Source organism: Ascaphus truei, chromosome 7 (genome assembly GCF_040206685.1).
Source record: "Ascaphus truei isolate aAscTru1 chromosome 7, aAscTru1.hap1, whole genome shotgun sequence".
NCBI classification, from domain to species: domain Eukaryota; kingdom Metazoa; phylum Chordata; class Amphibia; order Anura; family Ascaphidae; genus Ascaphus; species Ascaphus truei.
The window spans coordinates 31,266,067-31,325,490 of NC_134489.1; the positions used below are offsets into that span (position 1 = coordinate 31,266,067).

At 45.2% G+C, this 59,424-nt stretch overlaps 1 protein-coding gene across 1 annotated transcript; it reads left to right on the forward strand.

Annotated features, from left to right (window-relative positions):
- The first annotated feature begins 27,028 nt into the window (after window positions 1-27,028).
- LOC142498504 (extracellular calcium-sensing receptor-like) lies at window positions 27,029-45,975 on the forward strand. The gene is made up of 5 exons (XM_075606738.1): window positions 27,029-27,286; window positions 35,002-35,850; window positions 36,403-36,630; window positions 42,191-42,314; window positions 45,059-45,975. Exons 1-5 carry the CDS (start codon window positions 27,029-27,031, stop codon window positions 45,973-45,975), a joined length of 2,376 nt encoding a protein of 791 aa, XP_075462853.1.
- Window positions 45,976-59,424: the final 13,449 nt, after the last annotated feature.

A 59,424-nucleotide genomic window follows, 5' to 3' on the forward strand; every position in this document is an offset into this window, starting at 1 on the left:
AAATGGCGACAAATGCGCCATCAGTTGCCCAGCAGTTAGCAGCCGATCTAAAATGGTGTTTCCCGCTAATCCTGGAGCGCGCACGTGAATCGTGCAAAAGAACTGTACGAGAAATGTGGCGGGAAATGTGCAGGAGTTTGGAGCCAAACCCAGATTCCCTGCAAGAGGAGCGAAGCGGCGCTAAAGCCGAAAGCCCACCCTTCTGTGCGGTGACTGGTCAGAAAACCAGGCCACGTCACACTGAAGGGAAGAAGGCCCCGCCTCTGGATTCCACCAGAGGGAGGGGGCACAAGGAGAGCAAATCAGGAGAGTCCTCCCCAGCGAAGGGAGGGTCCTGAAGCGAGAGCGAGGAGCTTCACTTTTGTCTGGCATTCGAGGAGCAAGGAGCTGAAACACTGAACTGTTCCACCCCTGAGCTAACAATCGCAGAGATGAGCACGTCGATCTACCAGCTACCAGGAGGCTTACTGGTAGTGGAGGTAGCGGAGCAAGAATACCTTAGGTGCCTGTGCGTCCACTGCGGGGTTGCAGCGCGGTACCCAGCACAAAGGCACGATGCCCTCAATGCGGCACGTACTACCTGTGGCCTAACGAGCCATGGCCACTAAGCGAGCCCCACGGGGTGCCTCTCTGGGAACAATAGCGGAGGTGGTGGAAAGCACTGACAGAATGGCCCTGGTTCCCCATTACAATCAGGTGGGAAGAACCCAGGCCCAACCGTCTTCCAAGCCAAAAGGACCGCCGACGGAGAAGAGCGCGACCGCAGTGGAGGTACCGGAGCACGCCAGCTTCATACCTATACCCACTGGTTGCATCGCAGAAGAACCCGGTGACTCCCTAGCGGAGGATCCGATAGTGATATCCTCGGAGGAAGAGGTTGGTGTACCAGCTGTGGCGATGCGCCTACCGGCGAACCATCCACGCGGCATCAAGGAAAAGCAGACGAGTTCGGACACCGTCCGTCAGCGAGCGCTGGTGCGGCCAGAGGCCCGTAGCAGTTCCACGGCTGTGGTGACTCCCAGTGCGGAGGAGATGGCGATCGAGACGACCCTCGAGGAGCCAGATATCATCAAACAGCAGTGTAGCGGTAAGGAGACTCCACCACCCCCTTACCCCCGCCAGGCGAAGGCAGCCGACACAGAGGACGAGAAGGAGAGGCTTGAGGCCTACTTGTCCGTCCGTGAACCGGATGCTGCGCCAACGCCCATGCCGGTTCTCGACACCCTTCCGGTTGGTGACCACGGAGCGGATGGAGATTCTGAGAGCACCCATGATGACATCAGTTCCGGTTCCACCGGAAAGAGAGGCCCGGGAGCGATGTTCTCCTCACGGAGCATAGACACGGCCCTTACCCTGGCCACCCTAAAGAGCCGAGGTCCCTCCAGAGAAGCGAGAAGTATGGCGGAAAGAGCATCTAAGAAAGCGTCCATCGGTCGCGGGATTGCCCGCTTGCTGGACATTGAGTTGGACATTCCCCTAGCCCCAGCCCATAGCTCCATTGCCCCGGCCACTGCCCCTGCCCCATCACGAGTATTGCCACCGGGATCAAAAAGGGATAAGTTAAGCAAGCACCCCAACTACTCCAAGGACTTACGGGACTGGGAATTGAGCGATGAGGGGTCTGATGGGGAAATACCGTATTCAAGTGTTATACCTGTGCCTAACCCTGTGACTTTTTCTCCTGCAGCTAGAGGGAGGGCCCATGGGGCACACACTTCAGTAGAGGCTGGGCCTACCCGAAAGGTGGGTCACAAGATGAACCCTACCAGATATATCAATGCCAAAGGGAGGAGAGATTGCTCGCGATCTACTAATGCGGGTACGTCCGGTGTATCATCTCAGGTAGAGTCAGAGGTAGAACGCATTAGTCATTCCACAGAGTACGAGCACCGTGACAAGTGGTGGGCACCCCTTTCCACTGGATACCACGAGGGGATGGACCGTACGCAATTCCAGCTCATAAATAATAATATTGTTGACCATTGGTGGACGGCGGGTGTTTTCACTCAGCAAGAGGTGGAGGCAGGGAACAAAGACCCCCTCTCAGACCATCCTGAGGGGAACTACTTGGAGGAAAGGAGAGGAGAGGAGAGAGACTGTACGGCTGGGAAACCCTGTGTGGGTACACGTACGGCCATTGCTGTTGATGTTGCCGTTGCATGCTGCACGTCTGCTGTGTGCCTAGTACTACAATAAAGAGAGAAATTGTCTTTTACCCACGACTATTGTGTGTACCTTCGGAGTATCTACCCTGGGACCAGGGTTCTCTTCTATATGGGTACTTTCCCATATCCCTGGGAGTTATAGAAGATGGAGGCGCTGCACCACCACTAAGACATCATGGAGGCTACCACCCCAGAAGCCTGGTCCTGCCTCCCCAATACCATCGCGGGAAGCTCAGGCCCTCCTGTTCCAAGCAGGTATGCACACCCACACGCATGTAATCTGCCCATTCGCACCCTAGATACAGCAGATGAGGCTAGGAGGGGGGGAATATGGGTTACATTTGGAGGCACTGCTGAGATCATGAAAGGTGGGGCTGACTATTTAGCGGCCAGCCCCGTGAGTGGCGGGAGTTGTTGAGTTCAGTTCGTTGGTGCTGGAGTGTCGGACTGGACAGTCAGACAGAGAAGGTGGCTAGGTTCCTGTGGAGTAGGGCCTAGTGAGCGATAGGTGGGCCCGTGCCCCTCACCCTGCTTAGGGGATGAGGGAAGAGCTAGCCCCACCCTGAGCGCCCTGGGCTGAGGGTGGAGGCAGGGAGCAAAGACCCCCTCTCAGACCATCCTGAGGGGAACTACTTGGAGGAAAGGAGAGGAGAGAGACTGTACGGCTGGGAAACCCTGTGTGGGTACACATACGGCCATTGCTGTGGATGTTGCCGTTGCATGCTGCACGTCTGCTGTGTGCCTAGTACTACAATAAAGAGAGACATTGCCTTTTACCCACGACTATTGTGTGTACCTTCGGAGTATCTACCCTGGGACCAGGGTTCTCTTCTATATGGGTCCTTTCCCATATCCCTGGGAGTTATAGAAGATGGAGGCGCTGCACCACCACTATAACATCATGGAGGCTACCACCCCAGAAGCCTGGTCCTATCTCCCCAATACCATCGTGGGAAGCTCAGGCCCTCCTGTTCCAAGCAGGTATGCACCACCCACACGCATGTAATCTGCCCTCACGCACCCTAGATACAGCAGATGAGTCTATGAGGGGGGGGATATGGGTTACACATACAAACCCTATGTTCTATCATCTATCCACAGTGTTCCTAGCTCTGTACTAGATATATTATTAGCCAGGATCCCATTCATTCAGCCAGTCACACTACCTCATTGTTTTTTGGCAGACCTGGCTAGGGTTCCTTATGTATGCTAGAGTGCTGTATATTGTGCTTATTAGGGATTGTTTATACTGCCACATACTGTTACAACAGACTTTATACCTACCTGATCTGAGTCAGCCCTACCGTTGTTACTATGTATGTGAGCCTAGTATGTTATACCCACATTGTGGTTAGGGACTTATTGTTTTGCTCCCTAGACTCATAATCACTTCTCCTAGGGTTATATTCATAGCCAGTGATATTGAGCTGATTATATACAAACCCTATGTTCTATCATCTATCTACAGTATTCCTAGCTCTGTACTAGCTATATTATTAGCCAGGATCCCATTGACAGTGACTCACCATACTCACTGGTCCAAACTGCAATATACATTAATAGAGGATATTTGCAGTCAGCATTCATTGATCCAGAACACCACATTCAGTGTTCATATGAAGGATCTAAATGTTTAATTCTTATTTTATCCCCCATTATTTTAAATTATTTGAATAAAGTGTATGTTTTAAAGTGTTCACCATACCACCTATGTGTTTAGAGTGTCCTTACTAGGTTCTTTCTCTCCGGTCTGTTGTTACAGTATATGGACTTACCTAGCGAGCACCGACACATTTACATTTAGACAGTTGCGGGGGTTCCCTCTTTTATTATCTAAAGCTGAGAATATCACAGATGTTCCAGTGGATTCAGTGGCACGACTAGAGTACAATGTCACAACAGAGCGCAACCAACGGAACAATGAAGCCAATGTTCTGCACATACGAACAGAATACATCCTCAATAAAGACAGTGCAGATATAAGAAAAAGGCAAACAAGACTTCTTTTAGTATTTGATTTTCCAAATTACAAAAAGTGCAATAAAATCATGAACAAATCAGTTTGGATAGGTGAGACCGTTATTGGAGACTAGGAATTTCACAGCCGTCAGACAGCTCAGTGCCACTGGTAAGTATTCTGGGATATGTTGTGTTATCACATTTGGGGCAATAGCAACAGTTGCATGTTTAAAATGTTATTAATTTCACTGTTTATTAAATGCTATTGTTATCTTAATGCAATGCATGGTTTGGCGGTGTTGCTAGATTACACAAATGCTCAGCACCCGATATGGATGTATTACTAAGCTGCACTTTTCCTAAACACAGCGGTATGGTTAAATACAGGTGATAAATTAACCCTTTCCCTGGGTAATGTTCCACAGTAAAGAAAAGCTTAATCCTTGCAATGTCAATAACAATAAAGAAAACAAGTCACCTATTTATCGACAGAAATTTCTTCCATTCTAACAACATACAGTATAACAATATCTGCTTCTCTCCAAGAAGAATGTGCTTACTCAGCCAGTCAAAATGTTTGCGATTAGCAAAACAATAATTTTAGTCTTGTCCCTAAAAGGATGCTCTTAATCATGGGTTGCTCTTGGAAGGTATTTAATTATAATAATCTCTAGAGCTACCAGTCTACACTATTAATTATATATTAATATATTATATATACACATGCACCCTCAACTTTCTTCTCTGTTCTAGGAAAGCTGGGTTTATATAAAGGCACTGGAAACCATCCCCTTCACTAGTGCTTTGAGTTGTGCAGGTATTGTGTACAGTATGTATTATACTATAGGACAGGTTACAGAAGCTTACTAAGTATATTAACAGTAGGGATGCACATTACTAAGAAGTTAACTAAACTGAGTCTGATTGTTTAGATTAAGGTGTAACCTGTGTATTATTCAAGATTTAGCCAATTTAAGGTATTTATAGTGATAATCCTGTCTAATTATATGGAGTAAGATCGTGAAGGAATCTGCTACTCTTTGCAGGGTAAGTGGATATTTACAGTGTTCATTTGTCCAAGGGATTATTATTTGACAGTATGGAAATGAAAACAAAGTCTGGTGGAGAAATGTGTATATCTGATTACATCATGTTTAAAATAATATGGTACCTGTACAAACAAGATATTTATACACATGATACAATGTTCAAAATGCATTAAGGTAATAGTACATCAAATATTTTCTGTGTTTAATATCCAAATATGTACTTATTTATCACTAACAAGAAAATTAATTGAATGCTGAAAGTACAATTAAAAGTGGATCAACTATGTATTTCAAGGAAGAAGCGTTATTCGTGATTTAAGGTTGGCTGAGGACAAGGACAATTATAAGACCTTATTATATTAATTTCTTTAATTAATAAAATGTTTTCCTTATATGGTATGATCAAAAACATAACATTTTTGATGAATGGGAGGTCTCCAGGAGGTAAGAAGATTGGACCAATGGCTCTTATCTTTCTTGCATTAAACTGGACAGCAGATCAGTGGTAGGGATTCAGAAGGAACAATCTGACTCCAAGATTCAACCTATGAAACATTTGGGTAGTCAGCGTGCTGATAAAAAAACATTGATTGATGATAAACTTCTTATTCCAGAACATGATGCAGCTGCCTGCATGCTACCTCCCATTTTGCCTTCTGCGTGTCTTCTTGCTGCTGCTGCTGCTGCTGCTGCGGTGCTGTGACGGTGTCTGTGGAACATCAGTGAAAGGATGCAAACTTTCTAATGCAGACATTGCTGGCTACTCTGCAGCTGGAGACATCACGCTGGGGGGACTCTTTGCTGTCCATCTGAATGTACAATACCCAGAGATAACATTCAGAGAACAGCCACGGCCTCTTCAATGCAGCAAGTGAGTCGTTCTGATTTGACTCCTTATTTACTGTAGTACTGGGAGACAGTGTGGCTGAGTTTGAATTGGGGGAACCTGGTTCAAATCAAATCCCACTGTCAGCTCCTTGTAACCTTGGTCAGTCCCGTTATCTCTGTGCCTCAATAACTTAGATTGTTAGCTCATCAGCAAAGGAAGAGTGTCTGTAAAATTCCTATCCGCTGCCTAGTGTGCACTATATTGTAATTGTGAAGCGCTTTGAGTCCCATTTGTAGAAAAGCATCATATGAAATAAAGTTATTATTATTACTGTACTTTGTTTATTACCACAAACATATACCTGTATAATGAACTATAATTGCTGAAACTTAGAAGGGTTTGATTTCCGCTGGTGACTTCCTTTCAGGTGATATCACTGCGTGTTCAACATGAGTTTGCACAGGCAAACCCCCTCCCATCCTCTCTTTTATACGTTATATATTCTCTGATAAGCAGAATGTGGGATACGAGTGGAGGAAACAATTCACAGACAAACAAACACTGTCCCTTTAAGAAATTGATTTTAATGCGTAATTTCTAAAGGAACAAATGCAGCTATATCTTAGCATTAATCTAATTAAGAGTTACGTGTGTTTCAGGAAGGCAATTAGATTGTTTAATTTTTTATAAAATGTTGTTTTTTTTGGTCTGCTACCCGGGCTTGAACATTTAAGTTAATAACGATTTTAGGTTCTTAATACAATGGCCTTCCAATTTAGTATTATTCACTCCCCATATTCGTGCCCATTTAAATCGCCCAATTATTCGTGACAGCTTAAAGTACAATAAATGGTGCCAGTGATAAGTATTCCAGGAATGTACCTTATCCAACCTGTAAAATCCATGGTTCTGCTGTGCATAGCTGGAGCTGTGGGATAGATAAGGGATGGATGCAGTGAAAATAAGAACAGATGGAGAGAGATGTACTGTTTTTCTTTAACTTTCCAAAACGTATGTGTTTTGTGAGGTAATATATATATATATATAACAATGAATATATGTTATATATATAACAATGAAAAGAAAAAGTAAAGCGTTCCAACTCAGCACTCAGGTATACTCAGAACAAATATCAAAGAAAATTATGATTTATTTAACAGCACAAATAATCAAACATAAAATACAAAAAATATTAAAACAAACCCTGACATCCTCCTGTGATAGAATATGTATCAGACAGGGGAAATCCCCTATGAAGATACTGATGGACCCCTAATACCCAAGGCAAGGGGAAAAAAGCCTATAAGCACAAAATATATGTAGAACAAGGGGTTAACAATAACCCCTTGGACCTACAATGCCGGCCTTACCCCAAGTAAATATAAAACCACACAGCAAGCATAGATAACACATGCACCAAATTGCCTAATACATGCTGATGTCAAATACATATATTATATACATACACCATAAATGCAGTTGGTATAATCAAGGCAAATCAGGCACAGTACCAAAAAGAGACTGTTAGTATGGGATCAACAATGGTTAACAGTTCACATCAGTTACCATAGTCCATGAGACCATCCATGCCACACTGTGATAGTAAAATGTCCAAAGGGTAAAGATCTTCCAATTGAGGGGTCCATCCGCAGGGAGTCCTGTCTGATACATATTCTATCACAGGAGGATGTCAGGGTTTGTTTTAATATTTTTTGTATTTTATGTTTGATTATTTGTGCTGTTAAATAAATCATAATTTTCTTTGATATTTGTTCTGAGTATACTTGAGTGCTGAGTTGGGTCACTTTTCTTTTTCTTTTCATTGTTGTATTACCTCTAGTCCCTAGCACCGTTAGTGGTTATTATATTACTAATTAAAGTACTCATATTTGCTTAGTCTGTTACAGGCAGTTTGTCTTGTTGTAATATATATATATTCTCGCCGAGGCATATAAAGGGTGAGAAGCTTCAGGTCACATCAGCTCTCAATCAAAGGAATGCTAAAGCTTAGTACCTTTTTGAGCATTTGGACCTCCGTTTCTCTCTGAAACCTCATATTCCAGGCATTGTACTGTATATCTGCTTGTGCACTTATAACATTTTGTATGGTCGGGAACTTGAAAATATAATTAATTAAAAAAAGTAGTATTACAAATAGTGTCCAAATAAAAAAAAGCAGGAAACAGACAGATATAACTACAGTACGGGGCAATATAGAGAGCAGGTGGAATAAATCACACTGACATGTTTAGCAGGTAATATTGCTTTAATCTTTAGGATGGTAAGGAAAGAAATGGGAGGGAGAGAGGGGAAAGAGGGCAAATCAGTTAGAGAAGGAATGATGGAGCGGGAAAACAGGAGGGAGAGAAAATATTCACCCCCTGGAAATTAAACCTGACACTGATTAGCGTATCTTTAATCTGCACACTTTTCAAACCTCCCTAGGAAAGCAGAGAATCACATATTATAGTCTGCGTAACACACTTATTACCGTGCAGGGGAGTAACAGCTTTAGTGTTAGCTTGTTCAGTCCTGAAATGGTACAATGTAAGATGTGACAACAATGGGTGGGATTGAATGTTACAGAAAAAAGTTATACTAATGTGGTCACAGGATCTCTGGCAGTTTTAAGGGTCATAATTGGAGAAACAAGTATGCAATGTAATAATATTAGTAACACTAATGAAATTAAAATGTTGTGACTGGATAGAAGTCGACAGATAAAGCCGTGGTAAATATAAACTACTGTAGTAGGTCTGTCATTTCTCATGTGTTTCGTGTGGCTTCTATGCTCACAATGCTCAATTAAGTAAACACATGTGTGTCTGAAACAAATATACAAAAAAAGTATTCCTTTATTTCCATTTGTGCTTCTTGTGGTCCAAAGGCTTAGAGGGAGAGAGTCAGTGTTTATTGTTAATGGTTGCTTTTCCGTGCCTGATGACCCAACACATCACAAGGACCTCAAGAAGCACAAATGAAATAGAGTTATACATTTTTTCTATTCGCTTGTTTTTGACACACATACTGTACGTTTTTCAAACTGAGCTTTGTGAGAAGAGGACCCAAGCTGAATACATGATAAATCACAGATATACTACAGGTGTGTGTGTGTGTGTGTGTGTGTGTGTCTGTGTGTGTGTGTGTGTGTGTGTGTGTGTGTGTGTCTGTGTGTGTGTGTGTGTGTGTGTGTGTGTGTGTGTGTGTGTGTGTGTGTGTGTATATATATATATATATAATATATATATATATATAATCAAAAAATAAATAGATGATACCGTTCTGTGGCTAACGAAATGCTTTTATTTGTGCGAGCTTTCGAGATACACTGATCTCTTCTTCCGGCGATGTTACAATGAATGAAGCAAGGATTACTTAAAAACAGTGTCTCTTGGAATGTTATCTGTTCTGGTCCTTCCCCCGTGTGGATGAGATTTATGGCTGGAGGTGTCAAAGGGTATCTGAAAGCAAGTGAAGAAAGAGTGTGTATGTGTATCAGTGTGAATAAAAATGAATGGAGAGCCCACAGTATAAACTGTGCTCTACACAAGGTGTGTGTGGAGTGAGAGGGGATATAAATGGTGTGGGTGGGTGTGGAAATGTGAGAGTTTGTAGCACAACTAAAAGTGTGTGTGGATACTATGTGGTCCCTATTGGTGTATAGGGATGGAAAAATAAGGAGTATTAGTATGTGTGAGAGACAGCTGTGTGTGCATACATATAGCACAGTATGTACATACATAGCCTTTAGAGCTCATGGGAAGAGAGTTCGCTAGTGTCAGTAATGACTCATAAAATTTCGATCTCTGTTTAGGCCACTGCTAAGTGTCCCGAACAGTTGCATAAATTTGTATTCATGCAACCGTCTCTCTTTCGGGGTTTTAAGATTACCTTTGAGTATGGCATCCCTCAGATCGTTCATCTTATGGATGTAACATCGCCGGAAGAAGAGATCAGTGTATCTCGAAAGCTCGCACAAATAAAAGCATTTCGTTAGCCACAGAACGGTATCATCTATTTATTTTTTGATTATTGAAGCTCGGCTAACACGGTACTGATACCTCTACATGTATATATATATATATATATATATATATAATATAATATATATATATATATATATAAAAATATATATATATATATATATATATATATATATGTATATATATGTATATATATATATATAGCCAATAAAGAATATCACTTGTGAGCACATTCACATGTGCACAATTAGGAAGATCAACGGTGCACAGAATGTCAAATTTACTGAGGTGGAAACTTTCATGGTTTAATTCAAAATCCAATGTGTTTTTTTACACTAATCAGTTATGTAGCATTAGGGAATATTTTTTGGTTATTTACATTTTATTTATTTATTTATAAAATATTTTACCAGGAAGAATACATTGAGAGTTACCTCTCGTTTTCAAGTACGTCCTGGACATAGAGTTAAGACAAATAATACATAGTTATAAATACAGTTACATAAGTGAACAGGGTATACATTATACTGTATACAAGACATTGCATGCACAGTTAAAGAACATATATATTATAAGCGCATGTAACAGTTACAGACCAGATAAAAATGTGAGACAGCCTTAGATTTGAAAGAATTTAAACTGGTGGTGGATGTGAGAGTCTCCGGTAGGTTGTTCCAGTTTTGGGGTGCACGGTAAGAGGAGGAGCGGCCGGATACTTGGTTTAGCCTTGGGACCATGAACAGTCTTTTGGAGTCTGATCTCAGATGATAAGTGCTGCATGTGGTAGGGGTGAGGAGCTTGTTCATATAGATATGTAGCTTGCCCAGAAAGTATTTGAAAGCAAGACAGGAAAGGTGAACTTTGCGCCTAGACTCAAGTGATGACCAATCTAGTTCTTTGAGCATTTGGCAGAGATGTGTGTTGTAGTTGCATTGGAGAACAAAACGGCATATTGAATTGTAGAGGGTGTCAAGTTTGCTAAGGTGGGTTTGGTGTGCAGAGCCGTATACTATGTCTCCATTGTCGATAATTGGTATTAGCATCTGCTGGGCGATACGCTTTCTGACACGGAGACTTAGGGAGGATTTGTTCCTGTAAAGTATACCTAGTTTAGAATAGGTTTTGGATGTCAGGTTATCAATGTGCATCCCAAATGTTAAGTGGGAGTCAAACCATATGCCCAGGTATTTAAAACTAGTAACAGGAGTTAGGGTGGTGTTAGCATTGGTCCTGATCTGGAGCTCAGTCACTGGAAGCTTTAAAAATGTAGTCTTGTGGGGGGGAGGGGAAGGGAGACACAATAGGAAGGGTGGGGGTTGTTGGGCCTTCAGATGGCCCTAAAAAGTATGCCTCTCCCCTGTGGGCGAGAGAGGTACGGGGGTTTATTACCCCTAGAGATCCTTCCAGAACTCAGAAAACGGTCGGAGACCGGAAAGAGGGTCCCACACCCTCTGTGTGAAAACTTACTTAAAACCACTTCTATGGAGACCACTTAGTGTGGTGTCCTATAAACATTTCTAAACATCATCACATAAACCTTTGGAAGAAACAAAACCCCCCTTTTTTTTTAAGACCTCTATTTTGTCGGTCAACATTTATATAGTCTATTTTGTTATGTTGTGGGCGTTCAATATTTATCAACCCGCTTTTTGGATACTCTGGGCCCGGAGTTAGCCCCGTCTCCTCTAGATGCTATTTTCCACTTCTCCGCTATAGAGGTGCGTCGTTCCTCTTTAAGACGGAGGGATAGGACGGGGGGGATAGGGGGGAAGAAGGGGGGGATGGGAGGGGATGGGGGGGCTGGGAGGGGATGGGTGGGGCTGGGAGGGGATGGGGGGAGGGGGGAGGGGAGATGGGGAAGGGGATAGGTGGGGGAAGGGGGAAGGGGGAGGGGAGAGGTTGGGGGAGGGGGGGATGGGGAGGAGGGAGAGGTGGGCAAAGAAAAAAAGGGGGGTGGAGGGGAGGTGGGAGAGTCTCTGGACAGGATAAGGATGTCTGTCTGGTTTGCCTTTGCTTGGGATCGTGTTGTTCCCTTTCTTTTTTTGCATGAATCTTGTCATTTGGGAGGGGAGGGAGAGCGGGGGTGTGAGGAGGGGGTGGCTGGGGGGGTGGAGGGGAGGGGAGGGGGGGAGAGGGGTTGGACAGGGGGGAGGGGAGGGTGAAGGAACCATTTATCAAAGAGTGGATGCCTATCTGGCTTGTCTTATTTAGGAGCCCATGTGGGCTGGGTAGACACATTTTTTTTTTGGATTAACCCTTTGTCTCTTCTCTTTTTGACAACTTTTTCGGAAAAACCCAACATTTGGCATTTATCATATGACATTTGCATTTTCTTATCAACCGATACATATATCCTATTGCTAGGGGGTACATTTGCTTTTATCTGCTTATCAACTCTATTTCTTACATGAACAATTGGCATCTTACATATATCATTTGCATTTACTAATTGTCTTCTGCTTATATCTTATTTCTGCATAGTCCATTTGCTAGTATTTGCATTACCACATTGTTCTTTGTTATGATCATTCGGTTTCTACCTTACCACATTTGCATTTTGCTTTTGATTGTTGCTTAAAGCTAGACAATAAAAAACGGGGGGATCGGGAGTGAGGATGGGCAGGTAGCGGGGGGGTTGGGAGAGTGGGGAGCGGGGGAAGGGGAGCGGGGGAGGGGAAGCGGGGGAGGGGGAGTGGGGGTGGGGGAAGGGAACGGGGGGGAAGGGGAGCGCGGGGGGCAGGGGAGCGCGGGGGGAAGGGGAGCGGGGGGAGTATGTAAGGGAGTGGTATAGGGGTTGCAGGTACATCCTGGATAAACAGTATATTCATTGCTCTATCTAAATTGGCTAACTTTCCCCTGCTAGGCTGCTTTAAAGAGCATATTGACAAAAGTCCGGGGGGGACTGGGAAAAGAAGGATTCATACGACCTGGGCTCCTCGGGCCATGAAGTGGCAGGCCTGTCACTGCGTCCCATCGTCCTGTGAGAGGGGGGGTATAAATGGGGATAGGGGGTCTACCCCTTCTGTTCATACAGGGGACTGCGTCCTCTGTTCGTGCAGGCATGTTGCAGGTGCGTCGGTTGGCTTCGCATACTGCGCCCGTGGAGGGTGTCAACAGGACCTCCGTTCACTCCGCAGGTCAAGGTGGTGCTTGTCCTCCTCGGGTGGGCTTGCCGGGTCAATCAGCTCGCTACCTCGGGCAGGACTTCGATCGAAAGCTGACCGGCCTGGACGCGGTCGACCAGGATACCTTCTGGCGTTCCGATGAGATGAGTAGTGAGAGCTTTTCCTCCTTGATGGGGTGGGGGGGATATTAGTTCGCTGGTGGGGTTTGTTGCAGGATCACGGGGCAGGATGTGTGGGTGGGGGGGAAGCGAGTGGGTCATGAGGATAGAGGGGGGAGGGGGGTATCAAGGGGAGGGATTAGGGGGGTGGGGAAAAAAAAAGAGGGGGGTGAGTCAGGGGGTGAAGGGGGGTGAGGTGTCTGACCTGCGTTGGTTAATTGCTAGGTGGTGGTATTGGAGGTGCGGGCAAAGCTTCAGGGAGGAGGGGGGGGCAAGTTTGTAGAATAGGTTCCATAGGCGGATCGGTGGTTGATGGGGTTTACTTGCTTCGGGGCTGCTTTCATAGTTCGTTGTTCCCTTTGGGGGGACCGCCATCGTGCTTCAGGTGGTATGTCCGTTACTTAGGGGCCTCTGTGTTCTTCTGATTGGCCAGCCTTTCAGAGGCCCGGGGAACCTCCATCTCATCATTGTTTGTGGGGGACTTGGCTGGTGGTCTGTTGTCCTGTTGCTGACTCAGCCCCAACGCTTTTAGGAATGCCGGTGAATCCTTTGGTCTGGAAATTGTGTGGTGACGTCCATTCTTCAGGACGATCAGCTTAAAGGGGAAACCCCAATGGTAGGAGATTCCCCTTTCTTGTAGTATGTTCCTGAGGGGCTTCATTTCTTTCCTTTTTTCTCCCCCCCACGCCTACACAAAAACACCTAAGGCTCGCAGGACTAGTAGCCCTTACTGTGGGAATACAGAGGGGCTCAGAGCTCCGAAAAACAAGCACGACACAAAATGACAGACATAAAATTAATCACGCTTAACGTATAGGGACTAAACTCAACTAAAAAAAGAAAACTAGCGCTCCAGGAACTCAAAAAAACAAAAGGGGACATCGTTTTCCTTCAAGAAACACACTTTAACTCACCAGTTCCCCAAAATACATTCAAGAGCCTGTTCCCACAGGCTTTCTACGCATCCTGACCGAGTAAAAAGAAAGGAATTAGCTATCCTAATCAGGAACAATGTCCCATTCGCCCTAACTCACACTCAATCAGACCCAGGGGGAAGATTCCTGGTGCTCCGGGGTACTCTATCAGGTTCTCCCATAACATTGGTGAACATATACGCCCCAATGAAAATCAAACCCAGTTCCTCAAAAAAGTACTGGACTCCCTGGAACAGCAGGCACTTTCTTCTTTAATTATAGGCGGAGACTTTAACATGGTCGCCTCACACACACAAGATAGAACAAAAACTCCAAAAGACCTACCCAATGCAACTCAAGGCACATCTTACATGATCCAATCACAAAAAAAAGCAAACAAATTCAGGGAAATAATAGAAGAATTCTCCCTGGTCGATGTGTGGAGAGCTCAGCACCAGGGTCAAAGGGATTACACCTTCTTCTCCACCCCTCATCAGTCCTACTGAGGTTAGACTATTTTCTGGGTACCAACAACATACTCCAGGCTTCCTCCCACTCCAATATCGGCCCAATTACCTGGTCTGACCACGCACCAGTGGAACTCACCCTCACCCTACCCTTTGTCAAAAACAATCCCTACAAATGGAAGTTGAATGATTCCCTACTCAACTGCCCAGAGACAGAGACAATTATAAGACGCAAACTCTCCTCCTTTTTCCAGTAAATGCAGGTACGGTCTCGGCCCCAGCTATGCTTTGGGAGGCACACAAGGCATCAATTAGAGGAGAATTAATCTCGATATCAGCCTATAAGAAAAAACAAAAAGCTAAACTCCAAACTGAACTAAGAGATAAAATCAAACACCTAGAGCAGCAACACAAAACAACAGCATCCAAAAAAATACTAAAGCAATTAAACCAAACGCGAGCAGCTCTTAAACAAACACAATTAGAGGAAGTAGAAAGGGCCCTAAGATGGACAAAACAAAAATTCTTTGATAATGGAAACAAAGCCGATAAGCTTTTAGCCTCGAAACTTAGAGGCATACGGGTAAAGTCACAAATATCCAAAATCCGCACAAAATCAGGGAAAATCACATATGATGAAAAATAAATAGCACAAGAATTTGCTGACTACTACTCTCAACTGTATAACCTACATCCTCTGGGCCCTAAAATCCGACCCCCTTAGACACAATATCGAAATACCTGGAGGAGTGCTCCCTCCCCTCCCTTTCACAGGCCGAACTAGATAAACTAAATAAAGACATTACCCTAGAAGAACTAACCGAAGCCATTAGCTCCCTCAAACCGGCAAAAACTCCAGGCCCGGACGGATTTTCTAGCACTTACTATAAGACATTCATGCTGACCCTGTCCCCTTACTTGCTTGACATGTTCAACTCTTTCTTACAAGGAAAGCCAATCCCCGCTACCATCACTGCAGAAAATTTAGCCATTATCCACAAGGAGGGTTGAGACCCGCTCCTGTGTGGCAACTACAGGCCAATATCCCTACTTAACTCAGATCTCAAAATTTACAGCAAGATACTAGCAAACAGGCTCAACCCAATTATCCCCAGACTCATTAATACAGATCAAGTAGGTTTTGTAGGGAAAAGGGAGACCAAAAAGCGCACCAGCACAAACGGAGCAGGAAGAAACCAGAACAAAAAAATGATTAAAAGGGCACTTTAATGTGGCAAAAGACCCATCCAATGCATTTCGAACGTCGCAGCGTTCTTTTTCAAGGATAAAACACAATGTGATAACATCCATTATATACCCTCTTACCTGTGGGCCATTTCGCGCCAAAAATCAGAACCTGATGACGTCATAACAGAGCGACTCAGTGCCGATCTAAGGGCAAAAGGAAGTACCAAAGGCAGTGTGGCCATTTTGGATGTGGGCAAACATAGGAACACAATAACAAAGCTTTATTGACCATTCCAGCAGAACAAAATACATTGCTGCTAACTGGACAAGCATATTTAAACGAAATAAAGCTATATTAAACTAAACTAATGCTTAATAAAGGGTACTATTATATCAAGGAAAAACATGAACAAGGTGGATTAAAAAACTAGCTGTGTTACAACTAAGTTATATACAAAAAAAAAAAAAAAAAAGTTAAAAATAAAAACCTCTAGACATGATTAAAAAAATGTGCAAGAAAAGTAAATTTAAAGACATATTACACATACATACTGCATAACACAGATTGTGTACCTAAATCATAGGAACCAGGGAAATACAACCATTATAAAATATGAAGTATTATCCACAAGATACATCAAAGAACAATTTAAGCTTACATATTAGCATAATATTTGCATGATAAGGCATAGGTTCAAAGGTTATAATGACAAGAATATAATGTCCAATATAATGACAATTGTCTTATTTAATCTGTATTACCAACTAATTACACCATAATACGTCTATCACAAAAATGTTTACAAAAAATGTGTTAGTTGCCAGTCAATGTTCAAGCCCATAGGGAAGCGCGTTTGGAGAGTGAAGATCCAATACGCCTCCCTACGGTCCAGAAGGTTGATATGATCACCTCCTCTAGATTTAGAAATAACTGATTCAATCCCCAAAAAGGAAAAATTATTAATTCCTCCCTGACCACATTCAGTGAAATGTTTTGAGACTGGATGATTAGTGTCTCTCAATTTTATGAGCCTTAAATGCTCTAACATCCTGACCTTAAGGGCTCTAGTCGTCCTCCCCACATACCTCTTGCCACAACCACATGTTATTAGATAAATCACAAATTGACTTTTACAATTTATAAAACTGTTAATCTTAAATTCCTTATTTGGTAATATATTCACACCATGTGGCGGTGGCAAGGCAAACTGGAAAAAACTTTTGGCAGGCTTCATGTGTTTACATGCACTACAAGAGCCACATTTGAAGGAACCCCTAGTGATAAAAGTTTTTTTGAGACCAGAAGATTTGAGTTCACTTGGTGAAACATGAGATCCAATTGTTCTCGCTCTACGATATACAAAAGTAGGACCAGAATCCACATATTTTTTAAGGACAGGGTCCATGGATAAGACATTCCAATGTTTTGAAATTATAGAGTTTACTTTTCCACTTTGTTTACTAAATTGTGAAATAAAAAGAGGACATTTGTTTTTTGATTCTGTCAGTCCATGTGAGTCCTGTTTAATACCAATTGTCTTAACATTGTTAACAAGGCGAGAATCTCCAATTGGATGTGTGGGCAACAATGATGCTCTCTCTGTATGTAATGCATTTTCAAATGCAATTGCTAAATGTGATTTGGGGTATCCCCTTTCCAAAAATCTCCTTGTAAGCTCCTCAGACTGAGAAAGGAAACCACTCATAGTGGAACAATTCCTTCTCAGTCTGAGGAACTGTCCCCTTGGTATGGCCTTTATGACATGGGATGGGTGGCAGCTGTCCGCCCTAAGAAAGGTGTTCCTGGCATTTTGCTTCCTATAAACATCCGTTTGGATTTTTTTGTCTATGTCTACAAATAATTGTAGATCCAGAAATTCAATGTGATGGAAATGAAAATTTAATGTAAATCTTAGATTATAAAGATTATTATTAAGATAAGATACAAAAGTGTGAAGTGTAGTGACATCCCCCCTCCAAATAATAATTAGGTCGTCCACAAATCTTTTATAAAAAACAATATTGTGACGAAATAAATTAGTGCTCGAATAAATAAAAAGTGCTTCCCACCATCCCATAAATAAGTTCGCAAAAGAAGGAGCAAAACTTGTACCCATAGCAGTGCCAATAAGTTGCAAATAAAACTTACCATTAAATGTGAAAAAGTTGTGCGTGAGTAAAAAGTGTATAGCGTCCAAAATAAAAGCCGATTGAAAGATTGATATTTCTGGTATCTCAATAAATTGGCGGACCGCTGCCAAACCATGGTCATGTTGTATAACAGAATACAGAGAGGTAACATCAAGTGTTACCCACAGGTAATCATTACCCCATTTAACATTTTTGATCTGATCAAGAAGATCACCAGAGTCCCGTATAAATGAGGGCAATTTCCTAACAAATGGCTGAAGAAAACCATTAACATATCTTGACAGACCATCTCCCAAAGATCCAATACTAGAGACAATGGGACGACCTGGAGGGTCGACCAATGTCTTGTGGATCTTTGGGAGATGGTGGAAGATAGGAATAATGGGATGAGATGGAATAATGAATTTAACCTCGTCCTTCGACAGAACTTCCATAATAACACCTGAGTCAACCAGTTCTACAAGGAACTCCAAGTAGGTTTTGTGTCAGGAAAACAGGCCTCCGACAATACCCGCAAAATAGTGGATATCATCGACCACGTGCATCTCACAGGAACCAAGCAATGATCCTGAGCCTCGACGCGGAAAAAGCGTTCGACAGGATCAGATGGTCCTTCCTAGACCAAACAATGCTGAAGTTTGGTTTTAGTGGTCCCTATTTAGAGGGTGTTAGAGTCCTCTACCAAAATCCCACAGCATATGTAAAAATTTCAGGAGGACTATCAGACCCAATTACAATCAGAAATGGGACCAGACAGGGCTGCCCACTATCCCCACTCCTATTTGCCCTAACAATTGAACCATTGGCAGCCAAAATTAGACAAGAAAAGGGCATCAAGGGGATTTCGATCTCCACAAAGGAATACAAAATTTCCCTATTTGCGGACGATGTGATCCTGACCCTCGCTGACCCCCACATCTCCCTCCCGAACCTACAAAAGGTACTCCACCAATTTGGAACAGTCTCTGACTATAAAATAAATATTGACAAGTCAGAAGCACTTAACATATCCCTCCCAAACACAACATGGAAGCATTTGCAGTCCAATTATAAATACAAGTGGAGCACCACATACATCAAATACCTAGGTATAAGAATCTCGAGCTCCCATGGATCCCTCTATCAATACAACTACCCCCCACTATTTGATCAAATTAAAAAAGACTTAGAGTCGTGGAAAAAACATAAAATATCATGGTTCGGGAGAATAGTCTCCCTCAAAATGAACATACTACCTCGGCTGTTGTACTATTTCCAAACACTCCCCGTAGTCATCCCACTAACAGCCATGAAAAATGTACAGGCCCAAATGTTCCAATTTATCTGGAATGACAAGAGACCGAAGGTCCCCAGATCGGTAATGTTATCAGCCAAACTAAGAGGAGTCTGGGGGTCCCGGATGTGGTCAGGTACTACCTCGCAGCCCAGCTAAAGCAAGCCGTAGTTTGGAATTGCGACCCGGCAGCGGCCCGCTGGCTCGAGATAGAAAAACATTACGCATCCCCGTTACCACTTCAGCTACTTCTGTGGTCCCAAGGAGGAAAAGAAGGAGGATCAAGGAGGTTTGATCTAGGAGCAATGAGATGCACGTGGGACTCATGGCTGAAAAGCAAAGGGAAGTATGGCCTGCTAAACACCCCCTCACAAATCACCCCGATCTTTGGGAACCTGAACTTCCCGCCCGGGTGCTCCAAAAAGCAATTTGCCCAATTTCAGGGGCTTGGAATAAGGCTGGTTGCAGACTTGCTGAAAAATGGAGAGATTCTAACATTTAAAGAGGTACGGGACAAATATCAAGCTCAAAACCTCCACCTATTCAAATACCTACAAATTAGACATTTTTTGCTCTCGCTCTCGCAGAACTCCAAATTTCCCCCACCCACCAGATTCGAAACACTATGCAGTAAAGGCAGGTATCAAAGAGGCCTAATCTCTGAGATATATAGGGGGATAGAGTCAGCATCAGAATCCCCGACCCACTACTATATGCAAAAATGGTCTGCGGACTTAAATATACAAATTGACAATGAGGAGTGGGAGGATATCTGGGAGATGGCAGCAAAAACCTCAATCTGCACAGTCACAAAGGAGAATATCTACAAAATTATTTTCCAATGGTACCTGACCCCAGCTAGACTGAGCCAGATCTTCCCCGGCCCCCCAGACCTGTGCTGGAGAGGATGTGGTCAAAAGGGAGACATGGCCCATATTTGGTGGACATGCCTGGAGATTCAGAGGTTCTGGGTTAGATCCAGACGTTGCTCTATGAGACAACGGGAATTCCTCTCCCCCTAGATCCACTGTCCCTGGTGCTTAGTAAACCCTTTGATGACCTACCCCCACCCATGAGTAGACTGGTCTCTGCAATCTTGACTGCAGCCAGGTGCTCAATAGCAGCAGCCTGGAAGCAGGTCAAAGCCCCTGCAAGAAACACAGTCATAAGGCGGGTGGACGAAGTAATGTCTATGGAAAAATTAACAGCTATGCTGCACAAAAAAATGACACAGTTCTGGAACACATGGGAACCATGGATAGGCCCCCAGGGCTTCAGATAAAGACATAAAGCACAAACCCTAGTGAAGGGAATAACCCAGATCCCAAAGGTGGGAGACGTAGATGAGCCAAGGGGGACTTCCCCCCCCCACACCCCCACTCCCTTTCCCTCTCTCCAACCATCCCTCCCCCCTCCCCCCTCTGTCTGTCTACCCTCCTCCACTCCCAGTCCCCCCCACCCCTCCCCCTCCTCCACTCCCTTAACTCCTACTATTAAAAAACAATGTTGGCTAGCATGCACTCAATAAAGTCGTACTTAAGCAATTTTATGTTACTGAAAAGTATGTACTCATTCATGTAAATGTCAATGCCAATAAAAAAGATTGATACAAAAAAAATGTAGTCTTGTTCTCAAATACCATTGTTACAGTCTTGTCAGTGTTTAAAAACAGTTTTTTTGGGGAAATCCAGTTTTCTAGTCTCAAAAGGTCAGACTGACCTGAAGTATGTGTTGAATGTCGAAGAGGCTATGGCTGTGTGCATATAGGATTGTGTCATCTGCATAACTGTATATGTGTATTGAAGCTTCTTTACAAGCTGCGGGACAATCATTGATGAACACTGAGAAGAGTAGGAGCCCCAGAACAGAGCCTTGCGGGACACCACAGGTGATTTCCAGGGGGTTGGATTAGAGCCAGAGATGAACACATGTTGGGATCTACCTGATAGGTAGGACTGGAACCAGTTTAAAGCATGCTTGCCTATTCCAGAGCTCTGGAGTTTATTAAGCAGGATAGCATGATCAACAGTATCAAAAGCCTTTGTAAAATCTAGAAATAGTGCAGAAGTGAGTTGTCCCCGTTCCATTCCACACTGGATTTCATTGCAAACTTTTAGCAGGGTAGTTATGGTGGAATGCTTGGGGCTAAATCCAGATTGGAATTGGCTGGGGAAATTTGTCTTGGTATAGTAATCGCTTAATTGGAAGTGGACACATTGTTCCATGACTTTGGATAGTATTGGGAGAAGAGAGATTGGCCTGTAGTTTGAGACAGTGTTTTTGTCCCCACTTTTGAAGATTGAGACAACTCTGGCAGTTTTGCAGGTCTTAGGGATATGGCCGGCAGACAGGATAGAGCTGACTATGGAAGCAATTGGTTTGGCAATGGCTGGGGCACCAAGTCTTAGGAACTTAGATTGTAGTAAGTCAGGTCCACATTGGCTGCTTAGTTTTAATTTGAGGAGCGCTTGTGTAATCTCCTCTTCGAATACTGGGCCAAATTGAAAATTGTAGGCAGTGTTGGGAGGGGATGGGGCTATATGTGTAATCCCAGGATGAGATTCAGGTTTGTGGTTTGGGTTGCGTTTCTCTAATGTTAGTAGCACACCCCACAATGTAATCAATGAATGAATTTGCAATTTCAGTCACTCTTTATACCCTTTTTAATTTTTTTTGTAATGTATTTTGCTTCCTTGGGTTGCTACAACAACTATTTAGGAAGCTACACCACTTCCTCTTTTGAAATAGGCGGCAATATTTAATGCCCTAGGAAGAAATATCTTTACTGATCGATCACTGGAGAACAGATCAATCGGCAGCTTAGATAATTACATTTTCTTAATGGCAAGGAACTGCAGCATTAAATAAAAACACACAAATTGAGCAAGAGGAAACGTTCCTTTAGGTCAAGACCCCTCTAAGTTAACCAGGACTAAGAAATGTATTCATGAAACGGTTATATTACTGATCGTTGCCCCAATCGCAGCATTACAGTTTTGTGAATAACTCCATATGTGTCTTCAAGAAGAATAAATTATTATTTACAGTAGGAGAATATGACCTTCCACTGTGGACAGGGGTGTGCAAAGTACTAGTTGAAATCTGTGCACAATCAATGTAAATAGTACATTTATCATACAAGATGGTGCTGGCATAGCCAGAGGAAACCCTGTAATACCCCTCCATGTATTCACCTAAAATACAGCTATAATGTACACATTGCAGCCTTTGCTCTTAAGCAGAAATACTTTTAAGTAGAAATCTTTAAAGTAGTATGGAAGTTTAAAAAAGGAAGCTGGGACAATTGATCTGCTTCTCATCTCATCTCATCTCTTGTCTTTCCTCAGGTAAAAACATCTCAAATTGTCTGTGTGTCCTGCAATCCTCATACCCTGCTGTCTATTTAGCTAATTTTAGTTCAATTTAGGTAAAAACATCTCAAATTGTCTGTGTGTCCTGCAATCCTCATACCCTGCTGTCTATTTAGCTAATTTTAGTTCAATTTAGGTAAAAACATCTCAAATTGTCTGTGTGTCCTGCAATCCTCATATCCTGCTGTCTATTTAGCTAATTTTAGTTCAATTTAGGTAAAAACATCTCAAATTTTCTGTGTGTCCTGCAATCCTCATACCCTGCTGTCTATTTAGCTAATTTTAGTTCAATTTAGGTAAAAACATCTCAAATTGTCTGTGTGTCCTGCAATCCTCATACCCTGCTGTCTATTTAGCTAATTTTAGTTCAATTAGGTAAAAACATCTCAAATTGTCTGTGTGTTCTGCAATCCTCCTACCCTGCTGTCTATTTAGCTAATTTTAGTTCAATTTAGGTAAAAACATCTCAAATTGTCTGTGTGTCCTGCAATCCTCATACCCTGCTGTCTATTTAGCTAATTTTAGTTCAATTTAGGTAAAAACATCTCAAATTGTCTGTATGGAAATCATCCCCCTATTGCCTTAATTTAATTCATCTTTCACACTTGTGCAAGACAACACCCACCTTTGAAAAACCATTTGCTTTAACTACCCTCACATGTGCTAATTAAGTTTGTTGTACCAACCAGGTGACTTTCTAAATGTATAGAAGTAAAATCACAACAGACATTGCTGCTTGCAGCAGTTGCTTCTAAGCAGAAATGCTTTTAAGTAGAAATCTTTAAAGTAGTATGGAAGTTTAAAAAAGGAAATTCAAAAAGAAGTGGAAAAAGTGGACACCATCTACTTCTTCTGATTCCTGCATTTGAACTACGCTGGAAAGGAGGTTATCATCCCACACTGCACATCTCAACACATTACTATTGCTGTGATGCCACCTTTACTTTTTATATTTACTGTAACCTCACTTATTTTCAAATTATGCACTTCCTTCCACCAGCCTCATCATGTCTCTAACTCTATTCATATTTCGCCATCTCTCCTTACTTCACCACTTCTCATTTCACATGAACTCCTCTCTTACCTGCGCCCTCTGTCACCACACAGTGATGCCGCCTGCACTAAAACACACCCCTACAAATCATCCTCACACATTCTCTTTCTGTCCATGCTTCTCCTCCTTGCTTCTGGGGATATCTCTCCCAATCCTGGTCCCTGCCTTATTTCTACTTGCTCTCTTCCTCGCCTTCCACATGCAACTTCTACTCCTTCTGGTGTCAACCCCTCTAACCTCATACCCATCCCCTGGCATCCTCCCTCCTCTCTCCCTTTCTCCTGTGCCCTTTGGAATGCTCGCTCCCTCTCTAACAAGTTCCTCTCTGTGCATGACTTCTTTCTCTCTCACTCCCTGCTTCTCTTTGCTATAACTGAGACCTGGCTCACTCAGTCTGACTCTGCTCTGGAAGCTGCCCTCTCCTATGGTGGCCCTTCCTTCTCCCACACTCCACGCCCTGGTGGCAGGGGTGGAGGCGTGGGGCTCCTGCTCTCCTCTCTCTGCCGTTACAGAACAGTTTCTATTCCCCCTCTCTTGCTTTTCCCTCCTTCGAGGCTCACACAGTCCAGATCTTCTCTCCTCTCCCGGTCCATGTGGCGGTCATCTATCGCCCACCTTCCTCTACTCATCCCCCTTCTGCCTTTCTCTCTCACTTTGAATCCTGGCTCTCTTTCTTTCTCTCCTCAGACTCCCCTGTTCGTCTCCTTGGGGACTTCAACTGCCACATTGATGACCCCTCTCTCCCTTGGGCTTCCCGCTTTCTTTCTCTAACCTCTTCTTTTGGCCTTCAACAGTGGACTGCAGCCAGCACCCACAAGGATGGCCACTACTTAGACCTGGTTTTCACTAAAAACTTCTCTCTCTCCGACTTCTCCATTTCCCCTTTTCCTCTCTCCGACCATCACCTCATCTCATTTTCTCTCTCTCGCTTCTCTCCATCTCCATCTCCATCTCGCCCTCGTTTTTGCAGAAACCTGCGCTCTATTAACCTACCAGCTCTTGATTCCACTTTACGCTCCTCCCTCTCCTCTCTCAGTTCTGCTTCAGACCCTGACAACCTGGTCAGGAACTACAACTCTGCCTTATCTTCCTCTCTTGATCTTCATGCCCCACTTTCTCTCTGCCGTCCTCGCCCGTCTAACCCCAGACCTTGGCTAAACTCCCACACACGCATGCTGCGTTCCTCCACTCGTTCCTCTGAACGCCTCTGGAGGAAATCTCATACGCTCGCAGACTTCATTCACTACAAATTTATGCTATCCTGTTTCAACTCTGCCCTCTTTCAGGCTAAACAAACCTACTTTTCATCACTAATCAACACACACAAGTCTAACCCACGCCGTCTCTTTTCTGTCTTTGACTCTCTACTCAGACCACCCTCAGCTGCCTCCTCTTCTTCCTCCATCTCACCTCAGGACTTTGCTGACTTTTTTAAGAAAAAGGTGGAGTCCATACGGCAGAACATCCCATCTGTTGCCTCCTCCCATCCCACAATGCTTCCCAACTCTCCTCCTGTCTTTCTTGACTCTTTTTCTGCTATCTCGGAGGAGGATGTATCACTGCTGATCTCCTCTTCTCCCTCTACCACTTGCCCTCTTGATCCCATTCCCTCCCATCTCCTAAAACCTCTTGCTCCTTCTATAATCCCTATGCTCACACAGATCTTTAACTCTTCCCTCTACTCTGGTACCTTTCCTTCATCCTTCAAGCATGCAACCGTTATACCATTACTCAAAAACAGCAAGCTTGACCCTACCTGTCCTTCTAACTATCGACCTGTCTCCCTCCTGCCTTTTGCCTCCAAACTCCTTGAACGTCTTGTATTCTCTCGATTGCTACACTTTCTCAACACCTATTCTGTACAAGACCCTCTACAATCTGGCTTCCGCACTGCTCACTCTACTGAAACAGCCTCACTAAAATAACTGACGACCTCCACACTGCCAAAGACAGAGGTCATTACACTCTGCTCATATTACTCGACCTCTCTGCAGCATTCGACACCGTGGACCATCCTCTTCTCCTTCACATTCTCCATACTCTTGGTATTCGGAACAAAGCTTTAACCTGGATCTCCTCTTACCTCTCTGCCTCTGCCTAGGGGTCACACTTGATTCCTCTCTCTCATTCTCCTCTCATATTCAAAACGTTTCTAAAACTTGTCGCTTTTTCCTCCGCAATATCACAAAGATACGCCCTTTCCTCTGTTAGTCAACTGCTAAAACTCTGACTCAGGCCCTCATTCTCTCACGTCTCGATTACTGCAACCTCCTGCTGTCCGGCCTTCCTACCTCTCACCTGTCTCCCCTACAATCTATCCTAAACACTGCTGCCAGAATCACTCTACTCTTTCCTAAATCTGTCTCCGCATCTCCCCTCCTGAAATCCCTCTCCTGGCTTCCGATTAAATCGCATATCTCACACTCAATTCTACTGCTCACTTTTAAAGCTTTACATTCTTCTGCCCCTCATTACATCTCAGCCCTAATTTCTCGCTATGCACCATCACGACTCTTGCGTTCTTCTCAAGGATGTCTTCTTTCTACCCCCTTTGTATCTAAAGCTCTCTCCCGCCTTAAACTTTTCTCACTTTCTGCCCCACACCTCTGGAATGCCCTTCCCCTCAATACCCGACTAGCCCCCTCGCTATCCACCTTTAAGACCCACCTTAAGACACATCTGCTTAAAGAAGCATATGAGTAGCACTGGATAATCATGGACACATGACACAAAGCTTGGCCCCCTGCAGACGCACTTACTAGTATTCCCTCCTACTGTCTCTGTACGTTCTCCCTACCTACCAATTAGATTGTAAGCTCCTCGGAGCAGGGACTCCTTCCTTAATGTTACTTTTACAGTATGTCTGAAGCACTTATTCCCATGATCTGTTATTTATATTTGTTATTTATATGACATGTATTACTACTGTGAAGCGCTATGTACATTTTATAGCGCTATACAAATAAAGACATACATACATACATACATACATCAAGACAGGAGCTCAAGAACCTTGGGATATACCCTGTAAAGAACATCTATTTGCAGAGACTAAAGCTTCAATGTACAACATTGTGGAAGTGTTGTCTCCATGGGAAAAGAAGAATAAGATGAATAGGTTACAAAGTTATGGGATGAAATTGTTTCAGTATTTGGAGGAGTTGAAGGACAGAAGAAGCGGCAAAATTGGAAAGAGAAGCAGGAACAGTGATGCAGAAGGGGAGCATGTAAAGACTGAAGGCCAAGATAAGGAAACAACAATAATTTATTTTGGAATTCAAATTCTATAAACCTTTTTCCATTTTCAGATTTCATATCCGGTATTACCGCTTCCTCCTATCGATGGTGTACGCCACCATGGAGATTAACAACATGCCGGATTTCCTGCCCAATGTCACACTGGGTTTCAAAATCTATGACGCCTGTTACAATGAAGTGAGGTCATTAATGGGGACAATGTGGATTTTATCAGGAAAGAAGGACTTTGTGCCAAACTTTCATTGCAATGGGAAATTTAAGCCATCTGCTATAGTTGGAGACATGCCTTCAAAGGCCTCAGTGCCTGCAGCCCAAATCTTGGGCCTCTATAGGTATCCTCAGGTAAGCAAGAAATAACTCCTAACTTTTAATACTCTGCTGTAGACACTGTGCAAGTCCGAATGCTGGCAGATTCTATGATACTGGAGTAATCTTTGTGAACAGATGAAACTGTTGGTTCTGGCCCTCTTGCCTTGTGGGTCCCACACGGCATCCTCTCTGTAGCCGCAAGATTCCAGCAGCCAGACTAATGGCCCATCGGATTAACACAGCTGGGTCCCTGCGTTTTAATGGGACTCGCCCGACGTGAATCCTATCAGTCTCGTCCTGTCTGAAGAGACACACTAAGAGAGAGACTGAATCAGTCCTCTACCAGCGCGCTTCTAACAGGGGATTTCTGGGGTTTTATTTTATTTTAATAATATATTATTGTAGCAAGCGGTCTCCAGAGCTGAATCGCATTGATTTCAGGACTGGGGCCCCCCTGCTTCCCAAGTTACAGGCCTGTTATCAGGTGCCAGTATCCCAGCACCCCTGTTTAAATTCTCCAGGCTCACGGCCCCCGTAATCATGAGATTTAACAAAGCAGAGGGATACCAGCACCCCATGATGGGGCCTGTAACTCGGGATTTTGTTTTGCGAATTGGTCTAAAAGAAAATATGCGGAACGGATTCAGACCAGTTCGCCCATCTCTTATTATGGGTTCTAAATTATATAACAGTGTTGATTCATTCTTCCTGTTACTCCATTATATATATATGTAGCCAGGTCCCCCCTGCCTGTCAAGCCCCCCCTCACCTTGCTGGCGATCGCGGGTGCCGCCGAGTCCAATGGCGGCCCCTGCCAGCCGATCGCAAGAGTGAGGGCGGTCAGGATCCTGCTCGGGGGTTGCCGGGGACGCGTGCGGCAGGTTGCCAGGGCCGCAAGCGGGTTGCAGGGCTCCCGGTGCTCCCGAAGCAGGGCGGCGAGGGCGCCGCCATCTTCTTGCTGTTTGCGCATGCGCAGTGCAGATCTCGGTGCGGTGGCCAGCAGGGAAGTTTGCGCAGGCGCAGGAGACGTGTGCGAGAAGCAGCCAATTGGTAGAGGGCTCACAGAAGGGACTACATCTCCCATGAGCCTCAGGAGCGCCCCACGTGACGCCAGGGAGCCAATAGGGCTGCAGCATCTCCCTGCAAGGGAGATTAGATAAATTTCGCGGGCTTGGAGCACGTGAGGCAGTCAGCACCAGGAGCAGCCAGGGGAAGGAGGTAAGGTGCAGGAGTAAGTGACTCCCTACACTAGGCCAGCAGCCCCCAAGGCCCAAGATAGCCCTGAGCCACCCAGTAGTATTGAGTGTTGTAGGGACAGGCCCCAGGTTAGGGACCTTGTCACTTACTATCCAGAGCCAGTTAGGGACACAGCGGACGCCGCGTGTCTATCCAGAGGTTTGGGCTCAGACCTTCGCTGCTGTTGCAGCAGCCATCCGGGTGGGATCCTGCATTCAGCCGGCATCAGCCTTCGGATCCTTTGTGAAGTTCCTTGGCAGGCCCGGGCACCGGAGTGTCCGGCAGGTAATCCACAAGTGCACCAACGAGTCCTCTCATATTGAAACGGGACATAGTGGCTGCGCAGTCACACATACATATCTCACTTGAAGGGTGGGGTAATACTGTGTGGGGTTACTGGACACTGGGTAGGATCATCCGGTGGGGGTGTAGGGGAAGGTAGCATACTGAGAGACACGTTAGTTAGTGTCTCCTCTAGGGAGGGACACCTGTTGATTATTGAGTGTTATGCTTGAGTACGGTCACGCTAGTAAAAGCATTTTGATTACACATACGGTGTGCTGAGTATTTGTATGTGTCCTGCGAGGAACAATTCCTGCTCTGCTGGGAACCATCGCAGGTGGAGGCGCTGCACCGAGGACAGGGTTACACATAATATACTTGCCCCAGGTTCCCCGTGGCAGAAGCTCAGCCCTCCTGTGAGCCTAACAGGTAAAGCACCACACCTGGTAACTGTAGGTTCTCCGCACTCACACTATACCATATGCTCTTGGGTGGGGGAATACCCGTTACATTTGGAGGCGCTGCTGAGAGCAGTCCTGGGGTGCCCTGTTCCATTTTTTGTCAAATTGTCCTCCATGTTTGTAAAGTCCGGACACGAGTTCCTCGCCTGGGCCTTGAGGCTAGATCTAAGCCCCCTCCATGTGGTGGCCGTAGAAGGCCTTCCCGCAAATATATCAGATGAGGAGGTCTGTGATCATGTGCGTAAAATCCCCTGGTGGCAGTACGTCCTTATTATTGATGCAGATCAAGGCCCCATGTTCATGTGGAGCTCGATGCTTTTTGTGGTGACATACTCATGGGATATATGCCTGTCAGAGGCACCGTCCGCATTGTTTATGCCAGGGTGCCCCCCTGAGGGTTACCCTTTTGTCTACTCTGACCCAGCGCCATGGCAACTTTCCCCAAGTTGGCAGCGTGTACGTGGTGCTGCGCTCAAGGCGCAGAATGACTTTGCAGAAAACTGTCCGGGATGGCGGGAAAACCTAAGCCCCACCCCCGCCAACTGAGTGACGCAGTTCAGAGCAAGAATCACTCCTTGAAAGAGTGTGCTGCCCCTCCTTCACATCCCACCAGGGGGAGCAAGCACAGTGAGCTTCAACCAGACACTGTTGCAGAAACAGATTATTTTCCCTCTGAGGATGAGATAGACTGTCAGGGTGTACACCCTAATGCATATGTGCCCTGGTGAGCGCCAGGAATAGATGTCCTTGCGCTAATGTGCCCCTGCCTGCAAGAAGCCTATGACAAGGGAGCCGACCTTTCCCAGTTACCGCTAGACTTCAAGACAACCGAGGTGGACGGAGAACTGTGTATGCAGTGTTTTAGCCCCACCTGTGACTGTTCTAGAGGTGCACTGGCGTGGGAGCCCGAATGTGACTGCTGCGGTGCATGTGTCTTGAAGCCTATTATACCCCATCCTACGGAACCAGCCGAGAAAGAAGAGGAGGAGCCTGACCTCTCTACTTAAGTGAGTTATGCTGGTAATCAGTCTGTTCTAATTCCAGAGGCCTCAGAGGACTCGTGTGTCCAAACCCAGGTTGCAGACACGGTTCCAGACCCTCTCAAAGGGGACGTCCTAGTGGTAGAGCAGGGACCTCTGATGGCGGAACCCGTGGAGAAAGAGGCGCCTGATGTCTCCACCCCGGGGGTCAAAGCCGCTGCTAGTCCACCTACCACGACGGTGGAGGTTGTGGAGGGCCCGTGTGCCCAAATGGACATTCTAGATTCAGGTCCTGAACCGGAGCCGCCAAAGGCCGAGCTACCGATGTTGGAACCCCAGATGTTGGTTCCAGACCCGGTTCCCGAGCAGGAAACACAGAGCCCAGACCAGCAGATTCCGGAATCACAGGGTAAGGTGTCTATACCCCCGTCTTCTTTTAGTGATTCCAGCTACCAACCACTCATGGTGATGCACCTGCCGGCGGACCACTCTAGTGAAGTCACTGAGCCAACTATCTCAGCGGATAAAGAGCCTGCTGTAGATGAGGTGTATCCAGATGCTGCCGCTTGCTCGGATGTGGGCCCGTGTGCCCTACTGTGGCCCCGTGTGCCCTACTGTGGCCAGTCCGGTCCTCTACGATGATACCATCGGTCCCCAGCTTGGGATCAGTACCTGCTGACAACGACAAGGGTGAGTTGACTGCCCCAGAGGTGTTGGGTGTGAGCCTCCAGGTGACCGCGGAGCACGATAGCTCCTTAAGTCTGGCTACAAGGGCGAATGGCTCCACTCGGCATCGCGTCCTGGCAGATGTGTCCCCCTTAGAAGGTAGCTGTCCAGTGGTGCAAGTGTAAAAAATGCTGTATGGTGCTCAGAAACATAGATCAAAAGCTGCAATAAAGTCCTTCAACAGAATAATTCCATGTGTAGAGATCCTAGGGGTACCAGGAGCATTAAACCAAACCAAAATCCTGTGGGATATGACACCTATTTCCACTATGACACGATGGCCTGGATGGAGTTCCACTATTGTAAGTAACAACTCCCACTAGCTAGTGTCCAGTCAGATATATCGCTGTGGAACAATAAGGTGTAAGGTGTAAGAGTAATGTTACTCACGGCTGGGTGGTCTTCCTGGTATACCTCCTCCGGTAGGTGCATCCGGTCTTCCAATGGTCACAGCAAACAATATAGGAAGGTTGGAGCACAACTGAAAACAGGGTGGAAAAAACAATCTGCAAGAGAGTGTGTGTCCCAAAAAGGTTTAATGGATCACTGTATGTTTATGGTTTGATCCATTAAACCTTTTTGGGACACACACTCTCTTGCAGATTGTTTTTTCCACCCTGTTTTCAGTTGTGCTCCAACCTTCCTATATTGTTTGCAGTGGTGCAAGTGGACCAGTACCTTCCGCCTATCGTCCAGGCGAAGAGAACAGTCAGACCCATTGTGATGTCCAGTGAAGCACAGATGGTACCTGACCATGTACCAGATGAAGAGGAACCCTTTGCACGCCAGCGGAGTGGTGAGGAACCTCCTTACTCCCCACAGGCTCCTGATCTGAGTGTGAGCCCGTGCACTCCAACCCAAGTGGTCCCAGGACTGGGATCCAATGCTCCCGAGGTTCCAGCAAGTAGGTGGACTGCCCCAGAAGTGCTGGGGACAGGTCCCGAGACAGCCGAGGTGGGAATTGACAGCGTCCCCGAGGACCTGTTGGCCACCGTGAATCACCGCAGTGGTAAGGTATCTACCCTTTACCCCCTGCAGGGTGAAACCGAGACATTGCCCAGTGCTCACTTCCCCGTGGAAGCCTTGCAAGTATGTAGGGACAAGGACTGTGTGGCGAGGGATTTAGTGAACATTGCCTTCTTTAAGCCCAACAGGGAGCGCTCCATTCACCATGTGGTGGACTGTGGAAAAGGTCAAGACCTCCTGGCCTATCGCATCCATGCCGCGGATGGCCGGGTAAAGGTCTGGCCCAGAGACATGCTACTATTCCGTCCACCAGGGGGAGGAAGTAGTAAGAACCCTGTGACTGTTATCCCCGAGCGTGCTCGCCAAGAGATTCTCCCGGGGGAGGCTCACAAACGTAAAAGTGAGGTACGCCCACATGATCAGTTTGGGGCACCCCACAAATGGTCTCAGCAATCAGCAATCACTCAGCTGGCCTCGGGTATTACTGTGGGTGTTATGTGGTGTACCAAGTCATATAAAGGCCATGTGATAAGTTGTATTTTCTATGTTCTGCATTTTGATTATATAACGGTTGTACATGGTTATGTCGGCTACCCAAGCAAGGTCGTTGGGATTTCACCAGGGGGAGGATGTAGCCATGTCCCCCCTGCCTGTCAAGCCCCCCCCCCCTCACCTTGCTGGCAATCGCAGGTGCCGCCGAGTCCAATGGCGGCCCCGCCGGCCAATCGCAAGAGTGAGGGCGGTCAGGATCCTGCTCGGGGGTTGCCGGGGACGCGTATGGCCGGTTGCCAGGGCCGCGAGTGCATTGCAGGGCTCCCGGTGCTCCCGAAGCAGGGCGGCGAGGGCGCCGCCATCTTCTTGCTGTTCGCGCATGCGCAGTTCAGATCTCGGTGCGGAGGCCAGCAGGGAGGTTCGCGCAGTCGCAGGAGACACGTGAGAAGCAGCCAATCGGTAGAGGGATCACAGAAGGGACTACATCTCCCATGAGCCTCAGTAGCGCCCCACGTGACGCCAGGGAGCCAATAGGGCTGCAGCATCTCCCTGCAAGGGAGATTAGATATATTTCGCGGGCTTGGAGCAGGCGAGGCAGTCAGCGCCAGGAGCAGCCAGGGGAAGGTGGTAGGGTGCAGGAGTTAGTGACTCCCTGCACTAGGCCAGCAGCCCCCAAGGCCCGAGATAGCCCTGAGCCACACAGTAGTATTGAGTGTTGTAGGGACAGGCCCCAGGTTAGAGACCCTGTCACTTACTATCCAGAGCCAGTTAGGGACACAGCGGACGCCGCGCGTCTATCCAGAGGTTTGGGCTCAGACCTTCGCTGCCGTTACAGCAGCCATCCGGGTGGGATCGCCCCGGACGGTAGCTCCTGCATTCAGCTGGCATCAGCCTTCGGATCCTTTGTGAAGTTCCTTGGCAGGCCCAGGCACCGGAGTGTCCGTCAGGTAATCCACAAGTGCACCAACGAGTCCTCTCATATTCACACGGGACATAGTGGCTGCGCAGTCACACATAAAACCAACGAAAAAAAGACGGTGCAAAACAGCGCTAAACAATAATATAAATGATAACAATACTTGAAATGAATATTGCAGGCAGCCTGGCAAATACTGACTGTACAGTATTTGTATGTGTCCTGGGAGGAACAATTCCTGCTCTGCTGGGAACCATCGCAGGTGGAGGCGCTGCACCGAGTACAGGGTTACTCTTAATATACTTGCCCCAGGTTCCCCGTGGCGGAAGCTCAGCCCTCCTGTGAGCTTAACAGGTAAAGCACCACACCTGGTAACTGTAGGTACTCCGCACTCACACTATACCATATGCTCTTGGGTGGGGGAATACTCGTTACATATATAGCAACTGTAAATATTCCTGTATATTCATTTGCATGTCTTAGACAGGTCTGCAACCCTGTCTTTCACCATTATCACCCAGCACACAGCACTTCCACTGCAGCAAGGGATTCTGGGAAATGACATGCAAATGAGCACACAGTGCCACCTTTTATCTCATGCTCACATTACATGAGCAACCCTTAGCCAATGCATGCTGCTTTAGACACAGCATTTCCCAGAATCCCTTGCTGCAGTGGAAGTGCTGTGTGCTATGTGATAATGGTGAAAGACAGGGTTGCAGACCTGTCTAAGACATGCAAATGAATATACAGGAATATTTACAGTTGCTTTATGCTTTACTGTGGAGGGTTTTAGTCACTTTTCTTACCCACCATAACCTTAATAAGTGGGGTGATTACTGACTCTTATCTCATTTGAGCAAATGTCAGCAACCAACCAACCAACCTCACACTGATGATACCCTTTAAGGTTGAAACATGTTTGTGAATGGGTTTACTGGTTTTGCATCTCCCAAGCCCTTGCTTAAAAGCTGTGTCTAAAGCAGCATGCATTGGCTAAGGGTTGCTCATGTAATGTGAGCATGAGATAAAAGGTGGCACTGTGTGCTAATTTGCATGTCATTTCCCAGAATCCCTTGCTGCAGTGGAAGTGCTGTGTGCTGGGTGATAATGGTGAAAGACAGGGTTGCAGACCTGTCTAAGACATGCAAATGAATATACAGGAATATTTACAGTTGCTTTATGCTTTACTGTGGAGGGTTTTAGTCACTTTTTTTAACCCACCATAACCTTAATAGTGGTGGTGATTACCTACTCTTATCTCATTTGAGCAAATGTCAGCAAGCCAACCTCACACTGATGATACCCATCAAGGTTGAAACATGTCTGTGAGTGGGTTAACTGACTTTGCATCTCCCAAGTCCTTGCTTAAAAGCTGTGTTTAAAGCAGCATGCATTGGCTAAGGGTTGCTCATGTAATGTGAGCAGGAGATAAAAAGTGGCACTGTGTGCTCATTTGCATGTAATTTCCCAGAATCCCTTGCTGCAGTGGAAGTGCTGTTTGCTGGGTGATAATGGTGAAAGACAGGGTTGCAGACCTGTCTAAGACATGCAAATGAATATACAGGAATATTTACATATATATATGTTGTTATATATATATAAAACCTCTTTTTAGCTTCAAAATTCTTTAGCACATTGAGAGGTTAATGAAACCATTAATATTTTGTCTATTATCTTGTCTATCAGGTCAGCTATGGCTCAGTTCTCCCCTTTCTCAGTGATAAAATACAGTTCCCATCCTTCCTCCGGACAGTCTTTAATGACAACAATGTAGTTTTTGCCTTTGCTCAGTTGATGATGTACTTTAACTGGACATGGGTGGGTGTCATCACCACAGATAATGACCTGGGAAGGTCAGGTAGTCAGCTGCTAATCAAAGAGATTGAAAAGAACGGTGGCTGCATTGCATTCCTAGAGACTCTTCCTACCTACAGCTCCATGGAGTCTGTCTTCAGAATTGTAGATGTTGTTAAAAAATCAAGAGCCACAGCGATTGTTGTGTATTCAACCATGGAGAACCTCATCCCTTTAATGGAAGAGGCTTCCTTTCATAATATTACTGACAAAGTGTGGGTTGGCCGTGACATCTTTTCCATTTCTTCAGATTTTCTCAAAAAAGACATTTTAAAAACCTTAAATGGTAGCCTGGGGATCACTATTCAGAGTGGGAAGATTCCAGGCTTCAAGGAATTTCTTTACAGCATCCATCCTTCCAAGTTTTTAGATGACATCTTCATGAAGACATTTTGGGAGAATGCTTTTGGCTGTATTTGGCCAGCAGAGGAGACCAACAATTATACATCTACAAGTACAAAACCATCTGAGGCAGGAACCCCTCAGTGCACCGGCAAGGAGAGACTGGACAGTATTGATCCATCTTTATATGATGTCTACAACTTTAGATTCACATACAAAACTCACACCGCAGTTTTTGCATTGGCTCATGCTTTGCACCAGATGAGCTCCTGTGTACCAGGTCATGGACCATTCAACAACGGATCTTGTGCAGATATTTACAATCATCAACCTTGGCAGGTACAACCTAGCACATAAATACAGATGTACAGTTACATGCTTTTTTGTTTTCTCTTTATATATGTTGGGATATTGTATATTATGATATTGTGCATCCACAATGTAATTGAACCCTATAGACCAGCTATGATTGCTTGGGATATACTAGGATAACAAACAACACACAGAACCCCAGCAAGCTCTTTTTGGGAACCCCTGTGCCCCCACAAAATATATATGTATATAAGTGTCAAAAAGGAGAGCTATTGAGCATGGCAAATGTATATAACAAGCAACAGAGAAGCTCAATGCTACATCCAATATGACAAAAATACACAGTAAAATACTTATATATTCTCTTGAAAAGGGTCATTTAGTTTAACCCTTTGGCCAAAGCATTGTAAGCCTGTGTGCCACGACAAGGCAGACCCAATTCACAGGTCCTAACACTACCAGATAAAATACTAATAATGTATACATCTATGAGGATTAAAAACTGTAGTTCAGTTTTCAAAATAGAAGTACAATCTCTCAGAAAAGTGATCCCTGCTTTAATGATGTCTTTCCTTTCAGCTGCTTCATTACGTCAAAAAAGTAAAGTTCAACAACACTGCTGGGGAGACGATATTTTTTGATGAGAATGGTGATGCTCCCATGTATTTAGATATCTTGAACTGGCAGCTCTTCCCTAACCGGAGAACTCAGTACGTCCACATTGGCAGCTATGATGCCAGTGCTCCGATAGGCCATGAACTGCAGATTGACCAAAGCAGAATCTTATGGAATGGAGGACAGATTCACGTAAGTATTATAATACAGCTCTCAGTATAAGGTGTTAACTTTGTTTGAAGGAACTTTTAGCTGCTTCCTGATGCAAGTACAGGTCGCTATTTATACTGTAAATTCACAAATAAACTCATTGTTATTTATAATAAGTTGTACTATATAACTGTTGTGAATGTATTGTACACAAGCCTACAAAAATTACCTGCACAAAACCTACTGCTATCTCCGTCCCTTCTTCACCCTCTTAGTGTGTCCAAAATAGTATTGAACAGCAGAGAAACCTGTTTGTGATAGGTTGCGTCCCAGCTTTTTATTTAAAGAAGCAGCAGCATCGGACCCTGGGAAGAATGAAAGAGGCTTTTGCTGTTCTCTGAACCTTCTTTTTATTAGGTATTCCACATTCAGGTGTACAACAACGAGTTCCCTCAGCGTGATGTCTCCAGCCACAGAGTAGCCAGCAATATCTGCATTAGAAAGTTTGCATCCTTTCACTGAAGTTCCACAGACATCCTCATATATAACTTCATAGCAGCAATAAGGAGTGCAGAAGAACAGCAAAAGCCTCTTTCATTCTTCCCAGGGTCCGATGCTGCTGCTTCTTTAAATAAAAAGCTGGGACGCAACCTATCACATATGGTGGCAACGGTGGGATCATTGATGCTGTACCCAACATCCAAACCCTATGGTCCCTGATGAAAAGGACATAAAGGTAGGTAGCAGCTTGCCTAAACAGATGAAGATCTGACTCTTCCACTGGAATCTGCCAATAGCATTTGTAAGATCCAAAGTGCTGATATAACGTGCCTTACTCACTAGATCCAAAAGCTCATCGATGCGGGGCATAGGGTAGGCATCAAAACGGGCCACCTCATTTAATTTTCAAAAATCTACACAAAATTGTACTGTTCCATCCTTTTTAGGTACAAACACTATTGGGGAGCACCATTCTGAGGTAGAAACCTCAATAAGCCCCATTTCCAACATTTGGTGCACTTCTTTTTCCACTATCTTTTTCTGCCTCTCAGGGATACGATAGGGACGGGTATGGATAGGTCTTGCATCCCCAGTCTCTATCCTATGAACTGCTTGTGTTCCGAATCCAGCCGCAGCCTGCTCCTTACCTCCTCCCCCCACCACCGGCATCCATCCCCCGCCACCGGCACCCACTTCCTCCCTCCTGAGACCCCCACACCTACTGGTCCTCCACACCAACCCTCCACAGCATAATCAGTTTTGGGCCTACCCACGTGGTCCTCCGAGTCCCAACCTGCTCCTCACTCACCCCCTCTACCGGCATCCACACCACCCCACCCCCTACCGACACCCCCTCCTCCTCCTGATGCCAGCTCCGCTCTGATCTCAGCAGCCGACACCAAAGGTAGGAAGGGGGAGTGGGATGGGGGGGGTGAGTGTGGGAGGGTGAGTGTGGGAGGGTGAGTGTGGTGTGCTGTGTAGTGTAGTGTGCTGTGAGTGCTGTGTGCTGTGAGTGCTGTGTGCTGTGAGTGCTGTGTGCTGTGAGTGCTGTGTGCTGTGTGCTGTGAGAGTGTGTTGTGAGTGCTGGTAGTGTGTGCAGTGTGCAGTGAGTGCTTGTTGTGTGTGTAGTGTGCAGTGAGAGTGTGTGCAGTGTGCAGTGAGGGTGTGTGCAGTGTGCAGTGAGAGTGTGTGCAGTGTGTATAGTGAGTGTGTGCAGTGTGCAGTGAGAGTGTGTGCAGTGTGTGCAGTGTGTGCAGTGTGTGCAGTGTGTGCAGTGTGTGCAGTGTGTGCAAGTGAGGGCAGCGTGCAAAAAAAAATGTAAAATATTTTTTTTTTTTAAATTCGGGGTCCATGCTCAAACCGCGTTATAAGCGAATCCGCGTTATAGCGGATCATGCTATAACGGGGATGAGCTGTAACTAATTTCTCTAACATACCTCTTTGGTCTGTTGAAAGTTCTTCCCCAGATGTTACCTCATCCTCCTTAGCTTCCAACTGTAATCTCTGATATGCCTCACCTGCCATATCAGGTTCACACTCTCTCAGGACCATCAAAGACAATTTTTCTCTCTCTTTCCAACCTTTTAACAAATTAACATGGTATATGGACTGGTCCCTTCTTCCTGGTATTCTTACTTGGTAGTTCACAGCCCCCTTTCTTTCCACAATGGTATATGGACCTTGCCATCTAGCTACCAGTTTATTATCTCTATCGGGCAACAAGAGGAGCACTTTACCCCCAGGATTTAATACCTATCTCTGGACTTCTTGTCATATCACACTTTCTGGTGTTGTTGAGCCCCCTTCAAATTTTCATTAGCCAGATCCTGCATCCGGATAATCCTTTCCTTCATCTGGGTAATATATCCAACTACATTATCCCTCAAAGGATCCCGCTGCACCCAGGAATCTTTGATTAATGCTAGCAGATTCCGGGGTTGCCTTCCATAAAGTAGCTCAAACGGGCAAAATCCTGTTGAGGCTTGTGGTACTTCCTTGTATGAGAACAATAAATAAGGCAACCACTGGTCCCATTTGTTAGACTTCTCACCTACCACCTTTGTAATCTTCATTTTAGTGTCCCGTTTAGCCTTTCTACTAAACCATCAGTTTGGGATGATATGGGGATGTACGTAGGGTCTGGATTCCCAACAACTGATACACTTCTTTCATTAAGTTTGACATGAAATTTGACCCCTGATCCGTGAGAATTTCACGAGGGATTCCTACCCTTGCAAATACTTGAATAAGAGCATTCGCTACATTCTTAGCAGTAACACTGGGCAAGGGAATTGCTTCTGGATACCTGGTGGCGTAATCACATAGTACCAGTATATACTGATTACCTTTAGAACTTTATTGTAAAGGACACACCACATCCATGGCGACCCTGTCAAAAGCTTCCCCAACTACCGGTATAGGGATCAATTTCCCCTGATCCATGATGTTTACTGGAGCCACCTGTTGGCATATAGGACAAGAGGCACAATATTCTCCCACATCCTTATGTACTTTAGGCCAAAAGAAATGCATTAATATTCTACATAAGGTCTTGTCTCTGCCCATATGACCCCCCATGGGAACCTCACTTGCCAGCCAAAGAATCTCCTTCCGAAATACTTTTGGCACCATGACCTGCTCCACCTGCAAAGAAGACTGAGGATCCTTGCGGACCCTGGTTAATACACCCTGCCGTAATACATATGATGGTATAGGCCCAAACTCCCTTCTCTCTTCAGTCTAGATACCACCTGCTGAAAAAAGGGTTTAGTGAGCTGTCCTGCTGTTGCGCCTCTACAATATCCTTGCCCCAAACATTATTGACCTCGTCCAAGTCCTGCACCCCTAATTCTCTAGGACCGAGTGCTTTGTCCTTTCTTCTTTGCCTATGGGATTTCCTGCCTCTCCCTCCTTCACCAAAGATCTCTGGGTGAAAAGGAAAAAGACCCTCCAAAGAAGTTTTCAAGGACATGTCCTTCTCCTTTTCTGCCTGCTTCTTTTCTTGGGCCCTTGTGGTAACTGCTGAACAGTGTGTCAGGGCTGCTTGTACTATTGTGTAAGTTAAATGCATGTTTGTTTTCTGGCATCAAGTGCACCACCTTTCTCTTTCGCTTTTGCTTTTTTCTTGGACCAGCGATCTTTTTTTTCCCCTTTACCTGAAACTTTACTAACCTTTAATGTGGTGTCCTGAGATCAGTCAGTATAATGCAGGTATGGTTAATGTTAAACACAGTTTGATGTTCTGAGTGCATTCAAGGAGGTATCTTTTGTTTGTTTGTTCATCAGTATCCCTATCCTCTTTTGCACCAGTATTTGGCACTATTTACTTATCATCACTATTGTTACTTTTGCTGATGCGGGAGCATCCCCCACCCATCTCTCTCCCCCCCCCCACCCATCTCTCTCCCCCCCCCCACCCATCTCTCTCCCCCCCCCCACCCATCTCTCTCCCCCCCCCCACCCATCTCTCTCACCCCCCCCACCCATCTCTCTCACCCCCCCATCCATCTCTCTCCCCCCCCCCCCACCCATCTCTCTCCCCCCCCCCCCATCTCTCTCCCCCCCCCCCATCTCTCTCCCCCCCCCCCATCTCTCTCCCCCCCCACCCATCTCTCTCCCCCCCCACCCATCTCTCTCCCCCCCCACCCATCTCTCTCCCCCCCCCACCCATCTCTCTCCCCCCCCCACCCATCTCTCTCCCCCCCCCACCCATCTCTCTCCCCCCCCCTTTGTTATAGTTGATGTTACACAGCCATGGGCAGTCTCTGTTAAAAAGAAAAAGGGCGTTTCCTTCCTGCATACCATTCAGGGAAGATTATACCATGGTATGGGGGGGGGGAATTAAAGTAAGTTATACTGAATGTCATTAATTTTGCAGAGTAAAGACATGCATGGGATGTTTGTGATGCTGTAGTTACTGTTTTTTTGGGGCTTGCTATAGAAAATCGTATGTTGTGGGAAGTGTATTATGTTTGCTAATTGTGTAAGTTTTGGGAGACAACTCCCCTGTGTGGTTTACTTTATTTAGTTTTGTCCTAATTAACCAGTAAAAAAACGGAGGGGGTTTCTTTTCCTGAGTTCTTCTGCACTCCTTGTTGCTGCTATGTGATATGAGGATGTCTGTGGAATTTCAGTGAAAGGATGCAAACTTTCTAAAGCAGACATTGCTGACTACTCTGTGGCTGGAGACATCACGCTGGGGGAACTGGTTGTTGTACACCTGAATGTGGAATACCTAATTAAAAGAAGGTTCAGAGAACAGCAAAAGCCTCTTTCATTCTTCCCAGGGTCCGATGCTGCTGCTTCTTTAAATAAAAAGCTGGGACGCAACCTATCACACTGTTTCTAATACAATTTAACAGAGTATTCTATAAAAGTACAAACGAAAAACATATACAGTAAGGCAAGATTCGCTAAGCTCTGGTAAGGAGTATCCAAGCTAGATCTTTCGTTAAAGTCAATGGCAGTTGATGTAGGATGGAGCTCCCTTATCAGGCTCAGTGATTTCTAACTTTAGCCATCCTTTATATATAAGGATATATAATCAGAGACTGTGCATGAGATCAGTCTGAGATCCAAGACTGGAACATCCGCTAATCATGTATAGTTTTAGGATTAAATAGCTATGCAAAACTCCCCCCTTCCCCCCAAAGATAAAGGCATATGAATTTTGCACATGACTTTATCTGCTGATATAACTCAACCGGTCAACCCCATTGGTAATGGGATATTAGGGCTATAGAAATCCCAGTTTGTACAGGTAACCCCAGAAATTGAGTAAAACGTTTGAGATTGAAGTTTAGTGGTCTTTTTTATATCTGTGTAAATAAAAGCGGCAGCAGGGATAAGATTTTGGAACAAGAATATACATCATGCACTATACCATAATGGCTATGTACTCTGAACTATAATACCACCAACCCAACACTTCCTAACTGATTCACTGCAACCACTTATATTTCCATGCTTATATCATGGCCATAGAGAACAGACCTTGTGCTTGTGTTGATGCTATTGATCTTGATATATAGACTCAATAGACACACGCAATTGTATTGTACAATGGACATAACATAATTCTTCTCAGCTCACTTTCTTCCAGGCTCCTTTATCAGTCTGCAGTGCCCCATGCCCAAAAGGCCAACGAAGAGCCACACGCCAAGGGCAAAAGATCTGCTGTTTTGATTGTTTACCATGCTCCGAAGGGGAGATCCTCAACCCTGCTGGTGTGTAATACTTACCCTTACTGTACAATTACTGCACTTCAAACATTTGTTACTAATTTAGTTACTGAAAAATATTAGCAATTCATTACCCTGAAATCTATGGTTAATCATTCCTATACCTGAAGGCTGGATTGTGTAATCCCGGGGTGTATTGCTAATAATAATAATAATAATAAATCCGTAAAACGCGAATCGCCCTTTTTTCTTTTGATTTGCTGAAATCTGCGGACCACAGGACCCGGACGATTCACTGGGGATCCAAATTCGCCAAACAAATTTGCCCATCTTTACGTATCACTTTACTTTGCAACATAGGAATAGGGTGCAGGTGTCTGCTCCTAATTACAAATTCTCAAAAAATCAATATACTGTAGACATACTATAAATAACAGTTTGATGTGCATGAAGAAATTGGAAAACAATGGATTAGGAAACCATGTTGAAATCCTTGTGTGAATTTGGACAACTCTTTCTTGGAACCTATTAACTTTAAGCGAGAAGTACGCTGCTGTACTTGTAGAAAAGAGAAATCCCTTAGTGGTGCACTACACCTTGTAGAAATGATTTAATTTAAACTTCAAACTTTAATAGACATGGTTTTAAAACAAAGGTGAATATATAACAGAAAAAAACAATCAAACAGTGTTGATAATATATACAGGGAAAGTAGGATGGCATACAATGTCTCAGGTCTCATTCATTTATGAGGATCTCTACACCTTGCTCAGTGATAATTGAGGATGCTACGGTTTCTTTATTGAGACTACTGAGAATCTCTCATGATATAATTTAGTTTGGTAGCAAATATACTATTTATTATCAAATAGTGTCAGTTCTCTCCTTTGTACATTGATCTGAAATATGGCGGCTTGACAGAATTCTCTGTGTAGCAGATGTATCTCGTTTTGTTACAAGTATCTATTCTGATAATAACCCCTGAGTTGTTATGTTACTTATCAGTTGTATTGGCTACATAAGAGGTGATCTTATCCTGTCAAACAGGATTTCCCAAATGAGTCAGGTTAAGAGACCTCTATGCACAATGGCTACTAAGGCATGTAAGCGTATATTGTATATATTCTCCAGTGTGTCTCTGCTGGTGTGTAGCTCTTCACCCAGAAGCACCTTTGATCAGCCCGCCAGCAGCTCCAGCAGGTCCACACAGGCTCACATAGCCTCTATCTTCTTGTCTCTTCAAATCGCCAACAAAAAAAAGACTTATCTGCTAGACCACTCTCCCTTATATAGGGCTTATTGCATATCTATAACATTGAGGGGGCTGACATCCAATTAGAGCATGGATTGTAATCGCTCAGCCAATGGGAGTCATGCCTATGAGTTTGAGTTTGAAATGAGTATGAAATGAGGTCTAGGTGAAACAAAGTCTTTCTCTGAAGATAGCAAGTCCACAGCCCTTCCCCCCCAACCATGTGCCACAAACCTGCATGTCTGTGCAATAAACAAAGGGAATCCCATTACTTAGCCTGGTTTCATTGAAATGCTAATCCACATCTGGCTGTATAGACATTAATACAGAAGGTATAAAACACAATACACTATCTTAATAAACTCATATCTTTTGGGAAAACTTATACCTGTGAGGGAACTGCGTCTGGGATACTTGGGATCAAAAACTAGGAGTCTGGGGGACACTGTATAGCGCCAGTGTAATTCTCCTTTGGTTTCCCCAAATAGTGCCTGCACACCGGGGAGAATTAAGGGACTACCAGTAACTCAGCTCCCAGAACTCCTGCAAACAAATCGAATATATTTTCACCCAAATATCCCACCTAAAACGTAGACTCCTGAAGTCTCATGTCTCTAATACAGCGGTGCGCAAACTGGGGGGCGTGCCCCCCGTGGGGGGTGCAAGACTGTTCAGGGGGGTTGTGGTGGTTGCAGAGGCCCCGTGCTCTTCCCCCAATGCATTTAAATTAGTGCCGAGGGATCGCGTAAAGCCTCTACAACTTCACTTATCTTCTCTTTGGCGACACGGCGCCATGGCAACATGGCATCAAATGATGCCGTGGGGTCATGTGACGTCATGTTGGCATGGCAACGTGACATCACGTGACCCCGCTGTGTCATTTGAAGCTAGAGAGGAGGTAAGGAGAGCAGGGAGGGAAGCAGGAAGGGGGGAGCACGGTGGAAAGATTGTGCACTGCTGCTCTAGGATACCGGGAACCCCAAAAGCCCCTAAACATGTCAGGTTTTTGCTATACTTTATATGGGACTTCCATAGCCCACACCGTCCTTATGTACAGACAGGTACCCGCAAATTATTCACTATTTGTGTGTAACATAACAGTTCTACTGGCTACTCCGGTCAGTAACACATACACAGTTTTTTTATCCCTACTTGCTCCCCAATATCCACCCTTAATCTCCTGCTCCCAATGCCCCTGTCTTGCTGCTATTTCCTAATAGGGATCCTAACTATACCTAGCATCCCTAGCATACATTCTTGCAGGGGACTGTAAAATGAGAACAGAAATATAGGGAAACACATCAAGGCGCACAATTAGTCCCAAGAGCTTACACTTCAGCCCTTGGCGTACGGTTTCAGGGGTAAACGGCTGGACATGACCTTTATTAATGATGGCTGGCTAGCCCATTTTGTCACACTATTAACTTTGTCATCAAGACAGGAGAACTGATTGTGTTGTCTATGCTACTGTATATACTCTATGTAAAAACTCAGTATCCATTTTAATCAAATAATTATTTTCATTATTTTTTTCTAGATAACAGTGAATGCCTTAAGTGCCCAGAAGATAAATGGCCTGATACCTTAAAAGAGGTGTGTGTGCCAAAACTCATCCAGTTCCTCTCCTATGAAGACTTTTTAGGAGCCTCTTTGGCTGGTATTTCACTCATTTTGTGTTTGCTCACAGTTTCTGTGCTCTGCTTGTTCATAATAAAGCGCAAGACTCCCATAGTAAAGGCCAACAACAGAGAGCTAAGCTACCTCCTCCTCATCTCCCTCATTCTCTGCTTCCTCTGCTCCTTGGTATTCATTGGCCGCCCGACCATGACGACCTGCATGCTTCGCCAGGTGGTGTTTGGGGTCATATTCTCTGTTTGCCTTTCCGTGATACTGGCCAAAACTATCACTGTCATCATGGTGTTCAGTGGTACCAATCCAGACAGCAGTATAAGAAAGATGGTGGGATTCAGGATTCCCAGATATATTGTTCCTTTCTGTACAATGGTCCAGATAATCTTGTGCACTGTCTGGCTAATCAGTTCTCCCCCTTTTGCAGAGCTTAATATGGCAGCAGAAATTGGAACCATAGTTATTGAATGCAATGAGGGATCCAAAGTGTTATTTTCATGCGTCTTGGGCTATATGGGTCTCTTAGCCTTTATTAGCCTCTTAGTGGCATTTCTGGCCAGGAATCTCCCTGACACCTTTAATGAAGCCAAGTTTATCACTTTCAGCATGCTGGTTTTTGCCAGTGTTTGGGTGACATTTATCCCAGCTTATCTCAGCACCAAAGGCAAACACATGGTGGCTGTGGAGGTTTTTGCCATCTTATCTTCAAGCTCCGGGCTCCTTGTTTGCATATTTTTTCCAAAATGCTACATCATTATAATTCAGCCTCAGATGAACAGTAAAAAGTATATTACAGGGAGAAGCAGCAATAAGAGAGGATTGTGAGTAGGACCTGGTACATCTCACTCACTAATCATCTCAACCTGACTATACGGCTTAGATCTGAAAGACATGGCTATGGAAACTATAGCTCAGGGTTAGTCCAGAATGACCATTGATGAATGTGCACAGATACAGTACAGGAACATCCAGTACATGAGAATAAAAGCATTTTAAAATTAGTCAACGTCTTTATTAAAATTTAGTCTCACAATGATATATACAGTAAGGTATGCTGAGGCTTACCAGCGTTTGGTAAATTTGGGCCGTGGAACTCTACAGTAAAACACCAGATGGGAGTAAGAGGAAAAGTTTGCTATATAGCAGTTGCAATCTCAATTCACTGAACATATGATAACCTTGCATTCCCCATAGAATTCAGAAAGTTGTCTTAACTATTTCTGATTTCATTTTGTATAGCCATATACTGTAGATCTACACATGCTACTATAAACATTTTGAGGCAACATTTTACAATGGATGTAGTCTGTCTTTATCATTGAGATATCCAAGATTAATTAAATGACAAAGATATTTATTTCACATTTTTGTCTTATGTTTATAATCTGAAATAAAAAAGATATAAATTTACCGTACTGTGTTGTGTGGTCAATCAATTCAGTGCTGGGATGAGCTTTTTTACGTTTACACTAGTTTTAAGAATGGCAAAATAGGGGATATCTTGGCATGGCTTGCAAACTTAAAATGCTTTAGCCAAAGAATTGAACTAAATACAGGCATACCCCGCATTAACGTACACAATGGGACCGGAGCATGTATGTAAAGCGAAAATGTACTTAAATGTACTTAAAGTGAAGCACTACCTTTTTTCCACTTATCGATGCATGTACTGTACTGCAATCGTCATATACGTGCATAACTGACGTAAATAACGCATGTTTAACAAGCTCTATAGTCTACCTGCTTGCACACAGCTCCGGTACAGTTAGGGAGCTGGTATTGCTGTTCAGGACGTGCCGACAGGCGCATGTGTGAGCTGCCATTTGCCTATTGGGTGATATGTCCTTACTCGCGAGTGTACTTAAAGTGAGTGTCCTTAAACCGGGGTATGCCTGTAGTTAACCATATAATTTGTCATATTAGATGTATCACTGAGGCTTTTTGTTTTTTGTTATTTTACTTGAGGTCACAATCTCCGTAGCAATCCTTTTTGACACAACTATATATGGTGTGGTGAGTTTGTGTTCTGAGCTCACAGGGGCTGTGTGTGTTGGTAAAATTTCTATTGGTAAACAATTTGGAGATTTGTGACCCTTCCTCCCTGGTTTAAAACTTGCTCATCCCACCTGTTAAATGGCATCTCTTTTATGCGCCTGTGAATGGCCAGTCTATTAAGACAGCTCTCCCTGAATTAAAGAGTTTGAGAACCTTTTGCGGGTGCAGTAGTGTTAGGACTTGCAAAAGAGAGAATACTTTGGAGTGATTTGCAGGCTTAAAATGCTTTGGCCAAATAATTCAACTAAATTAAACTCACTTATTAAAAAAATGCATACATATTTAACCTTATAATTTGTCATATTGGATCTAGAATTGAGGCTTTTTGTCCTTTGTTATAGTACATGAGGTCACAAGCTCAGTAACACTCCTTTTTGACAATAATATACTGCTGCGGCAGCTTTTATTTTAAAACTTTTCGAGGGCTTAGCGGTTGCATTTTCTAAATTCCACGCGCTTCCCCGCATTCATGCCGCATTCATGCCACAGTCGCGCTGCCCAGCACCCGCGGCAGATCCGCGGTTGATTTGTTTAATTATAATAGTTCGGATTTAATTGTGGGCAATTCTTCGCGTATCCGCCAGGTGGCAGATATCCATTACTTGTAATGAATCATAATGTGTACAGACAGTAATGTGTCGACTTGCAGGTGTTTATAAAAAAAACCACAGTGGTCCTTTGTGAATTTACCTTGGTACTGAAGAAGTTCCAATACCGTATTAATTTAGGTGTTTCATAATAAAAACTCAATGCACAGTGTCTTTTTTTTTTTTTTTATAACTTTGGTTTTATTGGGTGAAATACATCTTACATGATAACACCCTCCAATATCTCCAAATATATCACCATAATAAAAGCTTTCATTTTTGTTTTATACAAACCTTCCAAAATTTTGACGAACTAGACTCACAAGACGAACAGGGGGGGAAGACATGCCCAATAGATACTGGGGCAGGGAGGGGGGGGGAAGGGAGGGCTGGGGAAGGGAGAGGAGGAGAGGGGGGATGCTCCGTGAACGATCCAAACTGCCGCTGTCAGGTGGGCTTCCGCGTACTATGCTTCTTTTGCTCCCCCTGAGACCCCACCGGTCGTCTTCACCTCCATATATCTCCCATGGCCTGGGTCTCACACCTGCTCTGGGCTTACGGTCACTAAGCTGTCAAGGATCCCTTTCATTACCGGAGAATGCATTTACCGGTAATCATTGCAGAATTGTGGTGATATCTATTCCCGGGATGTCTGTCTGTGCCAACCAAGGCTCCCAGACTTTTAGAAAATTTGAGCCGGTGTCGTTGACCAGACTCGTCAACTGTTCCATCCGGCACACAAACCAAATTCTGTTTCTAATCTTCGGGAGAATTGGAATCTCTGTTTGTTTCCATACTGCTGCGATCTCGCATCTGGTGGCAGTGGCCAGATGTGCTATTAATTTATGTGTGGCGTTTGAAAGCCCCTCGACTCGTCTGCCCAATAGGAATAGCCACGGGTCTAAGGGGATCTCCACATCCAATAGTCTTTGGAGCCAATCCTTAATTTCCTCCCAAATGGGGGTTATCTTTGCGCAAGACCACAGCATATGAAACAGGTCCGCTCTCTCCCCGCACTGTTTGGGGCAGAGCGGGGAGTAGCCTTTGACAAATTTAGATAGTTTAGCGGGCGTATAATACCACCTCATCAGGACCTTATATGCATTCTCCTTTAATGTGGTACAGATGGAGCTTTTGGCCGCCACCTGCAGGATCCTGTCCCAGTCTTCGTCCTCTAAAGTCCCACCTAGGTCTGCCTCCCACTGTCTCATGTATGGAAGTCTGGGTTGATCGTCCGTCTCCGGGCATACTACTTCCCTGTACATTCTAGACGTTGGTCCCCTTGTGTCCGTATCTCTTGAACAGAGCTGCTCAAAATTTGTTCTCCGAGGCCGAATAGGGGCTTCATTGTAGAAGGCCCTAATCTGGAGGTATCTAAAAAATTCCGTGTTAGGCAAATTTTTCTCTTCTCTAATATGATCAAATGTTTTTATGTGTAGTCTGCCCTCCAGATCTTTCAGACGGAGATATCCTGCTTGGATCCATTTTGAAAAGATCGTACTATCCATCCCTGGAGCAAAGTTTGGGTTCCCCCAGATAGGGGTCATTAGAGAGTGTAGGGACGTGAGATGGCATTTGAGCTTAACTGCGTCCCAGACCTTCAAGGAGCTAGCCATGGTCTGCAGAGGTGTCTAAATTACGGCTCGACTCATACGGGGCAGCCAAATTAGATTCTTAATATCTATTGGTGAGCAACATTCTTTTTCTAATGCTACACACCGGCGAAGATTCGGGTCTGTGTGCCACTGCACAATCTGGCTCAGTTGCGCTGCTTTGTAGTAGGCGAACAGACATGGCACCCCCAACCCTCCTCTCAAGGTCGGCCTCCTCAAGATTGCTCTATTAATTCTCGGGTTTTTCCTATTCCAGATAAATTTTGTTATCAGGGACTGTAGCGAGAGGATATCTTCTCTTACCAGGGGGATCGGGAGGGCCTGGAAAAGGTACAGCACCCGTGGCAGGAGATTCATCTTAACACTGTGTATGCGGCCTATCCACGAGATACTGCACTCCGCCCATTTCCCGATATCCTCACGAAGAGTCCGAAACAACCTGGGATAGTTAGCTTTGTACAAAGCCTTATATTCTTTTGTGATGTATACCCCTAAATATTTGATCATAGAGGGTTGCCACTTAAAATTGAAATTTAGAGCGATTAATTTTTCTACTTGTTTGGGTAAATTTATATTGAGGGCTTCCGATTTGGCCTGATTAATTTTGAACCCTGAAATTTGTCTAAAGGTCCCCAGAATTGAGAAGACGTTGGGCAGGGAGGTGAGAGGTTTTGACAATGTCAGGATCACATCATCTGCGTAGAGCGCCACTTTGTGTGATTGCCCTTTTACAGTTAGTCCCGTAATATCCGGGTTGTTTCTGATATGTGCCGCCAAGGGTTCCACGCATAGGGCGAACAACAAGGGGGACAACGGGCATCCCTGGCGCGTGCCGCTCTTAATTAGGAATTGCTCGGAGGAGAAACCCTGATGCCTTACCCTTGCCGCTGGCCCCTCGTAGAGTGCCATAATGGCCTCAAAGCCGAATGCTCCAAGCGTCTTCCTCAGATAGGGCCAATCTATTCTATCGAAGGCTTTTTCAGCGTCCAGACTTAATACCATTGACTGGATGTTTTGTTTCTGTGCCAAATCTATCAGATCTATTATCCGTCTGGTATTGTCTGCCGCTTGCCTTCCTCCGATAAACCCGACCTGATCCGGATGAACTAACCTGGGCAGGACGGTACCCACTCTATTGGCTAGTAATTTGGATAAAATTTTGATATCCGTGTTAATCAATGAGATGGGCCGGTAGCTCTTGCAGTCTGCCGGGTCCTTGCCAGGTTTATGGATCAGGGAGATTGACGCCTGCAGCATCTGGGCTGGGAATGAGGCCCCATGTAGTATAGAGTTAAAGAGCTTCAATAGGTGTGGGGCTAATTTTTTCAAATATTTTTTATAGTATAAGTTGGAGAAGCCATCTGGCCCGGGCGCCTTGGCCGGTTTAAGTGACTTTACAACTTCCTTAAACTCTTCTAAAGAGAAGTCCGACTGTAACGCTTCTTTCTCCACCCTGCTCAGTGTCGGCAATTTGGCTTCTTTTAAGAATTCCCCTAGATTATCCCTCGTCTTTTGATTGTGTATGACCTTACCTCCATCGTACAGTGTCTCGTAGTAGTTTTTGAATTCCGCCACGATCCGCTCAGGATTGGAAGTGAGGTCTCCCCCTTGTGTGCGTATAGTTTGTATATGGTAATTAGGGATTTTGTTTCTCAGTTTGTTTGCCAATAGGGTGTCCGGCCTGTTCGCCTTTTCAAAGTACCTACGCCTGGACCAGCTCATCTCCTTTTCTGCCTGGGAGGCTAGTTTGATGTTCAATTGCTGTTTGATATCTGCTAATGCTCGCAGCGTGTCCGTGTTTCTATATAGTTTATGCGCCTTTGATAGGGTCGCCAGCTTGTCCTGTAGGACCTTGATTTGTTTCTCTTGATCCCTCCTGCGCCTAGCAGCCAGGCACATGAGGGATCCTCTGAGCATTGCCTTATGGGCCTCCCACAGGGTAGTGTTGGACGAGACACTCCCTACGTTCTCAGCAAAGAAGTCTGTGATTCTGTCTCCTATCTCTCTCTGTATGTCTGGGATTTTGAGCAATAATTCATTAAGCCTCCAATTTGCTCCAGGTCTGGCCCGCAGATCTAGTGAGCACCGCAGCTCAATGGGTGCGTGGTCGGACCACGAAATATCGTGGATCCCTGAGTGGGAGACCATCGGAACCAATCTATTGGATACAAGGAAGTAGTCCAGCCGGCTGTATCGGTTGTGGGGGTGAGAGAAAAAGGTGTAGTCTCTATTTCTGGGGTGTTGTTCCCGCCATATGTCTACTAATTGGCAATCTTTTAACCCCTGTGTGATTTGCCGAATGTCCATTTTAGGGGGGGCATCCGTGGACGTGCATCTATCTAATTTGGGATTTAGGGTCCTGTTTAGGTCACCTGCTATTATCATCTTTCCCTTAGCCTCCCTGTGGAGCTTTCTAAAGAAGAGGGAGAAGAAATCCGCCGAGGCTTCGCAAGGTGCATAGACCGATGCTAACGTAAGCGGGTTTCCTTGTAGTGACCCCACTAAGATTAAGAATCTGCCCTCTCTATCTACAACCTTCTTCTCAACTAGAAAATCTAACCTGTTATGTATAGCTATTGCAACCCCTCTTTTTTTAACTTGTGCGGATGCCATGTGTACTACTCTGAAATCTTTGTCCCAGAATTTTGGGTAACTATCTCTAGAGAAATGCGTTTCCTGGAGAAACAGTATATCGGCCCTGAGACGTTTGTAGTCCCGCAAGGCCCGCTTGCGTTTTGCTGGGCCGTTGAACCCCTTCACATTGTGAGATATGCATCTGACCTCATTACTCATAGTGTTTTATTGATGACCTGATTCTGTCGTTGACTTCTTGCGCCCTTCGGGGCCCTCTGGGAGGTGCATGGATTTCAGTTTCAGCAACCCTCTTTGCAGAGCGTCTCCTCATCTGCCTCTTGATGGGTGGGTAGGGTACGCGAAAAGGGAGAGTGGTACAAAGGGAAAAAACATTAGGAGAGGATACATACAAATCAAAACACTCAAACATATATACGTTTATACACATGTAACTGATACCGGAACCAGGCCTTCCCTGACCTACTTCCCGCATCACTGCCTTTCGGATTGAGGACCTGGCGAGTCCCGGACCCTGCCTCCCTCCCTCTCTCCGAAGGTCTTTAGGTGGTTCTGGGAGACCCCCCCCCATCACCCCCTGCTTGAGGCTTATGCCGACTTCGGGGTAGACCAGCCGGTTCCCACCCCGTGTCCGCGCATCTCATACACCCTAAATGATAAATGGGGATATATCCCAACTTGTTAACTGCACAACTTGGCCTAATGTGACTGTGTTTGCCAATCCAACTTTTAAGAATCAATTCTCTATCCTGTTGCCCCTTGCCTCTCTCTCCGAGTCACCAACCATGTTCTTCAGATTCCCAGCTTACTATACTTAACCCTGCCTCGCTCTACCCTTGCTACCTCTCTCCTATCTGCCTACTTCCCCCCACCTGCTTCCAACTTTCCCTAGCCTGCACATCCTCATTCTCCTCCCCTGCGACCTCTCCACCCCCCATCTCTTGCTCTCTTCTCTAACTCTGATACCTTTATTTTTAATTCTCACTCTTATATTCCCTCGCTCTGCCTTTCCCCCTCGCCTACTTACTTACGCCCTCTTTTTTCTCCTTCCTATTATTTTAGCCTTCCTTGCTCCCATATCTAGTCTAAAACCTACTTCCCTGAGCCCCTCTCGGCTACCTCCTGTTATTACTATACCTGAAGCTCCCTTCTTCTACAATCTAGTCGGCTCTCCGCTTAATTTACCCCCTTTCCCACGGCCTTCAAGTCCCATATATAGTATCTTCCCTCCTGTACCGAGTGGGAGACTTCCGCTGCATTCTGCAGATCTTTCGCGCCTTCCGGTGCGGTGCGTCCCTATCTGATGACGTCATCTGATTCCTTTGCCACCTCCAAGATGGCGCCCGTCGCTGTGCATCCGCCCTCGGCTGTCAGCTGGTTTCCTGTGACCGGACGCCATTTTGAGGAGTGCTCTGCCATGAGGAGGAGGTGTGGCGCGCTGCTTCTTCCCGCCTTAGGAGAGCCGCTGCCGTCTGCGTCTCACGCTGGAACTCACCATGCTCCGGCCTCAGCGCCATCTTTTGCTGAATGGAGGTAAGTCCGTTTACTTTTTGCAGGGATTGAGCTGCCCATCCGTTTACCCTGGGTCGGTCGCCCCCCGTTCCAGGTCGGATGTAATCTTCTTGCTTCCCCCCTGGCCGTGCCATTTGGTGAGGGCGCGTCTGTTTTACCCGTCCGGGTCAGAGGCATAACTGGGCGACACTAGGCTGATGAATGGCCGGTTTACCCACCCCTCCGGTTAGTGTGTCCAGTGGGCAGGCAGATAACAAGCAGTGGGGCTAGATAGTTTGTAACAGCATGATAACTTTAAAACTGCACAACTGTGCGCTAGTGTGGGAGGACCGGTGCCATATTTCAGCGCTTCCCTTTTGTCCGAGGGGATCCAGGCCCTCCACTCCACTCCGGCTCCAGCACTTCTGCCTCCGCCGTTGGGGGTGCCGGGGCACCTTTGAGGCCCAGTTTGATTAAGAATTCCGGGCCGTCTGCGGGGTCTTTTATGTGGAGTGCCCTCCCGTTCCTGGTTACCTGCAACCCGAACGGAAAGGTCCACCTGTACCGCACATTCTGCTCCCTGAGGGCCCTTGTAATGGGGAACAGGCCGCGGCGCCTGAGAAGCGTGGCTGGGGATAGATCTTGGAAGATCAGCATCCTGTTCCCCTCAAAGTCCACAGATGGCAGAGGCCTCGTCAGTCGTAGGATAGTTTCCTTCGTGGTGAAGTAGTGTAACCTAATTATAATGTCTCTGGGCTGCTCGTTATGTACTGGACGAGCCCGGAGGGCTCTGTGGCATCTGTCCATTGCCCGGGCCTCCTTGTTTAGGTCGGGGAGAAGGGTCTCAATCCAGCGGGTGACATAGTCATTGCAATCCTCTATCCCCTCTGAGACTCCCCGGATCCGTAGATTGTTCCTTCTATCCCGGTTCTCAGTATCTTCCTGTCTCTCCCGCAGCTCGTCAATTTGTTTCTGTAAGTCCCCCGATTTTTTGTCAGTCCTTTGTACTGCCTTTATGGTCTGGTCCACCTTCCGTTCCAAGTCATCAGTTCTGGTGCCCAGCTTCCCCACATCCCGTTTAATTTCTTTTATGTCCGCTTGCAGGAGCGATTTAAGGTCATTATATAACCTCTCAAAATCGCACCTTCTGACTGGTAATAGTGCTTGGTCGCTGGGGGAGTCGTCCTCACCTTCCGTTTCATTATCTGTGCCGGGGTTTGAATTTGGCGCCATTTCCTCCCTGCTCCCGCTTGTGCTAGCGCCGCCAAAGTAATTCCTTACATCGACCGTTTTCGTTTTTTTCTGCGCCCCCGGTTTCTTCGGTGCCATCCTGGGATGTTCAGACAGGCTGCTGGCATTGATTATTGTAAAGATCTTTATTATTTGGGTGTTTTTAAGTTGTTTTATGTGTCGCGCGGCACGGAGCTAGATTCCTATGCTGCCATCTCCGTTGCCGTCGCGCATGCGCCTCCCACAGTGTCTTTTTTACATAACTGTACTGGATATCTCCTGTCCTGCAATGAGTACACCACTGCCGCAGTCCGTGTGCAAAAAGCCCAACATAACGTACGCTTATTTAATATGGTCCGCAATTAATGCAGCAGATGACAATATGGCCACAGTTGGTCAAATTTATCAATATTGTATCTAAAATTATTACTTTTACAAATTTTCACCAGATGCTCGTGGGTGGGAGCATGCAATAAGGAAAAAGTTATGTATCAATCTGTGTTTTTTCGTATTGCTTCTGCCCACGGAGTTAGAGGAGGGTATTGGTGAGTGGTGACAGATTTTTCCAGTATCTTTGATCATGGAGACTTCAAAAGTCGAAAGGTCATGGTATAACCAACTAAGATTTGTCAGTCCCAGGCCCAGGCCAGCAATGGAACGCTCCAGCGTCAGCACCAGCTTACAATAACGGTCCGTCCGTCAGTGAAAACCTGGTGACCGGCAACCCTTGCTGTCTGTTACCGCCTGGAAACCTGCAGCCTGAGCATGATTTCACGAACAGATACACATAAGCTTGCATGTACCAAAAAGATTTCCAGCTTCATCAGCTGTCAACTATGTGTATAATCAAGAATACGGGACTGATAGCAGTGACTTGGCACCAACCGATTGGCAAAATCTATGGTGATGGTACAGTACAGCTGCCGTATTTTATTCTTTTTTTTAAATATCAATGCATTATGCACAGTCAGGCGATTTGTTACTGCAGATCGGTCCGTTTTTCTGTAATCAATCGCTTTGCTTATGGTTATTTAGTTCTATTGTTTTAGTCACAATTCGAGAAAATGTAGTCCAGCAATATCATTAGCTGAGCAGCTTCTTCAGTAGATACTGAACAATTGGTGGACAGCTAGGTGCATGCGCGTACTGTATGTCTCATTGGAACCTTGTTGAAACGCATATGCGTGTCATCACATTTAGGCGCATGCGTGTATGTGAACAAAAGATGCCCCCCGAGAAAATTATTGTGGGGACTGACTGAGGGGACTGTGGGGACTGACTGTGGGAACTTCTTTAGAGGACTGTAATTTTAACCAACCATTACAGTATGTGAAATGTTATACAGGACTTACTGTATGTTTTAGAAAATACTGATATTTTAATAAAAGGTTGCACAATGAAACAATGAAACAATTTTTTTAAAAATCTACTTTTTGAAAAATTTTGGGAGTTAAAACATTATGGGATAAATTTTGAACAATAGAACAATCTATCAGCAGCAATAACGGAAAAATATAACATACAGTACAGTACAGTACAGTACCAGTAATAATTTTATTTTTCCTCAGAAAAAGAAACTTTGACATCAAGCGGAGAACGGCAAATGGAGGGATTTCGATTGATAATATCGCTTTTTGTCATGTTGCTTGCGCATTGATGAATCTGATTTAAAAATCCAAGTACTGGAGGCAACAATTTAGTGACAGTGCCATTTTTATTGATTAGGATTGCTTTATTGAAAACCATAAACAATATTATCTAAATTCCTAAAAGAGGCACAATTTCCCAAATTGAGCAGAGAGGAGAAGGTAGCGTTGCAGGGGGACTTTACACTAGAGGAGCTAGCCGAGGTAATAAAATCACTCAAGCCAGCTAAGGCCCCAAACCCAGATGGCTTCTCAAATTTATATTATAAAAAATATCTTAAAATTCTAGCTCCGCACTTATTGAAATTATTTAATGAGATACTTGCAGGGGCCTCCTTCCCAGCTCAAATGCTCCAAGCATCAATCTCACTGATCCATAAACCCGGAAAGGACCCGGCAGACTGTAAGAGCTACCGGCCCATCTCCCTGATTAATTCAGACATAAAAAAATTCTCTAAACTATTAGCCAACAGGGTGGGTCTCGTTCTTCCCAGATTAATACATCTGGATCAGGTAGGGTTTATCGGAGGCAGACAAGCAGCAGACAATACCAGATGGATAATAGACTTGATCGATCTGGCCAAAAAACAAAACATCAGTCAATGGTACTAAGTCTGGATGCTGAGAAAGCCTTCGATAGGATAGACTGGCCCTAATTAAGAGAAACACTGGGAGAGTTTGGCTTAGAAGGACGCGTACTGGAGTCTATATTAGCGCTATACAATGGCCCTACGACTAGGGTAAGACACCAGGACTTCCCCTCAGATCAGTTCAACATCTGTAGTGGGACAAGACAGGGGTGCCCCTTGTCGCCGCTGTTATTCGCCCTCTGTATAGAACCCCTTGCGGCACACATCCGATTAAACCCAGATATTTCAGGGATAACAGTAAAGGACCAAGCCCACAAAGTGGAGTTATATGCGGACGACGTGATCCTGATGCTGTCAAAACCACTTACCTCTCTGCCCAATGTCTTCGAGATTCTGGGGAAATTTAATCAAATTTCGGGGTTTAAAATTAATCAGACCAAATCAGAAGCCCTCAATATAAACCTACCGACACCGGTAGAAAAATTGATTGAAGCAAACTTTAATTTCAAATGGCAAGCCTCCGCTATCAAATATTTAGGGGTCTACATTACTAAAGATTATAAATCCCTATACAAAGCCAATTACCCCAAATTGTTTGGGACTTTTGGAGAGCATCTCAGAGTATGGGCGGGGTATGGCATCTCCTGGTTTTTGGAGAATACATAGTATAAAAATGAATCTCCTCCCAAAAGTGCTCTATCTGTTTTCGACCCTACCAATAATTATAGTTCATGCTGACATCCTCTCGCTACAGTCACGAATAATGAACTTTATTTGGAATAAAAAAAGCTCGCGAATTGCGAAAGGCATTTTAAAAATGCCAACAACGAAAGGGGGATTAGCGGTATCTTGCTTGATGGCATACTACAAAGCAGCTCAATTAAGCCAAATTGTACAGTGGCACACAGACCCGAACCTGTGGAGATGGATGGCACTGGAGAAGGAATGCTGTGCACCAGTAGAGTTGCACAATTTAATCTGGCTACCCCAAAAATGTGAAAACACAAAGGAATGATGCTGCAGGCCATGGTGAATTCACTAATGGTATGGGAGACTGCTAAATTTAGATATAGCATAATAACTAAACAATCCTTGATGACCCCTTTATTCAAAAATCCAAATTTCGCTCTGGGGATGCTCAGTAATAACTTTTTAATATGGACACAGTTGGGATACACACGACTAAGGCTGCAGTCTGTAAGGAATCGGGGGCCACGTCCCTTGCGGCGTGACCCCTCCTTACCCACTACCAGTACTGCAGCGGCTGCTGCCCCTGCCCCCCGTCCCTACTCTTGCCGCCACCCAAAGCATACCTTGAACTCTGCCGTCGCCATCTTGGATTCTGGCACTGGTGTTACAGACTCTCAGCTGTGCTCCACTACTTCCTGGTCTCTCAGCCACTCACGAGCAGCTCCTTGACACACCTCCACCATGCCCCTCGTCCGGATTGGTCACTGTCGCTTTAAATATCCTGCTTTGCTTTCACTTCCTTGCTCTGCATAGCTCCTTGCTAACTGTGTTGCCTGGACCCTGTGTCGTGCTCTCTTGTGTTTATTCCCTACAGCTATTGACCCGGCTCGTCTGAAAACCCCCTCTGGCTCCTGAACTCGGCTTTCCTACAGACTACTCTAACCTCTAAGACCCTCGGACTCTGCTACGGATTTTTACTACGGAACTTTCTATATCCTCGGACTCGGCAAGTACTTGAACATTCTTTATCTACATCCAGGCCTGGCCACGCTTCTACGCCACATCCCGGACACGCCCCCTCTGCTGTCGGTGCGTATACTCTACATCCCACCTCAGTACAGGGGACTGGTCTGGTCTGCGGGCTGCACAGCGTGACATTATGCAGAGCCCAAATGCAGACCTGGCTGAGGTGGGGGAGCTTATTACGTCCCTTAAACAATGCATCCTGTCTTTTGGAGAGCAGATTACCTGTTTGATTCGACAACTATCCACTCTCTCACTACAGCCCACTCCGCCACCAGCAGTAGTCGCACCTTTAAGAATCCCTACGCCTAAAGCATATGCGGGTGACCCTCTGGCCTGTCGAGGGTTTTTGAACCAGTGTGAAATTCAATTTGAAATATCTCCAAGCCTCTTTCCTAACGGACACACCAAGGTAGCCTATGTTTACTCTCTCTTAACAGGGGATGCTTTGGCCTGGGCTTCTCCCATCTGGGAGCTGCGTCCGGAGACCACATCGAATTACCAGATTTTCTGCCAAGAATTTCAGCAGGTATTTGATATTCCTGTCCGCAAAGATACTGCTGCCTCTTCTTTAGTTCATTTGTCTCAGGGTCGTAGGTCCGTAGCCAAATATGCACTGGAATCCCGGACTGTCGCAGCAGAGACTAGTTGGAACGAAGAGGCACTTATTGCTGTATTTTGGCAAGGTTTGTCCGAATCTGTAAAAGATGAACTTGCAGTCCAGCCCCGACCCCAAGCATTGGAGGATTTGATCGCA

What these genes read in the sequence shown, in the direction of transcription:
- LOC142498504 (XM_075606738.1), top strand. Translation starts at nt 27,029, where the DNA reads ATGGTGTACGCCACCATGGAGATTAACAACATGCCGGATTTCCTGCCC. An exon ending in GCCTCTATAGGTATCCTCAG is followed by an intron (nt 27,287 to 35,001) that starts GTAAGCAAGAAA and finishes CTTGTCTATCAG; the next exon opens with GTCAGCTATGGCTCAGTTCT. An exon ending in GGAATGGAGGACAGATTCAC is followed by an intron (nt 36,631 to 42,190) that starts GTAAGTATTATA and finishes ACTTTCTTCCAG; the next exon opens with GCTCCTTTATCAGTCTGCAG.